Source organism: Hakea prostrata, chromosome 1 (assembly GCF_041222555.1).
Source record: "Hakea prostrata isolate BN-2017 chromosome 1, UWA_Hpros_2, whole genome shotgun sequence".
NCBI classification, from domain to species: Eukaryota; Viridiplantae; Streptophyta; class Magnoliopsida; order Proteales; family Proteaceae; genus Hakea; species Hakea prostrata.
In genome coordinates this window covers 66,561,366-66,633,454 of record NC_142600.1, presented here as the reverse complement: position 1 = coordinate 66,633,454, position 72,089 = coordinate 66,561,366, and the positions used below count along the sequence as shown (strand labels likewise).

Below are 72,089 nucleotides of genomic sequence, written 5' to 3'. Positions count from 1 at the left end.
CTAGCCACTTGCAAACTCCAGAGCATGATTCCTTCTTATCATTCTTCATTCTTGTCCTTGTAACACTTTTTAGTTCATCGTCTGGAAAGTTGACTAGTTACTCTAGAATACTTTAATTTTCTCAACTTCATTCATACTTTGAGCACGTTTTATTGCTCACCTATATTTTATTTTTTCTGAAAATTTGAGAAAAGTAACCGTCATGCTTAGTGAGCTAGAAAAAAGAAGAAAACAGAGAATATTAGGCATACAACTAGTTGATGAGATAGCTACTTTAAATCTCGTAGGCTGTTATATTGCTAGTCAAATACTCAAATCTAGACTTTTCATTTCTTAGAATCGCATCTGATGGCCTATCAGAGGGAGCTGCCCACAATTTTGGCTTTTATCATTTGTAAAAGCTGTAGGACAAAAATGAGACTTCAAATCTCCATTCCTAGAGTCAAAATTTGTGGAACCCTAAAAACACCCAAGGTCTGGGTAATGCCTAAATCCTACACCAATTATATCTAATTGAAATCTATGATGGTTCTTCAATTGAAAGGTGAAAAAGAAAAGAACCAAATGTAATCAAGAGAAACAAGAAAACAAGCTCCAAGCAGAGTAATGCATCCCAGTTAAAAGATGTCTGTGGATGAATTGAGTAATAATCAAATCAGAAATAAAAATTCAAAGTTTCAGAAATATTCATGTCATAAGAGAATAATAAAGTCATTGAACTAAAAGATAATCTGCATGAATAAAACAGCTGCACTACATTGCAAGCTGCTTAGTAAAACCATAGCATTCTGTGGTGCGCTGTGATATTCTGTGGCTTGGGCCTATCTCTAGGCAACCCAACTCAAAAAGGGTTAAGCTTCTGTATTGCGTAAGAAGGCCCAGTTTTCCATCACCTTCAAGGTGTGTTAGAAGCATAACCTTCTTGAGGCTACCTAACACTTGGGTAGCTCTCTTTAATTTTTTTTGGGGTATTGTCCAAAACCCACAAATAATGTGTCTTCTTTTCATGGACAAAACTTGATTATTTGCAAATTTAAACATTGAAAATTCAACAGAACCAGGAAAAAGAAGGTACATGAGGTTGTTTATATTGTGTGAATTGAAAAAATAATTATATATTTACCATGTCCCTGAATCCATATGAATTTATTAAGCCAAAGCATTAGATGGATGCTATACAATGATGTGTGGGTTCTTTCATACTTATTCTTGAGAGATATCATCCTGGATCAGTATAAAATGACAAGACCATCTACCTTCTGTTGCAAAGTGCAAACTAAGGTAACTTAATTATGAAGTTGGCACTCACTTGGTTGCAAGTAGAATGCTGTAAGAAGTGGAAAAAACCCAATGGCAGATTCTTGATCTTTTTGTTGACTTTTGACCACTGCCAAGATCTTTAGATTTGGCTTAACTGCATGCCCAAAATAATGGTTTAAGTGAATTTTGGTATGGCTTCTGAGTGGTTGTCCCTATTGAGTTTGAACTTATAGCCTCTAAACCCCTGGTTGGGACATAGAGGTTGTAATCAGGTTGCAGGGGGTGGTTTTGGTTGTATTTGAAGGGTCTGGGGGATGTTTCAAGAAGTTCCAAATTACAGCAAGAAGAAGGGGGGGGGGTAATTTGAGACAGGTTACGGGGCAACTTTGATTGAACTTAGTGCTGATTGCCTAAGAGATACTCATCAGGTTTCATCAAATTTGGGTTGTAAAATCTGAAGTTATGAAGAAACTTGAATTTGGAGGGAAAAGAGGGTGTCAAAATAAAGAAAGGCAGATCTATGGATGCATTGGTTTTTTGAATTTTTGGTGCTGGAATGTGGATAGGAGGTGGAGGAAATGGAGAGGCTTAAGTGGCTGTAGTTTTGGGGGAATTGTGATGGCTGGTTTATGAGATTTGATGATTCTTGATTGTGGATGAAAGAAGGGATTGAACCTGGGATGGGGGTGTTAAACAGAAAATAAAGGGGAATAGGAGAAGGGGAATTGTGTAGGCTGCCAGATGCCTGGATGGGGGCCTTGTAAAAACTTGGATCGAGATGGAGTTGTAGAAGGCTGTGCTTTCAGCCAAAGCAAGAATCCAGCTTTGACCTCACCTTGAACCTGAATGTTCTTCAATCTTGGACCTTCCAAATTGAACAAACACAGTTGCAGCAGTAAATACTCATAACTAGGGATATATATGGTTTTAATTATAGTTCTGTGGTCTACAACAAAGTGGTGGAGGGTCAATCAGGAGAAGAGGGAAGCCTAGAAGAAATTGGAGTCCTAGGAGAGACAGAAGAGTGCATATAAACCAAATTAAATTTATCCATCAATAAATGATGAATACAACAATCCAAAAAAAGGTAGGCATCAACATCAGAAAAATAGTATTGCTTTAATTTTAACCCAAATCGATTAGGGTGTGCATTCCCCTAATCGATAGCATATATTTCATGTTGCCCAGAGTAGTTTTGAGTTAGCCATCACGCAGGTTGGCTACTTCACTTAAAAGGCTCAGGTTCAAGAAGATGGATAAGTGTTAGAGGTACCATATATGAAAACCAATGTCAGGGTAGGTATATAGTAGTGACCATGTAGGGTTCCATACATTTGGAAGGGTTGAGTAATTAGGATCTACTCCTCTAGGAACAATTATCAAGATAATCTCAACCTCATTTGTAACAGAAATGCAATTGGGAAACTTGGGGGTGGAGATCATGGCAACTTGACACTTAATCAAGTGCAATGCTGTAGAAAGCTCTAAAAACAACAAATGTTGTTCTAGTTTTTAAAATATGCATCTACAATAGGGAACAACAAATAATGTTGAAGAAATCAATGAGCATCATCCATACAGTGCTTATAGATAGTAAAGAGCAGATGAAATAGGAAGATGTTAAAATGGGAAAGACAGCAATGTAGCAAAAATAGAAAAATCAATGACAGGTTCATTATTCATCTAGAATATTTCAAACAGTCTTAGGGCATGCATTGGTCACACACCATCTCAACACCCTCAACTTTTTGTCTTAATTCTCTTACTTGAGATCAATATTGCACATCAAGTGGAATACAAGAAGCATATTCTCAATATATTTTTGTCCATGTAAATCCAAACGTGAATACATCTAGGCTGTGAGAATTCATACCAAACACAACTTCAATATTTTTCCATGGTTCAAATAAGAACAAGAAGCTTTGTTCAATTTAAGAAAACAACAAGCTTTTAGTTCATACAAATGGATTAACAGCCTCAATACTTTTCTATGGTTCCAAAAGAGAACAACAAGCTTTAGTTTAGATAAACAAAGCAGCAAAAAAAAAAAAAAAAGATTTGGAATGCGACAACCAGGCTTTAATTGCTCTTATACACAAGAAGCACCCTGGAAACTTTATCCTATCAAATATCGGATATCAAGAGCTTGGCAGGAAAATTTGAGTGGACTTCTTTCAATCATATGCTCTGGCCAAAGAAGGAGCTTTAACTCAGGAAACTGTTTTGTATGTATATAGCCCCTGGAGTATCTTCTGCATTTTATGTTTTTTGATGTTTTATCTTTAGGGTGTAATCGTGGTTTTTCTTTTCTAATAAATGTCACCTTTTACCAAAAAAAAAAAAAAAACAAAGCAGCAAAGCTTTAGTTCAGTGTCAGACCAAATGACACCAAATGACGGATGAAAAAATCAATGACCCAAACAGCACAACCAAGAGGAAGAGAACTGATTCTGAACTGTTGTGAGAATTGGGAAACCGATCCAAAATTTTAGTAATGAAACAACTCTCTAAAAAGGGCTATCAAATGGCCATCTGTATATCAGTTTCAATCAATGAAGACAACTTCCAAGGCCCCATCTGGGTCTTGAATTCTTGAAATTCCTGATCTTTGAATTAAACCCTTAAGTGAGCCTTAAAATATCAACAATAATACATGGATCAAAATCCTTATACTAAGAACAATATTTTGTCTTCATATTCAATTGGGTGGCCATAATTAAAGTTAGTTCTACACCAGTAAAAAAGTCTGAAGTGCTATCAATTGTACTGAGCGGCCCAACCGAAAGGAATGGTGGTAGAGAGCTTTTGTCAAACATTATGAGCTCAACAGTAGAGAGTTTTTCAGAAGTGAAACTTCATTTTCCCAGACCCATAAACGAAGAGATCTTTGTATCTCAGATCCCAAAGAGCAATATTTGCATTGTAGCCTCTCCTTAATTTTCCTGAAAATCAATATCATTCCTTCCAATGCTTTGTCATTCAACTTTCTTCCAGATTCAATTCAATAACACAATCAATTATTATACTCGATTGATAGTAATAACAGACTATGAGCAACAAAGAAATCCCACGTTTCCGCCCAGAAGGCTCTAGATCAGAATCTCTTTGCATGTACTATTTTTCACCATTCAGTCCCTCAACATAGTAAACAATATAACAGGAAAAAGAAGGGAGGGAATGTTGAAATACCTGAAAAAATCGTGGAAAAGAATGGAAAGCATAACAATGGAGAGCTTATAACATATGTAGTTGAGAAACCAATAAAGTTGGAGAGGTAAACATCCGTGAAGCACAGGATTATTATGTTGCAATGATGGTGTTGCCCAGTAATCAAGATTTGAAGCTGACATGAATTCTGAAGATGAAAAAGATAAGAAAAGAGAAGAAGAACCAGATTGGAAAAGTACTAAAATTCTAAAATTGAGTAAAGCTAGATACTATGGAATCAAAATTGAGTACTTCCCAAATTTTAAAATTCATAGTCAATTAAAATCATAGTTTTTATTCAATAAATGTACTAACCTCTTAGTTTTCTCCAGTTGCTCAAAATTGTTTAGGATTCATTACCCATAGAACTTTAATTGAAGAATTGCAGCATTAGTCATCCATAGAGCTTTATGATATCTAAATTACAATATCCATGCTATTTGTAAATTAAACTTCATGTGGATAAAATGAATATTTATTTCACACATATTCAATGATGATTAATTAGCTCAACACTTACTTTCCCTCGTTTCCAAGAGTGAAATGGGTAGACGGTTCAAGAGACATTTGAAGCGTATGCCAACCTTTAACCAAATGAATTTTACATGATTTTAACATCAAAGTGTCAGGTAGATTTGCAAATTGAGATCAATATCCTTCAAGTTGAGCCTTAACTTGCGAACCTTAAATTCTTATTGTTCTTTCTTAGACTACTTCAGCTAGGGGTGTCCATGATCTGGTCTAGACCAATTTCGATTTGGACTTTTTGACTTTGAATTAAAAGCACCAAACCCAAACACTGAAACACAGACTATCCCATATCTTGTAAGTTGAGCCTTAATTGCCCAACCTTGATTTCTTCTTCATTGTCCTAGATGCCTTTGCATTTTTTTCCCTTCCCTCTTCCTGGTCGGATCAATTAGTGCCAATTCGATCCTTAAGTACTGATGATTAGGATTAGATTTTTTTAACACCAATTTAGGCTTGGGGCAGGCGGGGGCCTGGGCCCAAGTACGGGAATTTGAAGTTGGACTGGATTTTGAAAACATAGCCCAACCCATATTTGTTGCAGCCCTTTGGTCACTAGGGTGATGTCCACGGGTCAATGTCCAGAGTCTCTTATTAATGATTCCACCATTAACAAGTCTGCTTGGTGGGTTCAACTCTGTGATGTATTTCATGGTAGATATGTGGGCTATCATGCATAGTATCATTAGCAATTAAGTGTCAGACTCTTTGTTCCCAAGACTATATGTCGGAAAATGTAGGGCTACCACAAGGCCGGGCTGGCTCGGGCTTTTGCAATCCCAAACCCAGCCCTAAATGTTCTAATTTGAACCATTCCTGCCATGACCCTAGTTCACGGCCAAAGATTATTGTCCCTAGCCCTAAGCCTTTACAAGGCCAAGCCAAACCCATTCCCGCCCTAATTGGCCCTAATTGGGCCGGGTTGGGACTTGGGATGGGTTGGCCATGATTGTCCTTGATTAGCTTTGATTGGCCTTGATTGACCATATCCCTAACCTTGACCTTGATTGACCTTGTCGCTGGCCCTGACCTTGATTGGCCCTGTCCCTAGCCCTGACCTGACCCTGACCCTGATTGGCCTTGTCCCTAGCCTTAATTGATTCTATCCTTGGACCTAAAATATCAAATGTAAATATAAATATATAAACAAGTAAACTAAAAATAAAATTAATATAAATATAAATGATTCAAGCTCCCACAAAATGATAAAATAATCAATAAGTTGATAGTGTTGCTTTAAACATAAATAAATTCACACTTCATAATTTTATATTAAACTTTGAAAGTCTCTCATTGTTTTGGTGATGGAAATTGAAAATCTCTTCCATTACTTTGGTGATGGAAATTGAAAACCTCTCCCATTGATATCTTTATTCAACAAAAAAATTCATATTCAAAACCTTGTTAATAAGTAATCAATGATAATTTAGTATTGGTATTTTTTTTGTAGTTAAAGAAAATAATATTTTAATTACAAACACAATTATTTGTCCTTAATAAGTTTGTTTTGTTTTGTTTTGTTTTTTTGTTTTTTTTTTGTTTTTTCTCTCTCTTCTAAAATATCACATTGGAGGCAATAGAAAAATGTCAATACTCATGATGAGAAGTTGGGGTGTAGATTTATTAAATATTAATTCTCTATGTACTTGTTTTTATTATTTATAATATATTATCTTGCTTTAGTCCAAAAAAAAAATCAATGTTTTTTGGGAACTAAAAATGACTTAGTTTGAAAAATAAAAATTACCTTAAAAATAATATAAAAAGTAAACTCATAGTCTAATATGATCAAAATGACTAAAGGTCAAAGTCAAGACTTATAGTTATATCAATGTTAATATGAAGATTAGGGTGAAAATCTAGTATATGATCATGGTCAAATTAACATTAAGACTAGAGCCAAAATTAGGATAAGGATCATGGCCAAAATTAGATGGATGCTTACTACATTGGTAATGAAGATATAATTTATTTTTATTAATTTTTTACAAAACATGATCATGTTTTTAAAATTTGACACATGTCAAGTATTCACCAATGTGGATTAGAATTAATTTTTCTCCACATGGGTGGAGGGTCCAGACTCAAATCAAGACCAAAATCATGGGCTTAGATTAAGGCCAAGATTAGGGCCAATATCAATGCCATAATCAGGGCTAGAATTAGGGTCAGAATCATGGCCAAAATCAAGGCTAGGGCTAAGATCATGGCCAAAATTAGGAACAAGAAGGCCGGGATGGGTTGGGCAGACTAGAGAGTAATCCTAGGCTCGCCCTTGGCCCTAGTTGAGGGCTAGAATATTTTGGCTCTAACCCTTCCTTAGGGCCAAAATCTTTGGCCTTAACCCTCCCTTAGGGTCAAAATCTTTGCAGCCCTAGGAAAATGGACTATTTGTACCAAAAGTTTTGGCTTGGACGTATACACTTAGGTAAAAACTTAACACTTCGTTCTTGAGATAAGTGTTGTCTACTCAAAGAAAAAGGTGGATATATCTTCAAGAGGATGGAACACATCAATTTAGCCTTCCTGTTAAAACAAGGGTAACGGTTGCTAAATGAAACTGACTTAGTTGGGTGAAACGCATTAACGAATCTGGATCTGTGATGTGGAACAGCTTAAGAAAAAGTATTTCCTTTTCTTGCAGAGATGGTGGTCAAGAAGGTAGGAAATGGCAGGAATGTCTCTTTCTGGTTTGACAGTTGGGTAACTTCCAACAGAGATGACAGGGTTGGGGACTTCCAGTTTCAGTTCCAACCCCATGAGGCGGCTAGTGTTGCTGAGGTTAGATCTCTACTTGGGGAGGTGATCCAAGCAACATTGCCAACCAACACTGTAACAACCATCGAGGATATTGTTCTATCTCCCCGGAACAGGATGTTTGCTGCTCAACTATCTCACCAACAAGATGTTTCTCTACTAAGTTGGCTTATAAAAAAACTAGGGACATAATTTTAGGAATGCCGCACCCACGTACAAAGGAAACGAACAAGATGCAACTAGGGAGTGTTCCAGAAAGACCAACAGTGGGTATGTGAAAGGTTTCTTTGAGGAAGATAATTCACTAAAAGCAGTGCTGCAAGGCTTGTTAAAGGGGTTGAACTCTACAAGACAAAAGATGATCAACATATTAACAATATTGAGCACCCCTATATGAAAGCATGACCGATGGCTGTAATGCAGAATTGCTAGAATTAGCAACACAAAAGCCGAATATTAAAATTGAAGCTTTCAAGAGTGAAGAAGCCTACATTGGAATAACCATTAGATGAATTGGTTTTTCGGTGTTCTAATTATTTTATCTGGCAAGCTAGAGCTAGAGATCATATTCAATTTGCTGAGAAAATTATTACACCTGTTGAGGTTCTGAATACCATATGTTTTTGGATCTCTACATCTAATATCCACCCACCAAATACTGGTAGTTCAGTTCATTTAACAGCATCTCATTCGCAGGTTTCTAAAATAGAACAGCTCTCTATACCAAGCTCTCTAGATTGGTCCTTTATAACTAAATTGTGTGCTCATTCTTTGGATTCTATTGATCCAGGGATTCAAAAATTGTGGAGACTAGAACCTCTCTTTTATCCTTTACTAATTTCTATTTTGTTTATATCATCGCTTAAGATTAGATCTAGGTGGTTCTTAATTGTAAATATCACATAAAGTTGACTGATAGGATGTGATTGATAAGCTTGCTAGCTACTCACTGAGAAAAAGTCCAAGAAATTTGACTTCATTCATATTTTATAACAAAGTTCATTAGACTAAGAGTAGGTACAAGTTTGAAAGACACCTATAATGATGTGTACTATTATGTCTAATATGTTCACCAATTCAATGTTTTGTTTTTTCAAATTTTTTTGAATTTTGTGGGGATTATTGTAATTTTAGTAGTTTTATTTAAAAATTCAAATTTTCATTTTATTAAATGTTTGGGTCTTTTCTTAATAGACACCTAATATAACTAATAAGTGTATTTTGAAAGACAAGTTTTAAAAGCTAATAAACAATCTTTAAGGAAAGAGATATATTTCTTGGAGATAACCTTTAATGATGTCTTTTACTCTATCTATATAAAGATGGGAGGAGTTATTTGTTTTTTCAAAAGCTTGGTTTTGAGAAGCACTTTTTTTTTAAACTGTGTCATCAAAAAACAGATTGGTGAATGTAGCTTTTGGATCCCTTGATTTATTGCATTACAGAGTGCAATGTCGGTGAATAAGGGGTTGATTGATCTTTGGGGGTGAAAATGCACAATAACTTGTATGCACTATTTTTAGGGCGTTTAAATACCTTAAGAAAAGGGCCGGCCATGGGCACGTTTTAGCTCTGCAAATTTTGTGTATTCCTAGACGGATGCACATAATTGTGTCTTTTAACAAGGAGATCGTTCATGTCATTTGAAACAAGATAAATTCTTATATTTAGTATTTACTAGTAATGACGCATGTGCATATGCATGTCTCGTGTGTCCTTGAATATAATTTTTTATTTTTTGTATAATTTAAAATTTTTATGTTTTTTTTCTTTGGGTTGAATTCAAGTCTAAAACCTAAACATTTTCATCACAATGACGCAAATAACTTTTCTACCATAAATTACACAAATACTTTCTTCGATCTTACTAGTGAGACCTTTCAACCCTTGATTCATCAACGACCAAAATTACTTTTACTTCCAAATAAAAAAAATCTAGGCCAATGAGAGAGAGAGAGAGAGAGAGAGAGGACATGCAATGCATTGCAAATACATCATTACACGTCTCTAACAATTGAAAGGCTCTAAAATTCTCCTCAAAATACCCACTCCTATATCCTCCAACACGTTAACCAAAGAATTCTCACAAAATTTCATTACAAAAGAAAGAACATTTGGATGACTTTTAGTGATACCATCACTGAGATCTCCTTCTTCATCAATTTTAGGGATTCCTCATCATTACGTATGATGTGCTTCAAAGTGAACTGCTTGGAAGCATGAAGAACATCTCAAGCAAGGTAAACACAAGAAAATCCTCCTTCAACACTAGTATTCCAGACTTGAACCTTTACATTAGCAATATCAATTGTGCTTCTTGTGTGTGAATGGCTTGAATTGCCACATGATAGAAATATAGACAAGCGTACATTTTGGTTGAGTCAATTAAGTACCCCAACATTGAACACAACCAATATAAAAGCTCTATAATGCATGATGTAGAGATTAAATCTCTATTGATTAATGTGTCGAAGCTCTCCAATGTACAATATCCATAATGGACATAATATTGTGGTTCTTTCATAATTTACAACTAGCTTTTTATACGATAAACTTTGTAGTACCACCATGTATAGATCTGTGCATCCAATTATGTATTATGTACAGATTGAATCTCAAAGACAACCGGAATATGCTTCCATCCACTATCATGGATCTTGTGACAAGTTTCTTTCATTTATGCAAATTGATAGTTTATGCTATTTTGGCAAAAGTGGAAACTAAGCAACTAAAAACCAATCCTATATTTAAAGAATCAAGACGCAACTCCCAACATACATTAGGATCAGGTTTCTTCAAAGCTCCACATCTAGAGTGCATGAATTATTCACCCACTCAAATATATATGCACATTACAAACCTTTTAGTTTAGAAATGAGCACAACAAAAAGGCATCTAAATCATCTACCTCCGAAGAAAGCCATGTAAATCTTTGTTTAAGAGCAAAATATCAGGAAAATTAACAATATAAAATCTTAACAGATGTGAAAAAGAAATCTTTATTCCAATTTATCTACCCGATCAAGCTAGGGGAAAACCCACATAGATATTACAAATTTCCACAATCTATAAGATTAATGAACTGGTAAGCACACCTTTTAAATAGAAAAAAAATGGAAGAATTTTCAATGAACTACAAGGACTGAGACCTAGATAAAATTTTGGTGACAATTATTTACAACAAAAAGAGAAAATTAAAATCTAGACAGGTGAGAATTTCGATTTTGATTGATCCACATGTGTGAGAAAAGCCAATGCCAAGCTAAAGAACACCACTGGAGTGCAAATTTTGGGTGCAAAAACAAGATCTCAAAGGCTTTACATTCAAGGTACCACACATTTCAATCTATTTTGATTAAACCGATATTCTTCAATCGAAATTACAAAAAAAAAAAAAACTGAATGGAACATGAAATCCAAATTACCTATAAAGATAGAATTCAAAATTAAAACCGAACGGAACAATTTCTATACAGTGTTTCCCCTTGTTTGAGACGCCCACTAAATTTTTCTGCATTCACACGGATTTATTCAAGTACATAACATTGCCGAGCTTAACTGATCAAAAGTTTAAAACCATAAAAATAAGATTGACCGACACCCAAAGTTCATCAGGCAATCTCTGAAGATTAGCAACTGTTTTCACATGAAACTCCCTCCGCATTGAAGTCCATGATGGTAAAGTTATGTTCAACAAAGTCAACTTTTTAGACATTACAACGAAAGAGCTGTAATAAATTACGAAGAAGCACAACTTGATCTTTCTCCTCTTCCTATAATGTATGGTAGAAACTTTACTTCCGTTGTCATTCTCACTAGCATTCAGGTAACACTCGGGTAGAACCCCTCTAAAATTTGATTGTGCTGCAAGAGTACAATGAAGTTGAGAAAAATTATCACAATACAGTAAAGGATGAGGAGGAAATTTATGTTAGGAAAAAGGATTTCAAACATCTTTTCTCACAAATTCCAGGTATTCCGCAGCCAAAAGCATGGTAGTATTTTGTAGAAACCAAATAACTAGATTGCTTGGCAAATCCACTCACGAATCATGATGAGCTTTTATGATTTTTGTTCCAACCTTTTTCAATTCCCATTTAAAACCCCAAATATAGTCTTTATGTAACCCGAAATTTGCAACAAAAGATCAGGGCATAACATAAAGGAAAAGGACAAACAATTAGTTAAGAATTTACCATCCCAAGGCCATGACCGGAGTTTGAACATAACTGTCATGTTGAAGAAGTGGGTATCCCTTTGGGAGGTTCCATATGAACAAATCAGTGCTCATAATCGCAGCCCTATTCTTACCAAAAAAAAAAAAGAAAAAAAAAATTAAAAATCGCAGCCCTATGGTTTCCTTTTAGAATAGGATTATAAATACTCCCACCACCCCCGCCAAAAAAATTAAAAAGGAAAAACCCCCCAAACCCCATTTCCCCCCTTTTATAATTCCCACAAATTGGTTGGTTTGATTATTAAACAAGGGGGGGGGTAAAAAAAAAAAAAAAAAAAAAAAAAAAAAATTGTTTATGATATAGAATAAAGAGACCCTAAAGAAAACATGATGAAGATAAACCAGGCGCAGATGAAGAGATTTGAGTGTTGTGCTTGTTGTAGATAAACCAGCACAACAGATGAAGAGATTGCAACATACATTCCAAAATTAGGAGTGTAAATGGATCGGATTCGGATTGGATAGTGGTAATACCATATCCACATCCTAATTATATTTGGATGGATTCGAATAATATTCTATCGGTTTTTGGATGGATTCAGTCGGATTTGGATGATAATCGGGTTTATTTTCTTAAGTAGATTCTTTTAAATGGGTGTGAATACAACAAGAAGTTTTCAACTACTTGTTGACAGCTTTACCATTTTATTTGTGAGGCTAGATTTGAAATTTAAGAATTTAGCAATTTTGATAGTTAAGTTAGTAGAAAGTCTAGAAAAATAGTCACATATCTCAAATAAAAAGTTATAAAAGCAAGAAATATAAATCCAAATGAGTAACTTAATCGGATAATTTAATTGGACGGATAATAATCAGTAAGAAAAGAGTATATCATATCCGCATCCTATTAGTAATTGGATTGATTCAGATACCACTAAACAAATGTGGATGCGATTCAGGAGCGGATTTTGATTATCCATTTATACCCCTACCCAAAACCTCTATCCTAGTTGATGTTTCTTCTTTCCCTTTTTCTTCTCTCTAATTAAAGAATCATTGAATTCATGGATGATGCCTTCAATATTTAATTAAGTTAGTTTTATTGTTGATAATGAATTTTAAGAAAGTGTCCAATTAATTTCAGAAATTAATTTTATTAAGTATATTTAATTAACTTTGGAAATTAATTTTTTTTAATTTTGACATGGGCATCATTTTTTTTATAAGAAAGGAAAGAATTTGGAGAAGATAGATCACTCAGAAGGTGAATGGATCTATCATTGGTAATCTAATATTTCAATCTTGTGATTCTCAAGGGGTGCCAAGTGAAAGTTTGAGATTTGTTTTCATTTTTCTATAAATAACAATTTTAATTAAATGAATATTGATGGTTTTGATGGATTTTATTTATTATTATTATTTTTTTAATAGGCCAACTAAGGGGCTTCAAATCGTTTGGGTTTCTAAAGCAAAACCTTTGAACATCCATAAGTAAATATCAATTAATAAAAATTATTATATTAATTATATTTATGAGGGTTAAATTACAGTCTTAGACATAATTAATTATATCATTTTAGTAAAAATTTAAGGGGGTATTTTAGAAGAAAAAAAATGTAGCCATTTTCCATGAATTGGTGCTTTTATAATAGTAGTATAAAGTATGATAGTATGATATGATTGTTTTGTTTTACTTGTCTTATATGATTACCCATGAAATTATTATATTTCCCATCATGCCCTTCTACATTTTCGCATGCACAACAAAAAAATAATGTTTCCAGAAATGCATCATCAACATCAGTTCAACATGTACAGGATAACTTCAAACAGATGTCCTTTAGCATTAGAAATCCACAAGAACTATGATTTTGAATGGGTAGTACCTGATATCTTTAGGGGTGTATGTAGAATTTTTTTTATAAGGAAGCTAATGGCTATCAAATCAAAATTAAATACTTCTCAAATTCTAAAATTCATGTTAATTAATATTATGATTTTTATTCAATAAATGTACTAGCCTCTTGGTTTCCTCCAATCGCTCAAAATTGTTTAAGATTCACCATCCATAAATCTTTGATCGAATAATTGTAATGTTGGTCATCCATGGAGCTTGATGAATTCTTAATTATAATACGGTCGCTATTTATAAATTAAACTTCATGTTGATAAAATGAATACTTATTTCACATGCAGATTCAATGACAATTAATTAACTAAACCTCAAACCCAAATGGATAGATTTAGAGATGCAATTGAACATTATAATCTCTTTGAAGTCAAATGCACTAGACATAAATTCTCTTGGTCCAATAAAAGACAAAGGGCTGGTTTAGTAAAGGAATGTCTATATAGGGCTTTTATACATGTGGATTTCTTTGACTTATTTGAAAGTGTTCAGGCCCTCAGGGACACCACTTTGCAATGGTTGGTTCTGATCATACAATACCCCTTTAGAGGTATCCTTATACCCTGCCAAACATAGACCAATGAGATTTCATTATGAAACCAAATGAGAGAGCCATCAAGACCTTCCCAACCAAGTTTATCAAGGCTGCATGCTCCTAGAATAGGTTCACCCTCCTTTCAAATTCTCCAAAAAATAAAAAAACTGCACCAAGTTCCTTCATCTCTGGAGTAAAGCCACATTTACGAATGCCTCAAAGGAAATTAACTGAATTACCCAGCTTCTTGAGTCTTGCCAAACCAAACCACCTTAAAAATTCCTCAATTCAAGAGGAAATGAAGCTAAAGAAAGAATTAGAATTTGCCCTTTTGGTTGAAGAGAAATTATGGTGCCAACATTCTAGGATTCTTTGGCTAACTGAAGAGGAGAGGAATACCCAATTTTTTCATGCTTCTACAACTTAGAGAAGGCAGAAAAACACCTTCACAGGCTCAAGAATTCTTTAGGACATTGGATCCGGGATGATGACTTGATTAAGTCTGAAATCTACACCCATTTCTCTTCTCTATTTACATCTTCTTCTCCCACCACGTATCAAAACTTTCTTCTTAGTATTTCTCCATGCATTTTAGCTTCAGACAACACAACACTTTGTACACCTTTTTCCCCTAAGGAAATAAAGAACACCCTTTTTTAGATGAAAGGCAAGACTGTCATTTCACTCATCCCAAAGAAAAGTAACCCCCAGGATGTTGGACATTTTAGACCCATTAGTCTTTGTACTACTCTTTATAAAGTCATAGCAAAATATCTAGCTAATTGTCTTAAATCCATTTTGGAGTCTACTATTGGCCAAATTCAGAGTGCCTTTGTTCCAAGTTGAGCAATTTATGATAATATCTGTTTGGCACATGAGTATCTTCATTTCCTTAAAAAGTCTCAATCCAAATCAACATATAATATGACTCTAAAATTTGACCTATCTAAAGCCTATGACAAGTTAGAGTGGTAATTCATTGATGATATGTTACTATATCTAGGGTTTGTTGATTAGGTTCATAGGGTAATGCAATGAATTACCATTGTCTCTTTTCAAATAAAAGTAAATGGCTCTCTTTCATGTGTCCTCATCCCACAAAGGGGAATTAGGCAAGGTTGCCCTCTCAATTCTTATATCTTTATACCATGCCAAGAGACCCTCACCTAGAGACTCATTTCCAATAGGGGAAATCCAAGATTATCAAGCATTAAACTATCTTTTTGTGGCCTTGATATTAATCATTTGTTTTTTGCTGATGACTCTATATTATTTTCTCGTGTCTCACTTTAAAATGTAGATAAAGATAGAATCACTATTGTTTTTCAGGAATACTAACAAGTATCAGGACTCCACATTAATCTTGACAAATTAGCTATCATTTTTAGCAAAAAAATACCTCCCCAATCTTAGGATTGACACTAGGGTGGCTAATTATGGCTGAAAGAGGCACAATCCCATGGAACTTATCTTGGTTAACCTTCTTCCATTGGCAAGTCTGAAGTACAAACCTTCTCTTTAATTTTGGATAGTCTAACCTCTAAATTGTTGGGGTGGAAAGAAATTTTTTATCCCTTGGGGGAAGGAAATCCTAATTAAGGCAATTGCCTTTGCATTACCAGTCTATACCATGTATTGTTTCTTAATCCTTGATGAAATTTGTCATAGCATGATTAGAAAAATCAGAAACTTTTGGTGGAAGAATGATCAGGGTAGAGGGATATGTTGGGATACCCTTTGTAGAAGCAAAAGAGAAGGCGATTTAGGCTCTAGAGATGTTGATTGTTTCAATAAAGCCTCATTCACAAAACAATACTAGAGACTATTAACCAATCCTGATACTCTATGGGCCCAAGTAATGTTAAACAAGTTTGAACTTCTTCTTCCTTAGATTGGATGTTTGAACTTCCTAACTCCCTTAGCTAGATACCACTTTCTTTCATTATTTGTCCCTTATCTCTTCAACCTCTATGTCTCTTACCCATTTTATATAATGAAATTTATTTGTCGACCAAAAAAAAAAAAAAAAGGCTTCGTGCATACTTTCTCTCAATTCCAAGAGTGAAATGGATAGAGGGTTCAAGAGACACTCAGAATGTGTGTCAGCCTTTACCCAAATGAATTTTACGTAATTTGAAAGTTAAAGGCTTAGGTAAAAATGCAAGTTGGGGTCAATATCTTGCAAGTTGAGCCATAACTACCTAACCTTGACTTTTTATTGTTCTTTCTAGACTTGTTTAACTAGGGGTGTCAACAGTTTAATCTAGACCAATTTCGATTTGGACTTTTTGATTTCGAATTGAAAGCACCAAGCCCAAACACAGACTAATCCATATCCTGCAAGTTGAGCCTTAATTGCCCAACCTTGGATTTCTTCTTCATTGCCCTAGACGCCCTTCCAGTTTGTCCCTTCTCTCTTTATGGTGAGATCAATTAGTGCCAAGCCGATCCATAAGTACTGATGGATTAGAATTAGATTTTCTAACCCCAATTTAGGCTTGGTCTAGACTTGGGCCCAAGGACCGAATTCAGAGTTGGAGTGGATTTTAAAAACACAATCCAACCCATCTTTGTTCTAGCCCTTCGGCACTAAGGCGACGCCAACATGTTGAGGTCGGCTTTTTTTTTTTTTTAAGCATTTTACATGGAGTGTGGATCATCTCCCCTAATGGGGAGCATTGTGCTCCCCCGACGGCGTTGTAACCACAAATTATGTGGGGCCCACAAGTAAAAAATAATAAAAGATTAAAAAAAGTCCCATCACCCTAACCCTGTGGGCCCCCTATAATACGTGGTCAACAACCGTTAGGGGAGACGATCTAGACTCTTTTACATGTGGGTCCTCTTAGTAGAGTATAAACTAATATTAAGTCTCCTTAATGCAATAAATAACATATGGGTCCCAAAGCCTGCCAACAATTAATTTTTTTAAAATTTCAAATTTAGAGAGACCAAAATATCCCTCAGGTTGTCTGAATGACCAAAATAGCCCCCTTCAGATATCCTATTTTCATTCTTATGCCAATAATAGAATGTATATGAGTTATTTTGGTCAAAACAACAACCTAAGGGCTATTCTAGTTTCTCTAGATTTGAAATTTAATTTAATTTAATTTTTTTGATGATGAAAAACCATTCAAAGGAAATTAGGAATTTCAGTTACATAATTCATACATACTATAGTTTGTATCTGCCATAGTAGTTAGCCAACTAAAAAGTTTTTGGATTTGGACAGTTGGGGATTTAAACATGGAAACATTGTTTTTAAATATAATCCTTTAAGTCAATCAATAAGGGTATAAGATTTAAAGTTCAATTTGGATTATTCATTTGTGGGAATAGTTGAGGTAAGGCTTCATCATTGCACCATAATTGTGCTTGAGCAATGAAGTTGAATCCCTATTGTATTTCATAGACTATAGCCTGTGACTTTGTCCCTTTGTTGGGAGTGCCTTTATTAAGGTACTATAGTTTTCCACTCCAAATAACCCCAACACTCCAAGCTACTCTTTCTAGCCCTGAGTTATGTACCCTTGCACATAGTAGAATAGGTGAGTGTATGACTTTGATATTATCCCATATGCATACATTCACATTTCCAAGCTACATATCCTTTGTTTCTTGAAAGTTGTAGTGTATAGTAGATGAAAGTTTTAGTTCCACCACCCATTTAGAGATGGATTGTAGCATCGTCCTCGGATTTGGTGGTTCCTCAGAGAAAGTGGTTGAATTCCTTTCTTTCCACACAAAGTAGCAGGTAATGATGAATATTGACATTATCCATCTCCTTGATGGGTTGTCTATTCTCTAGTCTCTAATCATAGTCACACAAAGATTAAGGATAAAATCTGAATTTGCTGTGAAGTTTTCCATTTGAAGGCCCAGGTGTCTAGTAGCCCATATCCACTTGGTCCAATCACATGAAATAAAGAGGTGCCAATATGTTTCATTACCGATACCACATAGTTTGCAATGTGACGAAAGTGACATCCAATTGGATAATGTTGTAGCTAGAGGTAACCTTACATTGAGAAGCCTCAGAAGAAAGTTTTGAATTTAGGGTGGATTGGGAGTTTCCAGAGGAATTTCCACCCGTTCTTGTTACCCAGTGGGGTTGAGGTTGGTTTCATCATTGAAAGAGTCTTTCCTGCATATTTTGTTGATAAAATCCCATTAGGAGAAACTTAAGATATTCATGTATCCTTAGTAGTGGATAATGATGTTTGAAGTGAGAGAGAGGGGTGCTCCCTATTTCTGAATTGGACAGATTTGATTACTAATTTCATTGTTTAATTAGACAGATTTGATTACTTAGTTCACTGTTGAGTTGGTAGGCCAAAGGCCATCACGTGGGTCCCCCACTAGATGATTTATAGCATTTGGTACCCAAAGATCAAACTAAAAGAAAGTATCTTTACAATTTTCCACTTTTTTCAACACCATTTGTTGCAAAGTAGGAAGCAAGGTGCAGTTGCTATTCAAGTCTACGATCCTTTCTTTTTATTTATCTTCAGATCGAAAGGAGACGAGGTAGGGAAGTATCTTGCTTTCAAGACTTGTACCCAAAGTGAGTTGGCTTCGTTGAGCATTATCCACCCTTGCTGGAGTAATAATGCATCATCGATGTTGACCATTTTTTAAAAGCCTAACCTTCCTTCTTTTGGTCTACAAAATCGATTCCGAGAAACCATCGTCAGTTGTTTTTTTTAGTTGGATTTCCCAGCCAAAATCTTTGGCATACATAATTGATATGAATTTTAGGAAATTAGAAGCACTACTTGTTATAGATAGATTGCGGCTGGAGAACCAATTTAATTAGGGCTTCCCTTCCTGCAAAAGAAAGACTAGAAGCTTTCCACATAGCCAATTTAGTTGTCATTCTGTTTAGGATGATTGGAGATTCTTTGCTTTGTCTCTTCCATGGAACAAGTTTGTCCCGATATACATGGTATCTTTATTCAATTCACTTATTCTCATTAATGACAACAACACTTGCTTTTTGTTTATTGGGGATTTATACTAAACGTAGTTCTCATTTTTTGTTGGATTTTGTTTTAAAAGAAACTAATAATATAATATAATATACTATTTAGATAAGTTTCAAAATCATTAAAATTCTATCCCCCTAGTTTTGTTTTAGGACTCTTGTTTATTCTTACTCTATAGGACTCTTCTGGATGTATATTAGGTGATTTAGATTACCATATGTGTTTAGTTCCACATCGGATGGAGCTAATGATTATATGATTATATATACATATATAGCTCTTAAGTGGGGTGTATGCTGGTAGAGAGTTACGTGTGGATCACGCGTATGCAATGAGCTGGACCGAGTCGGGCGTGGTTGCGGTAGTGGTCCGTAGACCCTAGTCTAACCAAGCCATGGGGCAATATAATATTAAGTGTCTATGATGGGACTTGGGATTTCGGGATCTAGAAAAACCCGGTTTTGGGTTTTGCAGAAGGGAGGTGACTGATCATACAGTCACAACTCTCTGCATGACCTTATGTACATATGTAACTCTCTGAATGTGTCCATACAAGCCTATAAATAGAGGTTAAGCTCTGAACAAAGAATCATTCGATTTTTGGTGAAAAACAGAAATTCATGTTAGAAAAATTCCATTTTTTGTTTTCTTCATTCTATGCTGTGTATTACCTTCGGATCTCCTTTGCAAGTAGACTCTGTTGGAGTGCTACCTTCAAATTTAGGAGTTGTTGTATATTGGAGGTGAGAACGTCAAGGTCAAACCTAGCAGCATAAAAGGGGGCGTTCAAATACCTTAAGGAAAAGTACGGTTCGTACACCTCAACTCACCCTGTTCAAGTTCGTGCTGATTTTCCTTTCGCTTATTCTACTACATTCGGGTAAGTGAATCTGACATAAGATATACTTTATATATTCGTTTCTCCTTGATTCTGTTATTGGTCTGTCTATACTCTGATCTTCTGGTTCTAACATTTTTTGCAAGTTAATTTCTTGTCCTGTCAAATCAGAGAAAAGTTTCATCGCTCGATAGGAGAGAAAAGTATCATCCTGAAAAACTAAATGTGAAAATTTTGGAGCTCTTCGAGCCACCTTAATCCCATGAAAGAGATTGAGTCGCCAATATTCAAATAATAATCTGGAAAACACCTCCAAAATTATCAGAAAAAAGATAGGGACTTAATTGGCACCCTTGCCTAAGTCCTTGGGTTCTAGAAAACCAAAGGTAAAAAATTCCATTGAGTTTGATTGAAAACGAAGCAGAGTTTATGAGGGAGTGAACCATTTGAGTCTAGTGATAGTGAAACCCTTAAAATTGCATAAGTTTGGTTAGGACCTCCCATTCTACTCTATTATAAGCTTTTGACATATCCAGCTTATGAGGGACTTAACAGCTATGTTTATGTTTACCAAAAAAAAAAAAACAGCTATGTTTGTTGTTTTAGAACTCAGATATAATTTATTGTATTCATGGGACTTTGACATTAGTTTATGTTCTATTAGGAGGACTCATGTGTAATTTTTTTTTAAAAATTTTTTTCTTTTCCAGTTAATTGGGAATTCAAGGTTTTATGGTTTAGAAGCTTAAAACCGAGAACCCTAAAACGGGAACGAAATTCTACAGCGGCATTCGGATTGTATTCTTTGACTTTCTTCTCTTTCTGCCATGGCTTCTTCCTGTAGCAGATTTATCAGAAGAACGGCTCTTTCGCCACTCAAATCCGCGGCCAAATCGAAAATTTCGACACATTCTTTTGGTGGGTCTGCAACCGCACCATCTTCAAGTGTTCCTCTTTCAAGCCGATTCAACTGCACGGCTCCTTCTCGTCGATTCTCCTTGTTGAATAGGTCACTCAAAATTTTCTTGATAGTTCCTATCATTTCGTTTCTTGTGTGAATTTGATCATTTATCGTCAATAGGACGCCTTTGGTAATGTGGTATGTTCGATGGTTTGTGTTCAATAGATCACCAGCGGAACTTGGATGCGCGCAGTCTTTGTTGCCTCTGCACAGTGCTGTCGCAGTTGCCAGGCTTACTTCATGTCTGAGCTCAAACTCAAGGAGCTGCCGCTCTCTTTCACAGGGTACCCTCTGCTGTACCTATCCCGGACTCTAATATTATTTGTTTTTGCGTGTGAGTAGCTGCTTCTTAAACATGCTTTACTTCAATAGTTAATCCATTCTGCTTTCTTTTTTGTTTTTATTTCTACGGGTTGGTCCTTCCATGCTATGACGTATGCTGAATCAATAAATTGGATCTGAAATCCCTCACGCGTCTGTTGGCTTTCTGCGACTCTTATGTGCGTTTTTGAGTTCTTGCTGAAGTGAGATGGTTTGAATACGATGAACAGATCATTTTTTCAGAGACTTGTTATATCAAATTCACCTTTTCCCTAACCACCCCCCCCAAAAAAAAAAAAAAAAAATCACCTTTCTAAAATTTGGATGTTTAGCCTTATTATTTGTTGTATCAAATTCACTTTATCAATCAGTAATCGTATGTTTACACTGACGTCAGTTGTGCCATGTAGTTCAGAACTCACTATTTCACACTGCTGATGGTCAGAGATTTCTGTAATTAAATACAAAAGAAAGGAGGGGAAATTAGTATACACCAATTACCAATTTCAGTTATTTAATAGAGTGGTAAGTTAAGATTTCAAATCAAGGCCCAAAGTTATCCATGTAAGGTTTTTTAGAAACAACCAGGTTCCACCATTTATATGATTCAACCACTTAACAATTTGTTTCTCGTATTAAGCAAGGTAAAGGCTTGGTAATTTGACAAGTAATTCTGTACACTATCATCGAATTCATTTGAAGGAGTGGAAAGTGTTGTACCTTTAGAAGTCTGCTGAAATATCTGGGATATGTCTAGATAAGTTGTTAAAGAATTGTCCAGGTACCAATGTCATTTCTTTGATAACCAGCAATTCTTACTATTACTGGGGAATGAAATGCCTCATGGAGCTCTTGGACGGAGGGGAATAATAGGTTTATAGGCTTTATTCAATATCCATAATCTGTTAATGATTCCACCATTAACAAGTCTGTTTGGTGGGTTCAACTTATGATATATTTCATGGTAGATATGTCAGTTATCATGCATAATTTCATTGGCAGTAAAAGTGTCAGACGGTTTTTCACCCCTCCAACACCCTCCCCCAAAAAAAAGAAAAAAAGAAAAAGAAAAAGAAAAAAGACATCAATCTCATTTCAATTGCTATTCTATTTGCAATGCACATTCATTATTGTGTTTGGGCTTTCCCTCTAGAGAGAGTGATCAAAATCTGTTGATTCTGTGGATTCTATTGGTCCAGGGGATTCGAAAACTGTGGAGACAAGAACCTTCATTGTTATCCTTCTCTCTTTGACATTTTGTTAGTATCATCACGTAAGACTAGATCCAGTTGGTTCCTAGTTGTTACCAACGGAGTGTATGTTAGACCTTCAACCTTCTGTTTGGTGAATTCTCATCAATCTCAACATGTTTCGTCTTATCATGTTGACCAAGGCTATGAATAATACTGATTGCAGTCATAACCATAGAGTCTCTTAGGCTCTTCTGTTGTTGTTCTTGGATCATGGATTAGCCAAATGATTTCTGCCCTTGCCCTGTATGCTGCCTCAGCACAATTTCTGGAAACAGCAGATAGTTTCTTGCTCGTCCAAATTATAAATATCCTCTAAAGGATATATAGTAGCCTGAAGTGGATCCTCAATCATCAATAGAGCCAGGCCAGGCAGCATCTGTAAAGGACTCAAACTTTAGGGCTTCCATTGTTTGGGAATGGAGATCCTTTCATTAAAGCTGATTTTGAACACTGAAGAATTCTATGTACTGCTTCAATGTGAGAAATAAATTAGCTAACATTTCCCACAGCATAGGAAATGTCTGGTCTGCTGTATAGAGATAGATAGTCTTCCTACAGGCTGCTTTTATCTCTGTCCACAGAGTCACCACCTGAGCTACTTGATTAGTGGTTGACTTCAGCAGGTGAATGATATGTGCGTGTGTGTGTGTGTTGTGTATTACTATATCAGTTAAAAGCAGTGGGGTATTTCTATAGTTTAATCTATTTTATTACTTAACTGTAAGAGATTAGATTTGGTAATAAAATGTACTATCCCCTCACCAAAGAACTATGGGTTGCCAAGCATTAGTTATACTCCAGTTTGAAAAAGGAATAACTCCACAGCTTTACATATAAAAAAAATCATCCACAGTTTCCGATTTCCATCCAAAGATCGATCCCTTGAAGTCGTGATGTTGTTATTAGTCAAGGATTTCTATGTTGTATTATATGGCCTAAATATGTGAAACCAGCTGCTATGGGTTGTCCAAATTAAAGGGAGGGGGAAGAAATTGATGTGATGGTATCTTTTCTTTATATGAGACACTACGACTTTCATTCATTACTTGAGACCAATTTGAGATTTTGGTTCCTGCAGGCACATGAATCTTCCAATGGTTGAAAGAAATAAACTGGGCTTTGACCTGCAAACTATGATTCCCAGCATCATCAAGTACGATTATCGTTAACAGTCGAACTAATTACATACTGATCCAAAAAGTGCATAAAGAGATGTCTATCACTACACTGCATTTTCCAATTCATTCATTATCCATGTTTTGGTTTCCAAATTTTGTGTGGATGTACCTAGAAGTTGTTTTTAATTTGAAATCTGGAAGTTGTTACTCTTTGTGTTTTCTTTCCAGAAAAAATTACATTCATCCTTGTGCTATTTTATTCTTATATATTAATTTTTATAAATTTTCTCTTAGCCAATACCAAAGATTTTTGTTCAGCGAAAAAGTAATATTATTACTGCATAATTATTCCTAATGAGAAGTTCCATGACTGTGTTCTGGCATCGACCTTCAAAGTAGTTTGCATATATTTTTGTGATCAAAAGTTAGTGATATATTTTTGTTGTTAGTTAGCTGACACTGGAGATTGTTGCCTTGGCCATGTATTCCAAACTGCCCTGGCTGTTCATAAAGAAGAAACAAAGTAGTGGATAAAATGTGGTTTTGCTGCCATTCCACATTTCAATTGGATATTTAGATTATCTTATTGGTCTCAATGAAAACAAATCAAGAAAAGCTGCCTTTCATCTATCCTCCTGGAAAACTTAGAAAATCATTAGAGTATCTCTCCCCTCCATGTATTTCTTCAATTTTCACACGTTCAAGTTGAAGAAATATACATTGTCTCATTTCTAAATCATCTATAGCTCCTTCCGAACATACAGTAAGGATTTTTTCATAGAGGTTGATGACAAGCGGGGACCATCTTATGAAACAAAAGGGGCAGTGGGAACCATTTCTAAGTATGTGCTTATCTACTTTTGGCCTTTGCTTGATTTCTTGTTGTCTCTACTTGTGTGGAAATACATGCAAAATCATGATATGGCGACACATGCCCTAAGCTTAATGCTTCAACAACCCCCTAGTAGGAAAAACTATAGGATAAAATAGAAAGAGACTTTGTCTAAAGATAACTTCTAGGTTAGTAAGCTTAGTTACATCAATTGATTTGTGTCACCCTGTAGAGTTCCCAGATGAAGACTTGCTCAGATTTCCAGTCCCAACAGTTGGACCATTTTCACTATTTTCTACAGTTTAGGCATCCTGATGTTTGGTTCTTAAGATAGTGCACTAATTTAGGAGTAGTGATGTTTCCTAGGTCTGCCCTACCAACTGGACAATCACAAGTACTATGCCTGTAAATATCTCAATCTTAGAGGAACTGGGATGAATTTGGGATATCAGATGACTGAATATGCCGATTTTAGTCTTTAGTTTTTGCACATTCTATTGATGCTAGTGTACTCTTTGTGGCCTATAATATGGTAACAAAAATTGCTCCTTTTCTCAGATGGAATTGATGGTACGTGAATCATTTTGCTCCATGCTTTGTTAGAAGGTGGGTTGCTGTTATGTAAAACATGCTTATTCACGTATGGTTTTATTTCCTCCGTTTGCCATTCCCATTCAATATTATTGGAGATGAACTGCATGAATGCTAACCAGTGAGTTTTCATAGGCTAATTGTTGTTCTTGCATTGGTTATTTGATCAAATCACCATGTTGCCATAATGGGTTATAGCAATAACGTGATGTAGGTTGCATATGAACTTCTAAATTTCTTCCTGGTTATAGCATCTGATTTTGATTTTTCTTTGATTGTGGTGTTAGAGCTGGGTCAATCCGTTCCAAGGTGACAGTGTAAGCAGATCACATTTTGACGACATCGTCTATCTTCTTGCATTGAGAGACACTGGTTGTTGTAATTCTTACTCAATGATATTGATTTGAAATTATACAAAGCAGAAAAATTGCTTTTGATTTTTTTCCCAACTCAGTTTTTTTGGGAATAAAATAAGAAGAGGTGGTGTTGTCTGGTTATGTCCAAATGTTCATATCGTCTTGCAATGCATGTTCAATATCTTCTCTCTAACTCCCAGATGTGCTATGAAGCATATATTGTACAAATTAAAGGCTGTTTTTTATTTGCATTGTTTGAACGTTCTTAATGTATTTTAGACAGGAAAAAACAGAGAAAAGATTTCAGATTGTGTTCAGGACCCAGAATGTATTCTGAGATTGCATTCTAAGCACAGATCATGGGTTAACAGTCTAGTTACAGGGTGAATGGTGATTTGAGTTTCCATTTCATTTCTCATATGCACACTGTATGTCAATGACTAGGAGTTTCTTGGCTAAATTGTTAGATAATGTTAGAGATTCCTAGGAGAACCTTTCTAGTGATCGGTTAATTTTATCATTTAAATCAAAAGGGAAAAAAGTAGTTGATGATCCTCTCCTGGGAGAACCTTTCATTTTCTATTGGATTTGTTTCGGAGCACTTACTGGCATCGTTGTCCCTGTTTCAAGATGCTGTTTTTTATTCAATTTTTTTCAATTGAAAACTTTCAGAAAACAAAAGGAGGGAAATTTTTAGTGCAGCCCCTGAGTTACCTTCTTATATCATTACTCTTCCTAAATCATTACACGAAGTGGGAGATGATTGGATACTTCACTGACTACTAACAGTAGTGCATGAATGTCTCTGGCTAATATTATGGGTGACTTAGGAGTGACTAAATTTTCCAAAATCAACTCTAGGCCAACAAGGTCGGTTTGGTGTATGGTAAAATTTTTCACTATTCTCTCTTGGGTCTTATTTTCTTATTCAAGGTTTAAAGTATCGGTATCAAGTATCGTAGTGGTCAGGTGATTTTAAGAGATGTAGCGTTTTGTATTGTACTGATTGATGTATTTCAGTGCAATTCAATAGAAAGACATATTAGTATGTATTGTATCACTTATATTCAATGTATACATGTATCGGTTAGTGTCATGGTGTATTGTGAGCACGGTCCGACATGTTGGACCAAGTCGCCGTGTCGGTGGTTGGCAACACCATCGACACGGTGACATATTGCCGACATGTCAGCGATTTTTTTGGGGAAATAATCCAGCCTTGCCTTTTGATTGCCAAGAATGTCGTTGACTATCTCTGGGACAACTTCCTTGGTGGTAGTTCATTGTCAAGGCCATTTGGTGCTGCTGTTTTAGATGGCATAGATTTTGACATTAAAGGTAGTGATGGGTCGAATGAGCATTATGACGATTTGGCAAGGTACCTATCTGAGTATAGCAAACAGGGGAAGAAGGTGTACTTGACAGCGGCTCCACAATGAAGAGCAAGTTTCTTCACCCCACAAGCATCAAGAAACCCTAGAAATTTTGATTTAATCAAGTTCTTTTTCCTCCTCAACATGGTGGCTCAGATATTGTGATTTAGGTTCAGAACTTGATTCGATCCTCAACATGGTGGCTCAGATCTTGTGATTGGAGTCATCGACACCCCGAAAGGAAGAGCTTCAATGATCGAGACTTGGGTCTCGTTCTCCCCTGCAATGACTACTGAAGACCGTTCTCCTAGGGATTCCGATGGTCACGGCACCCACACAGCCTCCATAACCGCCGACAAGTACGTCTCCCCTGCTTCCTAACTCCACTCTGGATACGCAAGTGGCATCGCCGCAGGAATGGCCCCTGTTTCCGCCGGAGTCGATGAAACTTCAACGGCTGGGTTACCAACGTTGCCTATTGGCGATATATCGCCGACTTAAGGTAACAACCATATCGTTGGGGGTTCGTGTAACCCCCCAGCGACACGTCGAAGTTATTGCCGACACACAGTACCGTGATTGTGAGATAAGTTAAACCTTCCTCTATGTTCCACTGCAATTTGGAAATGTTCTTAGAGAAAACATGAATTCCTTCTTCTCAAGAACATTACAAAATTCATTTTATTGAAAATTTGGCGAGCAACGCTTCTTGTGCTTGGTCCGGACACTTAAGAGCGTGAAGGCTTAGCACTAATGCCCAACTTGGATACGTAGATGGTTTCTTCCACAAAGCACAAGGTACAAAGAAGAAAACAAACGTATGGGGAGAAGTTTAAACTGAGTCCAATAGAAGTTCAGGGTGGACCACCATATGGTTGGTCTTAAAGAAGCATGCATTTCATCAATTACCATGTGATATTCAAATTGGTCATATAGTTCCATGTGACTCAAACCTAGTGCCCATTGTATAAATTCAACATTTGTTCGATAAACTTCTATTATTGTGACTTGAGTAAGATTTTTTTTGTTTAAGAGTGTGGTCCTACGTCACGTATGAATCGAGGAATGCATGCATGTATCTGGAATGGAGTTGGAGTTTCCACTATTTTGGTAGTATTTTAAATGCAAGAAAAAGTGCATATTATTCAATGGATCATATTAATTTTTTTTACATGTAAATTAGTGCTTATTAATAAGGGTTTTTTAGGTATCAATTTTCATTCTCAAAATTTTCTATTTTGAAGAAATTAAAAAAAAAAAAAAATATATTTTTGGACAAAAATAGAAAACAGTTTAGTAAATCTTGTCGAAAACTAGTTATAGAATGAAAAATAAGTTTTGTTTGACAAAATAAAAAATCTTAACCTTAATCTTAGAAATCAACACCAAGTTGACTTCTTCTCCTTCCTTCTCAAAGTTTGAAAAAAAACTAGGGTTTGGTTAGGCGTCCTTGATACCTTGGAAGAAGCTACTTTTGCTTATGACAATACTACTAGATCTATCTCAAGGGTGTTAAGGCGAAGACTAAGTTTCCTCCTCCACCCAGTGCCTTTTGATTAACCTCCCTTCCTTTGATCTCTGGCCAACTACTGCTATTTCTTCTTCTTTTTTTTCCTCCTTGATATGGATAATTTAGATGAATTGTGAATTTTGAATTTTGAATTCTTATCCTTATCACTCTTCTTCATCCTCTTCTCATGTTGTTTGTTTCATTCTTAGAGAGCTATTGTGGACATGGCTTTCGAGAGATATGAACTTCCATACCAACTGCCACCCCCTAAATTAGTGGCTCATCTTCCTCCTGCTTTCTGTATGAAGGATCAATTTGAACGTACCACCTCCTCCTAGCTCTTGTAAATGACGATTCTTCATGCTTGTGGTGGTTTTTTCGCATCTAGGGAAGCTTGAGAGTTGAGAGAACTCCGTCCTCTTGTTTGTTCTCTATTTATCATCTTTCTCGCTCTGGGAAAAATATCGAATTGTTAATATACTTTACCATAAATATCATTTAAACACTTATAATGATTTAGTTAGCCAGAAAATAAAATCTTGTAATCATTTTTCATCCTGCAATTTTTTTTTTGGGGTGGGGGGGGGGGGGGGGGGGGGGGGGAATCCAGCAATTTAATCATGGGTAACAACAGTTACAATTAAAAACTGAATTGTCGGATTGAGAAAATAAATTGAATCAGAATGTCAGATACAGATTAGATGCATTGTCACCAACACTTAAAAAACAGTTTTTAATGCTTTACCCTCTTAAATATGGGGTTTTTACAAAAAGAAAATACTTTTACTATTATACCTTCCATTTGAATTGATTTTTTTTTTTTTTTTAATTTTGTTAAAAATGACTAAGCTTTTGATAAAGTTGTTTTTTTTTTAAATTATTGTTAAGGAGATGAGCATTGCATGTTACATGGCCATTGGCACAGCCATCATAAATGATTAACCTCTCTCTCGGAAAAATTTGAAGTTCATCCACTTGCTTTTTTTGCCCCACTACTGATGCAAGGGCCATATGCAACCACGTAGTGTTCTTCTTTGTTAACATACACTTGGCAGACCAACAAACCAGCCCTATCTCTCTTGAAGTATAAAAGGTCTCAAATCATTATTGGACGTATGAGCCCTCTGTTTTTTCTTGTCTCACTGTTTTAACCAACTTTAGCCACTGCCATGACAGAGAATATACTATTTTTTTTTAATTAAAAAATAAATAAAATGTTAGGGTTTTGGAGAAATTGTTTCAGTCTTACGCATTAACTCATGCAAAATTTCAAATTGTCGGATTCGAAATTTCGATTGAATATTAATGGTCGAGGTCAAAATTGAGATTTTGATCCAGTGCCAAATATGTTTGGCTTTACAGTCCTGTGCATTTAATCCACAGGACTGTAGCAAGGTCCAGTTTTCGGAGCCTATTCTTGTGAAATTAAATAGGAAAAATAGACAAAGAAGAGAGTGGATTGTTTACCGGGTTCGGCAAATGCCTGCGTCCCTGGGGCTCAAGTGATGCCCAAATCTAGTATTAGAGAGATGGATGAACAATTATAGAGGAGACTTACAACCACTGAAGAAGGATACCCATATAGTAAGGATAAAAAACCTTGATAAAGTTGCCCCAAAAACACCTCTAATGTACTGGAAAATCACCTCCACTGGAAGTGAAGAAGATGAGCTTGAAACCCTCGCATAGCCTCTGCGATCTATCTCAAACGATGAACTCAAATGACTTGTGATTTTATTTGCAGACGATGAGGATTCACATATATCTAAAGCAATCTAACGGTGAGGGATTAGAAAGGTAGGGTTTAATTGTAAATATAGTTTTTTTATTTTTACATTCAAGGGTTTTAGTTAACAAATTTACAAAATAAAACCCTCAGTATACCCGAATCCCTTCTCTCGTTTTGCTCTGGCTAGAGACTAGATGTCTCAGGTTGGATTATTCAAAAATCGACATTCTCCGGCAGCAAACAATAACTCTAGATGAAGCTTTACTCGAATACCGACAACGATTTAAATCATCCGGCAGCAACCTTACCTTCTCTTTTGCTCTTTCATCATTTCCCAATCTTTAGTCATGAAAGAAGAGGCAAAAATCTAGAGAGAGGAAAGAAGAGGGCAAGAAGCTTTAGGTGTGAAAATTACAGCAACTGAAGAGTGTTTTTGAGGAGCTATCCTCTTCATTGGGTAGAAGATCAAGTCAATGACGATGGCGATGATTCCCTTTCAAAAAGGTATGGTCAATGTACTTCGATGGAGTGAAGGGAAGGTTATGATCTGGAAGAAATTCAAGAACACGGTTGCTTACAAAATTGTGACTCACTTTTGTTACAAAATTTCTGCTTTTCCCTTGATATTTAGTTTCCCTTTTTCTTTTTCTTGGGTCGCCGGTTTTAACTCTGAAGATGTTGTAAGGAATATATGAACTAAAATTTCTTCCTCCGCCCTCGGTAAATAACTCTTCCATAGCTCCATGTACTTAAGTTTTGCATACATTGATGGATTATTTTCCTTGAAATCATTTCTAATTTGCTTGAACTCTGTTACAACAAACATGGCTGATGGGTTCAATTACGTTATGTGTTGATTTTTTTTTTCTGCTTTTTTTTTCTCGGAAGAATGGTTGGTCATTTGTGGAATATTTTGTGTCAGAGTTGTAGGGTTTCTAGTTTCCTAAGATGAATAGACGATGCTTATGCATTTTCTTGCAAAAGGGAAGATAAAGTTGCCGGATGATTTCAATCGTTGCCGGTATTTGAGACATCTAATCTCCGACTAGGGCGAAAGGAGGGAAGGATTCGGGTATGCTGAGGGGCTTATTTTGTAAATTTGTTAACTTTAAAAACTCTTGAATATAAAAATAAAAAATTATATTTACAATTAAACCCCACCTTTCTAATCCAACACCATTAGATTGCTTTAGGGCCTGTTTGGTTACATGAGTTTGGAGATTTCAAATATCTAGAGATTTCAAATCTATAGATTTCAAAGGGACATATTTAAGGGCCTGTTTGGTTACTTGAGTCTGGAGATTTCAAAAATCTCTAAATTTCAAATCTATAGATTTCAAATCTATGGAGTCATGGTTCATAAAATTAACTGGTTGGTTAGCCTGAATCTTTGGAATGAAATCTATAGATTCATCTTAAAAAAACATTTATGAGTCATGGTTCAAATGTTTAATGTTTTTATTGTAGAAGTGAAATCTCTGGATTTCACCTCGCATAAATCCGATTCACGCGGTGTAAAAATGTGAATCTCTGGATTTCATGAATCCAGAGATTCACACAACCAAACGGTTATAAATCTCCCATTTGTGAATCTAGAGATTTGAAATCTCTGGATTCATGTAACCAAACAGGCCCTAAGGGAATGAGAATTTGGTCAATAATGCAGCCAATTTTGGGTAAAATCAAAAACAGAATGCAAGATTGGACAGGGAAGCTTCTCTCGCAATCGCAAGCTGGCGGGGTGGAGTTGGTGAGGTCAGTAATTTCTAGTATCCCTATTCATAATTTTACAGTATATTGGTGGCCGTGTTCTGTTATAAAATAAGCTGAATTATAGATGCAAAATTTTATATGGACTGGTAATATTGAGTCAATCAAGAAGGTGATAGTAAAGTAGGACATGGTTTGCAAACCAAAGAAGGAAGGGGCCTAGGAATTTGATGACTTTGCGAGGTGACTTTGCTTTCTTGTGTAGACTTGCTTGGACAATTAAGTATAAAGAATCAAAATTTACTAAGTTCCTAAGGGGAAGATTGGTAGGTACAACAAGTATGCTACAACCTTCAATACAACACTCTTATATATTATGTATTAAAAGGTTAGAAGAAGGTTTGGGATTTTGTTCAATAAAAGGAGCAGTGGACTATAGGGACTGGAAAGGAGGTTAATTTTTGGACTGATCAATGTTATAGGAAGACTCTCAATTGCTGTTCTTTTGGGCCTAGATCAGAACACTCACAAATCTCGATCTGAAGTTGAAAGTAGCGGAATGTATCATGTATGATTCATGGGTGCTGCCAAGCGTGAGTCCAGAAACTTGCAAAACTATAATGGAGCTCATTCAATTGATTCCACTTCCAGTTTCAGATCATAGGGATGTTTGCCATTGGCTTGAGAATGTTGGCAGAAGTTTTTCGATAAAGTCAGCTTGGGTTCTTGTAGACAGCAGGCTCCTTCTTTGGGATGGGCTTCGAAGATATGGAGGACAAGATTATTGCCACGACAACAACTCTTTCGCTGGAGATTGATGCACAAAAAATTCCAGTAGAAGAGGTAATTTGGCATAAAGGTGTCAGCATTTGTGTCCCATTGTGTCCTATGTCTTCAAGCTTCAGAAAGTATTCAGCATTGTATGTTACAGTGCCCTTTCTCACGCTACTGTGAAGAAAGGCATGATGGATAGATTTAATCTCCATGTTGGGTGGTTCACCAAGCAATTTTTGACTTGGGTGTGCATGAGTTTCAAGTGAAGGTGTAAAATTAAACAACAATACTCTCATTCAAGAAAAAGCCAATGGCTTGAATCTAAATATTTAGGCTCCTTTTCCCCTCTAAAATATTGGTCTCCACCTAGTAAGGGATGGGTGCAACTTAACACAGATGGAAGCTCTCTTGAACCCAGGGAATGCAGGTTTGTTAAAAAATGAGCAAGCTACAATATTTAAATTATATATATTATTCTTGGGAGTTTGGACAAACTTTGAAGCATAAATAGAAGCAATTCTCCTTGTTTTGGAATGGTTCAAGAGCTTGGGAATAAACAAGCTTTGCATAGAAACTAATTCGGTGGCTACTGTTTGTGTCTTTCAAAGAAAAATCTTCCCATGGTGGAAAATTTCACATTGCTACAGAAAAACAGATGTGGCTGCTAATTTCCTAGCAGTTGATACATAGTGGTCTGGTTTGATGAGAAGAGAACTCTAATGGGAGGCCTTTGGTTGTCCTAGATATGGCTTTTATATATTCCTTTGTTTGTTGTAGTTGCTGCTAGTGGCTGGTTTTCTTATATCATATCGCTTTTAGATCTTCCTTTGTTTGCTGTAGCTGCTCCTAGTGGCTGGTTTTCTCATATCCTTAATGAGTTTGGAACCAGTGTGCTGGGTGCAATTAATGTTGTGGGTTGAGTGGTTTGGTTTCTTCATTCAGCTGATAATGTATAACTGTTGTAACTCTTTTTCGCAATACTAATGACCTTTTACCCCGAAAAAAAAAAGTCTCAAGGGAAAGATGTATTTTTTAGAGAAAACTCTTGGTGGTGTTTCTTACTCTCTTATCTGAAGCTGCATGAGAGGGGTTGTTTGCTCTTGCATGAGTCGGATCATTATTATCTTTAACCCGTGTCATTAAAAGCATATTGATTAATACAACTTTCGGATCCCTTAGTCCATCACATTTCGGAGTGCATCGTCTGCGATGGAAGAATTGGTCGTTCTTAAATGTGAAACCGCATTAATAATTAACCCAAATTGCTAGCACTAATGCCCAAATTGGATAGGTATACGTGTTATGCCACAAAGCACAAAGCACAAGGTACAAGAAGAAAACAAACATATGGGGAGAAGTTCAATTTTTGGTGATGAAAAAAAATGCTTAACTGAGTCCAATAGAAGTTCAGGGTGGACCACCATATGGTTGGTTTTAAGAAGCATTCATCATTTCATCCATTAAAATTCAAATTGGTCATATTTTACCATTGTGACTGAGAGCTAGTGGCCATTGTATAAATTCAGCATTTGTTCGATAAACTTCTATTATTGTGACTTGAGAAAGAATTTTCTGTTCAAGAGTGTGGTCCTATATTGCGTATGAATCGATGAATGCATGCATGAAACATGAATGGACTTAGAGTTACAACTATTTTGGTAGTTTTCTGATCGCCAGAAAAAAGTGCATATTATTCTTTTCTGTGTAAATCTGTGCCCATTAAGGCTTGTTAGGTATCAATTACTATTCTTTTATTTTGTCTATTTAAGAGAAATCAAAACAAGAACTGATTTTTCGACAAAAATGAAAAATAGTTTGGTAAATCTTGTCTAGAATTAGTTATAGAATGAAACAAATTAGTTTTGTTTGTCAAGATAAAAATTTATAACCCTAACCTTAGAAATCAATACTAAGTAATTGCCTCTTCTTCCTTTTCCAAGTTTGGAAGAAAACTAGGGTTTGGTTGGGCACTTTTGATATTCTAGACAAGGCTGCTTTGCTTATGAAAGCGCTACTAGATCTCTCAAGGGTGCTAAGGCAAAGACTAATGATTCCTTATCCACTCAATGCCTTCTCTTACGAGTTTTGACCTTAATTAAACTCCCTTCCTTCTGATCTCTGGGTAACTTTTTCTTCTTCTTCTTCTTCCTACTCCTCCTTGATATGGATAATTCAGATGAATTGAGAATTCAGAATTCAAAATTATCCTTATTACTCCTCTTCCTCTACTCGTGTTGCCAGTTTCATTCTTGAAGAGCTACTATAGACATAATTTTCATGATATATAAACTTTTGCATAGACAACCTTCGTATTAGAGCTATTGAGATCTCCGCCATTGTCTAATTACCACCCCTTGAACCAGTGGCTCATCTTCCTCTTCTTTTTTGTATGATGGCAAAGCGTGGTTTGTCCATCAATTTGAACGAATCGCCTCCTCTATGGTTCTCATAAATGATGATTCTTCATGCTTGCAATGGTTTTTGCATCTATGGAAGATTGATAATTGAGAGAACTTTGTCCTCTCATTTGTCCTATTTATTATTTTTCTCGTCTTAGTAAACATATCGAATTGTTAATGCACTCCCAAGCCAAGCCAGACACTCATTATGACCCATCCCCAAACCAATAAACCAATAACTCTGGCCTGTCTCAAAGTTAAATATTAAGCCCAAGCCCTCTTTGGGCTTAGGACAAGCGAAGGCATGTTCAAGCCTCTATAGTCAAACTCATACCCTAAGTATATTATATGAGTACATATAAAACCCATGACAATAAAACTCATGACAATACAATTTATTTTGGTTGAAGATAGATATGGAGAACCCAAACCAAATAAATTGAGTATTGACAAAGGAGGCTAACTTTTCATTGAATGCTTCATGGAGATAATGACTTCACCTTGTGGAAAATGAAAAAAAAAACAAGTATGTTGCTACACATGATAGATAATCAACCTTCTTAGATGAAATTATAAAAGACCCAAAAAATGAATAATTACAATTAAAGTTAGTCAAGTGGACTAGTAGATAGTTCAATAAAGTTAGGCTGGCGAAGTTAGAGGAAGTTCGAACAAAGCTAAAGAGCAATGCAACTAAAAACTGATTAGAAAAATCAATACCACTTGCTATGTATCATGTATATGATAGTAGTACTATAAAAGACAACAAATAATGCAAATTGAATAGCCGTCAAGATCGAGACTATAAGGATTCACCTGTTCTATGGGATTATTTTAACTTCTATCAAGTAAAATGTACCACCACTCAATTCTATCATTCTCTAAATTTAGAATAGAAAAATTGACATTAGTATTAAGTTTTGTTCCTTATATCAAATCCAATTCTATCCAAGGTAGTGTTAGTCGATTTTAGACCCTCACTTGTTTTTCAATTGACACACGTATTCAAAAAAATTTAGAGGGATGACAAATATATTCAAATCCTTTGCGTCCAAAGGTCTGGTGCATCCAGTACGTCCAACCGTTAGATTGATGCCACATGGTTTTCTTTATTTTCAAGCCGTCAAAGAGTGCACCTGTTAAATCAATAACTTAACTTATCAGTCAACATGTGAATAAATCAATGGTTGCGATTAAAGAAAAACACTCTGCATCATCTAATAGCTGGACGTACTAGACCCACCAGACCCCTGAACGAGAGGGTTTGGATCATTGTGCCGTTGCCACACTGGTACACCACCAATCTCTTGCATTTGAGTTGGGATCCATGCAAGTAGAAGGTAAATGATAAAACTATCTTTACGTTCCGCTATCACATTTAGAGAATAAAAATCCATCTCTGTTCTATTTTGTTAATTCTTTCAAATAAATCTCCTGTACTGAATATGTGATAAAAAAAATGCAATAGTAGTGAAATTGTATACCTCATACACCTCACCCTAGGCCTAGGGTCACGGTTTAGACCTAAGTCCCACTAGTGACCAACCCATGTGAACCTTCTCTTTTCCTTCAGAAGGACCACAAGCACCCTCCTTACTGTTTAAATGGTTTTCATGGATTTTAAATTTGGTTGGACCCACCGGGCAGATTTATGTGGGTCCAGAATCCATACTGCCTGCTAACCGTCAGAGTGATATCAAAAAAGCAGAAGAACGAACACGTGGCCACCATCTACCATGTGACCAGCGCCGACACTTGGTGGTGGAGAGTTATTGCTGTCAACAGCTCCATGGAAATAAAACTAAAAGTTAGATTCCAATCTGACGACTGAGAACAGGTGGAACCACGTAAACTTCACCAAACGGAACGCCCCTGATTCCTTCAAGTTTCAGAGATTTAATTAAAGTGATTAATTAAATGAAAGAGGGGTTAATAATAATGAGAATATATTTTAATGAGCACATGACACATGCACGTGCATCCTGTTTGCTGTCTTTCGGGATCATAAATAAATCTTCCCTCGCTTCACGATTCCCAAACTCTCATGGCCATGGCCATAGCCCATGGGGGGTATGGACATGGTCACGTGATTAGAGGGAGCTTTCTTCGCCAAATCTCTCGCTAATTCGTAATTTCCCACTATTTTTAAATAGTTTCCACTTTCCAGGGCCTAATTATAATTACGGCCACCTAATTACCCTTCGGGATGTTACACTTCTCAGTTCTCTCACATGAGAATGTGACGAGAGGTGACGAGGAATGTGATCCAGCTGTCCAACGCCAACATACACGTGGATCTCCCAACGCCAGTAGTTCCCCATAACGGACCCGCCCCACGGCCCATACGGTGCACTGGTCCAATGGATTGGACTTTTCCTTGGACAAATATACCCCTGATTAGCTTTAGCCATAATGACTAAATTACCTTCCCTCGGTTCTCTTCCGTAAGACTGGGTTTTCTTTTTTTTTTTTGTTGGAGCAAATTATGTTTATAATTGCATTACACACCCTCCTAAAATTTATTCTATTGTATTTAAACTCTTTAAATTTTGAATTATATAATCATATTCACACTGTCAGAATAATAACGTTAAGTGAGGGTTAGCATGTGATTTATTTTCAAAATTTTCAATATAACTCTTCTTTATTTAATGGTAAAGTATATTTAAACCATAGAACTTAGTTGAACTACCATTCTAATTTTAAAGTTTTTCATATTCAAAATACTTGAATTTTGACAAAGGAAATCTTTTTAAATAGTTTTCTTAAAAGTCTTCTAAAAAAGTTAATTCATCCTAAAAGTTGACTGATTTTAATTATTACCTTTTAGGGATAAATATGTCTTCTTGGGCGATTGTAATACAATAAATTTAAGAAAATATAAACGTAATTGTTTGCAATTAAGGGGAGTTTAAATGTAATTTAATCAAATTTTTTCTTTCTTTTTTTTGGTGAAAGTAAAGATTGGTATTACGTGGTGAAAGAGAACTGGATGGGCCACCACACCCCACGTGGTATTACTCGTATTTTAAATATTAGAAAAAGTAAATTTAAGGAGAAACGCTCCCTCTCTCTCACACACACACTCTCTCTCACTCCCTCACTGCATGGGCGAGCCACCTCTAAAATCAATGCACTGTGTATGAATGAAGGAATGGCCTCAAACCCTCCCATCCCCATCTGTGTAGCTTCTTCGAACCCCCAAAGAAAGCAGAGAATTCTGGCAGAATTGGGAAACTCTACTGACGGTAACCACTTGCAGAGGTATTTTTTCCGTTAACACTGCCGGAGGAAGAGGAGGAAGAGTTGAACATGGATATGTACGGAGAAACTGCCCATGATTTCTTCCACATCGACGACCTCCTCAACTTCTCCAACGATGACATCTTCTATTCCTCTTCTTCCTCAGCTCCCATCACCGACTCGGACCTGCATCACCAAAACCATCTCCTTCTTCCGCCTGAAAATCATGTTGGTCAGCACCAATCATCCCCTACCTACAAATTCAACGATTCCAAGCCCATCTCCAACCAATCCAACAATTTCACGGACAATCTTTGTGTTCCTGTAAGTATAAACATCATCACCTGATTTAATTAACTCTCTCCACCGTAATGAAAACTCATTTTGTTCATTTATTGGCCATTTTGCAGAGCGATGACGTTGCAGAACTAGAATGGTTGTCGATGTACGTGGACGATTCCTTCACAGACGTTTCGCTGAACGAAATGGCAGAAACTACGAATTTTAGACAAGAAGCATCATTTCCCGGCAGGGCAAGGAGCAAGCGTTCCAGGGCGGCTTCCACGCAGAATCGCTGGAATTCCTTGTACGAGTACGATAATCTGGTCACCGGTAAGTATAAGCAGAGCATTACTAGCAGCAGCACAGCAAGAAAGAGAGAGAGCTCCTCGGCGATAGGAGAGCATTCGTCTCCATCGTCGCCGGGAGAAGTGCGCAAGTGTATGCACTGCGCATCGGAGAAGACACCACAATGGCGCACGGGACCACTTGGGCCTAAGACGCTCTGCAACGCTTGCGGTGTACGTTACAAGTCAGGTCGTCTGGTCCCGGAGTACCGACCAGCTGCAAGCCCAACATTTGTACTGACTCAACACTCAAATTCACACCGGAAAGTGATGGAGTTGCGGAGGCAGAAAGAAAATCTCCGGCATCAAGAGATTAGCAACCACCAGCACCAGCACCAGCAGCACCAGCACCAGCACCACAACCAGCAGCAGTTACTCTACAAGGTTTGCTGACGTTCCTTTCAGATTCATAACCCACAAGTATCGGTGGACCCAATAACTTACATCACCATCAAAATTTTCTGTGTTCAGGATTCTACTTGTTTTATCTGTCCTTAATTCATGAAATGTTCTGTGTTTCTGTACTTCCTTTAACTGTTCAGACTTCTAATTAGTTTAACTAAAGCACTGAAGCAGCAATTTGAAAGAACCCGAAGTTGGAGTTTTTGTTTCTTTACGGAGGAGAAAGACTGAAATTCAATTCATTTCTGTTGGGAGAGGACTGGGATGTGATGTTTATGTGACGACGGTGGTGCTCCACGTGATATGTTGCAGGATAACAGTCATTGCCGAATATTCTCAAACAGATAGAGTGCAGGAGAAAAAAGCGGGTTCATAAATCATGAGTCATGGGTTTTGAAGTGGATAACCAATGGGAAGGAAAGGGTGTCTGAAACTCAAAGTAATTGAAAGAAAAAGTTGAAACTAAACATGGGGAAGGTGAGAAAGGTAATTTAGCCATGGCCAATGCCAAGTAACTTTTGAGCATTGAGTGAATGCTGGAAACATCTTCTCTTATCTTTCTGTCCCCTCCCGTACGTCCATCATTAGACCCAGTGTCTAGTGATAAGAGGATCCCACAGGCTTTATACACATAAACTGTGTTGCATAATTCATTATGTGTGGTGGCTCCTGGGGCTGGTAAGGAACAGGGTTTACAGTGGACCATTTTTGTTCTGCTGAGGCAGAAAGAGAAGAGGTTCAGATCAGAGACAGAGAGTGGTCACCACTCAGCACTTCATCTGTTCATTGCCAGCTCCATGTGAGCCTGTGAGGTTCCCTGACTCTGACCAGAACCCAATTCGAACTTAGTACACTGCATCAGGATTCAGGAATGCTTTCTGCTTTCTCTGTGCGAATATCTTTTGGATGATCAGTTTTACAGTTCCCTCATCCCAATGTGTGTGGGATCCTGTGTCCTGACATAGTCTTATCTCTGCATGATCTATCAAATTGCATTCCCCTAGGGTGTAAAAGAACCATCACTATGACATTCCTTAAGAAATCAAGAGGTAGAAGATTTATATTGGGGTAAATTAGGTGGTTTTTCAATCTCAATCCAACGACAACCAGCTTCTTTCCTTTACCCTCTCTTCCCCATCATCTCCCCCAGCTACATGAGATGCATACAGGTTTGGTTTGACAAAAGCATGTAAAAGAACTCATCATCCCCCTCCAATTACATTACCTTTGCAGCTGCCAGCTTAGCAATCTTTAGATTCCCCCACAAGCTCTGCATGCTGCACCAAGCAAAGCTGTCCTCACCAACCCACATGATGCGAACCCTCTCTCATGTATCATTCTTTCTGCCTTCTCAACCTCCCCTGTTTGTTCCAGCACACGAATTGTGCAAGAATGGCTCAATCCTAATCCCATCGTCTTTGTTCATATTCAATACCCAGGTGTGATAGACCCTCATCCTTGCCACATGCACATAACACACTTAGATATGTGACGCATCAGGTTTTTGCACCATATTCATCTGCTCAAACAGCCCAATTACTGCACTTGTTTTCCCATTTTGCACATAACCGGTTATCATTCAATACCACCATACCAAATTCTCTCTCGGCCTTGAACAGAACACTAGTTCTGCAATGTTTACCAGCCTACATTTGGAATACATGTCTAATAAAGCACAGAAAAGTGACTATCAATGCATCCCAGGCACACTTAACCGCGCAGCAATGAATAACTATTCCCAAGTCAGAGCTGAGATGCCACCAATCCCTGGTAGAATGCAAGCAAATGTGAACTCATCATTCTGATGTCCTCGGACGCATTTTGCTGATGAATTCCAGTGCTTCTGGCACCCGATGCTTGCTTACATACCTACTGACTCAAAAAATTCCAAGAAGCCGGACTGGGTTTTGGTGTTTTTGACAAAATATCTATTGCATCCTCCATGTGTCCAAATTGAGTAATGCCATTGATCACTTCATTATCCTAAAAATTGTATCTGGGACTGTTATCTGAAGAAGAACGCTGGATGCTTCTTTGAGTCTTCCATTTCTAGCAGTTGCCCTAGTTACTGAATTCCAATATACAGTGTCCTTGTTGATCTCACAAAATACTTGGATTGCTTCATCTCGGGGTTAAGAAAAATCTAATTCTGATCTTTCAGTACTTTTGGATCGTGTACTAATTAATCTGATCATGAAGAGGGGAAGGAAATGCAAGGGTGTCCAAGAAAATGAAGAAGAAATCAAGGTTAAGGCTCAACTTGCAGAATATGGGTTAGTCTGTGTTTGGGTTTGGTGGTTTCAGAAATCAAAAGTTCAAATCAAAATTTGGCCCGGCCCAAGCTGTTGACACCCCTAAGTGAACTAGTCTAGGAAAGAACAATAAAAAATCAAAGTTGGGCGGTTGAGGCTCAACTTGCAAGATATTGATTTCCACTTGCATCTCAACCTGGGATTTTGATGTTAAAATTAGGTAAACTACATTTGTGTAAAGATTGACATATGCTCTGAGTGTCTCCCTTGAACCGTTTACCCGTTTCACTATTGGAAACTAGGAGAAAGTATGTGTGAAGCTAATTAATTGTCATCGGATCTGTGTGAAATATATATTCATCTTATCCACATGAAGTTTAGTTTACAAATAGCGTTGATATTGTAATTCTTCGATCAGAGTTCTATGGGTAGTGACTCCTTAGCAATTTTGAGCGATTGGAGGAAACCAAGAGGTTAGTACATCTATTGAATAAAAATTAGAATCTTTTGCATAGTGCCTACTTAAGTGGACCTCTAATTCATTAAGTGGGCTAAATTGTACGGTGCCCACCTTTCATCAACTTGGTAAATTGCATATTACCCATTATCGAATAGTGTCAGAAAATATGAGAAATAGTACAGAACATAGAAATTTTATTGGGAGAGTTCCCTTCTTAAAACATTTAGGTTGGCTTGATTACAAGTATGAAAGGGTTCCCAAAATATTCTGAAAGTGAAATATTTAATGTTTCAAATATTTTTGTTGTCTCATATTTTTTGAAAGGAAAAACATTACCCTTATTAGTGAAAAATAATAGATTATACAAGAATCTTAAAAAGGTAAAATCATGAACCATTTAACATCTTAAGGGGTGTCAACAAGAAGATCCCGTATAGACAGACATGCAAAAGGTAACCTTCTCTCTCTAGTTGTTTATGTAACTTGTTTGAAATAAAGATATAATAAACATAAATCTAACATTGGGTAAATACTTCTAAATATTGTTTTACAGGATATGCACCTACTTCTATTACAAGCTTAATTCAACTTTATCTCCTGTTACTACAACATAGTATAGGTCATTAGCCAAAGACAACTATGATAGAAAAAATTGAAAATATAACATCTAGGCCAGGAACTTGTTCTTACTTCAGACTGTTAGGATTCGGACAACATAAATTTGCCGTGAACCATTGATAAATTTCATTGCTTTTATATACAAAAAATAGATAAAATTGTGGGTGAAGACAACATCGGTATGACAGAAACAAATGAATAATACTGATCTTCAATTGAGTACTTACCAAAAAACAATAACAATCTTTAATTTCCCTGTCAGAAGTAAGATTATATGTGAACCAACAATACGAAAATGCATCAGATGGCAACAATAACCAGCATCACAAAAATCTCATAATCAATGGCAGCTGTAAAAAAGGAAACCCTAAAAAGGCCAACACTATAACTAATCTGGGCAAATAATATATAATAATAGAAAAACCAACATCTTCATTTGCCAATATACATGTCCAACGAACCCAGTCTTGCTTTTTGGAATTTGTGGGTATGTAAACAGGCATCAGGTGCCAGAAGCATTGGAATTCGTCTGCAAAATGCGTTCTGAGGACATCAGAATGATGAGTTCGCATTTGCTTTTATTCTATCAGGGATTGATGACATCTCAACTCTAACATGGGAATAGTAATTCATTGCTGCGTGGTTAAGAGCGTATGGGATGCATTGAGAGTTACTGGCTGTGCTTTATTAGACATTTTAGATGAACCATCAAACTTCTGTGTCAAAATGGGCAAATAGCACAGAACAAGTGTGCCAGGAACGTTGCCCTACAACCTCTTCTTGTGCAAGGGCACACTTTTGTGTGAAATGGTGGGGCACAACGGAGTAGTTGACGGTGAATGGGGTATCGATTTGATTCTCCTTCTATTATCAAAAACCCTAAAATTTGCTTCCCAAATCACTCTCATCCTGCTCGCCTCTATCGTCTCTCTTGTCTCTCTCAAGCCCTAAAGCAAGCTTGTCCCTCTTTCCTCTGCAACTGAAGGTTAAGCGCTAAAGCAAAGACTCCGTCGCCTCTCTCCTTCAATCTCGCCGTCTATCTGCAACTGAAGCCAGAAGCTCCCTCTCCCGTTGAGTACAAGTTTGACTGAGAACTAGAGTTTTCAATTTTAAATTCGTTATCCACTCATTGAGTTCCATTTTAATTTTCTTTGTGTGCTTGTTGGAGAAATTTGATCATGGACTTGAATCGTGTAATTGTTTTCATTTTAACTCTGGTTTCCACTTATTCATCTTCATTAGTTACTCTCTGGCTTTTCGCCCATAATTTACATAATTTCCGTTGGACATGTATATTGGCAAATGATGATGTTGGTTTTGCTATTATTAAATATTATTTACCCACATTCATCGTGTTGGCATTTTTTTTTTTTTTTTTTCTTCTTCAGCTGCCATTGATTATGGGATTTATGTGATGCTGGTTATTGCTGTCATATGATGCATTTCCATATTGTTGGTTCACATATAATCCTATTCCTGACGGGGAGATTAAAGATTGTTAATGTCGTTATTATTGTTTTTTCTTAAGTCATCAGTTGAAGATCATTATTATTCATTTGTTTTTGTGATACTGCTGTTGTCCTCACCAACAATTTTATCTATTTTTGGTATAAAAAAGCAATGAAATTTATCAATGGTCCATGACAATTTTATGTTGTCCGAATGCTAGCAGTCTGAAGTAAGAACAAGTTCCTGGCCTAGATGTTATATTTTCAATTTTCTCTATGATAGTTGTCTTCGGCTAATGATCTATACTTTGTTGTTGTTCTAGGAGGCAAAGATGAATTAAACTTGTAATAAGTAGGTGCAAAACCAAACTATCAGTGCATATCCTGTAAAACAATATTTAGAAGTATTTACCCAAGGTTAGGTTTATGTTTGTAATTTCTTTATTTCAAACAAGTTACATAAACTACTGGAGAGAAAAGTTACCTTGTGCATGTCTGTCTATATGGGATCTTCTTGTTGACACCCCTTAAGATGTCAAATGGTTCATGATTTTACCTTCTTAAGCCTTTTGCATAACATACTATTTTCACTAATAGGGGTAATGTCATTTTCAGATTATTTTGGGAACCCTTTCATACTTGTAATCAAGCCAACCAATGTTTTAAGAGGGGAACTCTCCCTATAAAATTTCTGTGATCTGTACTATTTCTCATGTTTTCTTGCTCACTGGCTGATTAGGTGCACCTTGCCTTTTGATTGATGATAACAGGTAGTTGCTCTTGGTTGCATAACTTCTATTGTATTGTTGAAACCACATTGTCTGCACTATTCATGCTGGAGGGTATCTCTATGAAAACTAACATGGCTTGGAACAGAGTTGAACCGTAACACACCTATTTAGTTGGAAAAAGGCTCAATTGAATTGGGTTCTGTATGGTAAGGGTGTGTGTGTAATCTAAATCTAAACATTTTGTTGCAAATTGGGTATACACATGCCAATGAGTCCCACCTTGGTGATTTAGTTGAAAGTCAGCTAGATGAAGTTGCTTCAACCATCTTGACAGTTTTTCTAAATTTTTTTCATGCATGACACTCGTTTGAATGAATTAGATTAATTGCTAGATCTCTTAGGATGGAAACAAGTATCATCACTTGTTATATGCAGATTTTGACATTAATTATCCTCAGCCTTTGGAATATCAAACAATAAATACTTCTTTTGTCACAGACTTATAGGGATGGGAGATGATTAAAAGTGTTGATGAAGTCTCTTCTGAAATGATCTTACTACATGATATGCTAATCATATAACCATGCAAGGTAGCAGATTCATCTGTTGGAACACTTCAAAGATGCTGTTTGTGAGATTCAAGTAAATGGAAGGAGTTCATCTATTGTTTAAGTGGCCTAGTATGTCTTGTTTATTGGTTAATTGAACTGGCTTGCATGAATTCATGAAAAAGCTTTAGCAGAAATTGGAGAATTTAAGATCTCTAGAAATACATGTAACCATTATTTAAAACTGTAAAAAGCTGAGACAAAGATTGTTGGAATATGTTGGGTTTGGATTATTTTGTTGAGAATTTTGAAAAATTAGTGCAGTCTATAAGTCTCCTAAATGTAATTACGATCCCTTACTGCTTCTTACTTCATAATGATATTTGTTGGTAATTGCAAGTGTGCATGCAATGTAGACATTGAATCCGATCATGCAAGAAATTTACAGGTCTTTCTCTATCTGTTTGTTTGAAACCAAATTCTACCTTTTCATCTGAAGAGTCTGTATTGATATTGTCAAATATTGTGAATTTTAGTGCATCAGTGGTTGATACCTCACTGGCTGTAATTGAGAGTCTTGCAGGTGATTTGAATTGTAAAAACTAGGTTAGGTCAAGGGTCAGTGGTAGGGGTTCAAGTTTGACCTTGATGGTCTGAACCTACCTTGCCCCACCCTGAGTTTAGTAGGGTTTTCGCTCAAAATTTTGGTTCAAAGGGTAGGTCAAGGCAAAATAATCTGAACCAAACTCAAGGTGAAGGTCTAGTGTTTGGTGTGGCCCAGCTCAACCCCTACCTGATCTTGATTATGATCTTAATCTTGGCCCTAATCTTGCCTCTAATATTAATTTCCATCCCAAAACCTTGATTACCCACTAATATTAGGTGTGCAATTTAAAAGTCTATTGATTATAATCATGTGGTTTACTGATCTATGCAACCTATTATTATTGTTATTGGAGTTTCATATGTATATTTCACTTAAGTTGGGCCAAGATTTGTGTTGACTCCTTAGTGACCTAAGTTATATGTAACCCACAACTAAATTATGTCTAACCACAACTTGAGAGTTCATGTCGGATCCGTATGTCTGAAAATTACATGCAAAATGCTTGAAAAGTATGGTGACCCACATTGGATGCCTGAATAAGTCATATCAGATCTTTATAATCCTCCTAAAAACACCTAAAATGAAACAAGACAAATGGATGAGAAAAAGAAGGTGATTGTAAATTAGTTGGCAACAACAACGAGATTATCACTAATCACTTGAAGCATTATACCCTTGATTTGCTCCAATTTGGAGCTTCTTGGGCACAAGCAAAATGTGTGCCAATTGCCCAATGCAACACATTTTAGATGAACCAACACATTTTTTTTGGACCGTTTGTCATACAAGATTTTGGGAACTTCTATGTCAAAATGGGCAAATGGTACATAATGAATGTGCCAGGAGTATTATGACACAACCCCTTAAGAAGTCAATAAAATGCCATCGTATACTCAAGATCCCGTATGGTGTGTGTGACTGAATCATCATTATAAATGTCAAAATGAATCAGGATGATACTTGGGTTCTTTTTTCCTGTTAATTTTAATTAAGATTTTCACTGGTGATTTTCCATTTATAGTAGGAATGTTACATACTGAATTAGAATCCTGGAAAATTGAAGTCAGGATGATACATGTTTTGCTTTCAAACGGACTTCTGTTCCCAAGCTGTCACCTAGCTACTACATGTAGAAAAATGGATATAACTGATGGCAATCCGAACAATTTTGAGCAGATCTCACTGAGGAAAAGTCTGCACCATGTCAAATAGTACGATGGTGGGTAAAATCAAATTAGATGTCATAACTGTGACTTTCCTAGAGTGGAAATCTTTTTAGTATTTCTTCTCTGTTGTTAAGAAAACATGGAAATGAGGTGATCAAGAGTTAGTTTTAGAAATGAGATATGGAAGTATTTTAAGGAAGTGACAAGATGATAGCCTGAGGCGTGCTTAAGACCATAGGGTATCCCTAGTAGTGCTTTCGGGTTGAATGAAACCTCTTAATGAGAAGGTGCACCTCTTGGTGGTTGGTGGAGGGGTCATCTCTTGGTAGAAACAGAAATATCTCTTCTTTAAGGGACACCTCTTGGTTTGAAAAGACACCTCAAAGAGAGAGCTAAGGACATTAAAGATGCCTGTTGGTCTCAAAAAGAAACCTTTCTTGGGTTGAAATCCAATAGATATTGATTCTAAATAGATCAACCATTTGATCATATCCAATAATCAGCTAAATGCATCAATCCATATCTTTAATAAATGTATATGCTTATCATAAGGCCCAATCAAGCCATGCACATCATCATCAACCAACTAATATGTTACTCTATCAATAGGGAACTACTACAAAGAAATTTTATTTTTGGTTTAGGATTTCGGGCAAAATGGGCAGCAAATTCTTCAATAAGTTGTTGGTTACATGATCTTTTCTGTATTAGTTCTGGAAAGAGATTGGTTCAAGTCAATTCATCTCTTTTACTTCTTCACATATAAACTTTGATGTCTAGCAACTTTTTGTTTCATCTCATCTCCTACTAATTCTTTAAAATGTTGGTTCATCTAAGTTGGCAATTACAATACTAAATGTTGTTTCTGTTGATAGACTAACCATCTTGAATTTGATTACTACTAAAAAAGCAATACGTTATTTTGCTCAATTTTGGAGTTCAAACACAATTTTATTTGCTCACCACCCTTTAGTCCTGGACTTTCATGGAACCATCACATTATTTGTCAATTTCTATTTTTATTTTTGGGTAGAACATTTTTTCTTGTCAAAATTGCTGTTCAACTTTGAATTCCTTTAGCTGGACCCAAGTCTAGGTCAATAATGAATCTTTGCTCAGATTTGAAAAATCCAATTTTAATTTTGAAATCAGGCTAGCTTGATTGAACTAATCACGCCCCTTCCCTGGAAGAAAATTTTATCTCATATAGTTATCCTATCAAATATCAAATGACAAAAAGTTATCATGTTATATTAATGGCCCATTTCTATCAATTGTTTATATTATTATCGCATAGCTAATCATGTATATCAATATTGTACCATATTTGCTTGGTAAAGTTTGATACAGTCTCGTCTTGGTTGGTTTCCTTTATTTCTAAATGGACCAACTCTGTGGCTGACAATCTAGCTAGGAAGGCCTAGTCCGTAACAAGTAAGATTGTCTAGTCTAATTCCATTCTTGAGCTCCTTGAAGCTTGTAATCAGGATGTGTTGGGCCCTTCTTGCCCTAATTTTTATTAAATCTTCGTTTACAAAAAAAAAAAAAAGTTTGATAGAGTCTCAATTTCTATAAACATATGCATGAATTTACACTCTTACCATAATTCTTCTTTCTTTTTTTTTACCAAAAAAAAAATCTTCTTTATTTTTTACCAAAAAAAAAAAAAATATCTTTATTTTCTCCTTGCCATCTCTTCTTTTATTTTCTTGAATTTGATCATCAGTGTTTTTTCCCTAAGAAATAGAAATGACCGATTCTTCTTCCAGAACCAAATCCATTGGACAAATCATATTATTATCACGGTCTTGGGATTCTGTCTCACCTTCTCAGACTTCCATGATCAGCCTCTTCGACTAACCATTTGGAATTAAAATTGCCACCAGAGATTAATTTTGGTGAAACTAAATAACTAAAGAATATGAAACCATAATTGCTAAATAGTGCTTAAAATTGGGGATTTTAAAAAATTACTTCTCTGTGGAATAAATAATTGGAATTAGAACAGGTATAGGTTGGTATTTTGACTTTTTTTTTTTTTTTGAAAAGAAGATTTTTGAGCTTCAGAATCTGATAATTACTTGAGAAAAATAGCAGAAACTAGATTTACTTTGTTAAAATAAAATTCAAAATTATTTGGTCTGGAGATTGACTGGACAAAGTCATGTGAACTTCCATTAATCAATTGACATCTGTAGAATGTCCAATTTGAAGACCCGAATCCCATCTACACAAGACAGAAATGAAAATACAGAAAGCACAAATGGATGCAATAGGGCAATTGTCAACTACAAGACCTAAACCACGCCTGATACTACTGATATTCTCATGCACGCTGCACAACACTTAAGAATGCTGCAATTTTTTTTTTTTTTGGTGGGGGGGGGGGGTTTAGTCCACAAATCTATTCAGATGGCAAAACCAAGAGAAGGATGACATTACAGAGATCCACCAACCAAGGAGTGAAAGTACACTAGACAATCGTGTTCATCGATGACAAGGCTTTCTAAGCTATGATATCAGATACATGATTGATTCTCCCAGAAATGTGAGCAATCTCTCATAGGTTACAACTTGGTCTCTAAGATGCTTTTCTTTGCTAAAAGGTCATTTAAATTAAAAACAAAAAGGAAGTACCACAGTTATAAAGTCAAATTTGTACTAGGGAACTAAAACACTCAACCCGCAACAACAGTTGCACCCTGTACATCCAACCTCATTGGTCCCCACTCAATTTATAATAGAAATAAAGCTCTGGGGGATAGCAACACATCACCAGGAAATCAAATTGCAACCCAAATTCCTAGTTAAATTGAAATATAGGTCCTCCAGAAGCATCCCAATCCAATTCACAAGCCATCGATGGGGGCTAATGATGATCCACCTTAGAGGTTTCCGTATTTGCTGCCAACTGTTCCAGATAATCAACAAGCAAGTCAGAAGATATGCACTCAACTCCCTCCATCTTTGTAATATCCACCATAGGATTTTCTTACCTTAAAGCAAGACACCACCGCTACCGAATCAGTCTCAATCCATACCTCTATGTCTTCAACTATTTGGCCCATTGTAACCCAAGCATTTGCAACTTCTAACTCCACCTCAAAATTGGATCTCACACTCAAGAACAATTAGTATGATTTGATCACTTTGGCATGATAATCTCTAAAAATTTTAGCAGCACTTGCCTTTCTAGGGTTATCAAGAGTACTACCATTAGTATTAATTTAACCCACCTAGGGCAGGGTGAAGCTAGAGGAACTCGGTAGGTGGTGGGGAGCATTGAATTCTCAAGTTCAAACCAAGAGATTTAACTAAAACCAAGCTAGAACTAGATAGATGCCTTCCCTCTATTTTATAGACATGAGTGGTAAGATCAAATCTCACCTTGCGAAGGACCCATGCAGTAGATAGCTGCACACCATCAGATATTCCAAACCAACTAAAAATAGTATAGGATTAACAAAACACCATTTAACCACATCACATCCAAGGGGTGAGCCTTTGCTATAGTCTTCCGTTCCAACAATGAGACTATCAAGGAATCGTTCACCTTCCACTGTAGGCCAAAAGTCATAGCCCACCTCTCCCCACATAGCTGAAAAAAAGGGCATAGCAACAAGAAATGGGAGACACTCTCTGAAGCATGTAAACACAACTCATAGCAAGAGACCAAGGCAATCCCCCTATTTTGAACAATCTCATCAAATGGAGTTTTCCCATGCAAAGCACACCAACAAAGAGTTGTTGGAAAGGTAGAAGAGGAGTTTTCCAAAGAAAAGAAGCCCATCCAAGAGCAAGGAAAGGTTGTCTATAAAGCTCCCACGCCTTTCGAATTGAAAATTTCCCCAAGACATTGCTTGTTCAGTTGCAAACATCCAACTGTTTTGAGGTTATGAGTCAATTATGTAACATAGGATATAAAGTAACAGTTGATGTTTCATGTTGTAATGTGAAAGATGCAAATGAAAAATTGATCTTAAAAGACATTAGGAGAGAAACATTTATACTCGTATTTTTGTTTTTTTGTTTTTTTTTTTTTGAATATTCTCCTAGCATGACTTGTCTTATGTCATTTGAAGAATTCCTTGTTTGGTATAGAAAACTTGATCACATCGGCATAAAATTAATTGAGATCATTGTATCAAAGAACCTAGCTAGAAATGTTCCTAAAATGAAGATTGATAAAAACTATTTGTTGTGATGCATGTCAAAAGAGAAAACAATCTAAAGTTTCTCATAAATCCAAGAATATAATAACAATTAGCAAACCACTAGAACTTTTTCATATTGACTTATTTGGTCCTATTCTCATAGTTAACCTTGGTGGTAAGCATTATACTTTTTCATTGTAGATGACTATTCAAGGTATATATGGACTTTGTTCTTAAAACATAAAGATTATGATTTTGAGGAATTCACTATATTTATTATTAAAATTCAAAACAAAAAATGATACATCATAACCACCATTCAAAGTGACCATAAGAGGAAAATTAATATTAATAATTACTTTGGGGAGTATTGTGATAAAAAAAGAATAACTCATAACTTCTTCACCTTTAAGACTCCCCCAATCTAATGGAGTGGTAGAAAGAAATAATAGATCACTTCAAGAAATAACAAGGACTATGTTAAATGAGTTTTCATTGCCAAAATATTTTTGGGTGGATGCTACAAATACCACTTTTTATGTTTTGAATCATTTGCTAATTAGAAAACATTTAAAAAAAATACCGTATGAATTTTATCACAATAAAGTACCTAGAGTTGATCACTTTCAAATATTTGGATGTAAATGCAACATTTCAAATATTTAGATGTAAATGCACAAAATTGAACACTAAAGACTTTAAGGGAATTTGATGAAAAAGTTGATGAAGACATATTCTTGAGATATTCATAAAATAATATGACATATAGGGTGTTCAATAAGAAAATCTTGGTTGTTGAAAAGTCTATAAATATTAAATATAATATATCTACACCTAAGGATAAGTATAAATATTTAATTGATGATGCGGATGATGATAGGGGAATTGAACAAGTAATTAGAGATAAAGTGAATAATATGACTTTAGAAGAATCTTATAAATGATCCTGAAACTAGTGAGACCACTTCTTAAGAATTATCTAAAGAGGATGTTCCATGGAAAGACCATCCCTTTGAGCAAGTCATAGGTGTCATTGGTCAAGGAGTTCAAACAAGGTCAAGAGCTCAATACTTTTGTAACTTTGTTGCATTCTTGTCAACTATAGAACTCAAAAATGCAAAAGTGGTCATAGTCGATAATTATTAGATTATGGCCATGCAAGAGGACTTAAATTAATTTTAAAGAATCAATGTTTAAGAACTTGTTGCTAGACCTCAAAACCATATCATTATAAGAATCAAATGGGTCTTTAGAACAAACTTGACGAGGGTGGGCAAAATGTTAGAACAAGGCTAGATTGGTTGTCTAAGGGTATAATCAACAAGAAGGAATTGATTTTGATGATACTTATGCATCCATAGCTCAGTTAGAATCTATAAGAATACTCTTAGTATTTGCATGTCATAAGAATTTTAAACTATATCAAATGGATGTGAAAAGTGCATTCTTGAGTTGGTTCATCATGGAGGAAGTGAATGTTGTACAACCTCCACGATTTGAAGGCCCTACCTACTCTAACCATGTTTTCCAACATAAAAAAGTTTTATATGGACTTAAAACAAACTCCAAGAACTTGGTATGAAAGGTTAAATAAATTCCTAATCCAAAAGGGTTCATAATAAGTAACATTGTTCGTAAAGTACAAAGAATAATGACATATTTATTGTGCAAATATATGTGAATGATATTATCTTTGGTGCTACAAATGAATCTTTATGTTATGATTTTAGCGCTTGCATGAGAAATGAGTTTGAAATGAATTTCTTTCTTGATTTACAAATTAAAAAATGTAAAAATGACATCGTTATTAGTCCAACCAAGTATATTAAAAAACTTATATAGAAATTTGATGTGTCCTCTCAAAAGGTTAATGGAACACCAATAAGCACATCCTTGAAATTATCAAAGGATGATGATGGGAAGCCTTTTTGATGCCATTAAGTATAGAGGTATGATTGAAAACCTTTTATACTTAACAGCTAGTATATCGAATATAATGTTTAGTGTTTGTGCAAGATATCAAGCCGATCCTAAACAATCTTATGTTTGTGTCGTAAAGAGAATATTCAAATATTTGAAACGCATATCAAACTTAGGTTTATGGTACCTTAAAATGTCAAGAATTGACCTACTAAGTTTTTTCAATGCCGATTTTGCCATTGTCATGTTGACCGAAAGAGCACAAGTGGAGCATGTCATTTGTTGGGACCATGCCATGTGTCATGGTTTAGCAAAAAACAAATTGTATTGCCTTTTCTACAACCAAGGCGAAATACATAGCGGCTAGAAAGTGTTGTGTTTAAGTGTTATGGATGAAACAAACCTAATTAGATTGTAAGATTCATCTTGAGAAATGTTCTGTCAAATATGACAACACTAGTGCTATAAACCTCAGTAAGAATTATGTGCTTCACACAAGAGCCAAGCACATTGATATAAGGCATCATTTCCTTTAAGATTGTATTCAAAAGGGTGAAGTTGTCCTTGAGTTCATTGATACAAAACACCAATTAGTGGATATTCTCACTAAACCCCTAAATGAGGATCCATTTGTTGAACTTAGGAGGGAACTTGGACTCATTGATGTTCTTGAATTGGATAGCCCTATCAAATTCCCCATTTTGGAGCCAAATAGATGTTGAGCAAGCCAAACGAAACTCCATCTAAGTCCACACCATCATCCGTCTACTTAAGTGATAGACATCCGTCTGGTTGTTTAAAATTTCTTCTTTAAAACATCATCATTAACACCTATTTTCTTTCTTTTGAACAAACACACTCTTCATTCAAATCACTCTTCTTTCTCTCTGAGTTCACCAAATCTCCTCAAACACCGGTTTTTCTCTCAAATCATGGGTTTGTGCTTAGCATCTACAAGTAAAAGAAGATCAAAGTCAATCCTTGGGTTGCTTCCCTCGTCTCTACAAATTTTCGCCTAACTATTGACATCTTTACCATTTTATTTTTGAGGGTTAGTTTTGAAGTTCAAGTATTTGGTAACTTTGGTAGTTATTTTATTTGTGTGGATTAGGTTTGAAATTTAAAAATTAAGTAGTTTTCCTTTTTTCTACTAATTTTAGTATTTGATTTTCTTAAATTTCTTCACTATTGTTTTTCCTTTGTATTTCTTCTTCTTCTTCATCATCTTTTCTTTTTTTTTTTTCTTTCTTTTTTTAAATTTTTTATTATCTTCTTTATTTTTACTTTGAGGATTATTTGGGCCAACATACGCCCACTTCAACTAAATCCTCAAGGGAGCTTTTATATAATTAATATAAATAGGTTGTCACCCTAGCCCCAAGAGGATTAAAACTCTGACCTCCTACGTGGAAGCATTGGTCTTTTGTTAACTGAGCCACCCCTCAAGGTTCCTTTGTATTTATTTTAGTGGAAAATCTAGAAGGGTATTCACATATCTTGAGTAAAAAATTTATAAAACTAAGAAAAATAAATCCAAATAAACAACTTAATCGAATAATTTTATCAAACGGTTAATAACTGTTGGAAAGAAGTATTACCATATCCGCATCCTATTAGCAATCGGACGGATTCGGATACCCCTAAACAGATTTCCACATGAATTTGGGAGCAAATCTTGGTCATTCTTTCACACCCCTTGCTGCATTTCATGTGATAGGAAACTCCTAGGATAGACCTTATATGAGGCTTTCAAATTTTTGCAAAATGTATTAGTTTATGTAATGGAGATCCTCCACACCCAACTTATTCGTCTAATCATCCTCCCTCACTCACATGAGATAGTGATACCCATAATCATAGGGTATATTCATATCAAGCAAGGCAGTGTGGGTGGGAGGATCATGGTTTTATGGTTCAGTTTCTATCAAGGGTATACAATGTATTCAATCTAGTTTAGTGACAGAATTCACTTAATTTGGCACAACCCCTGCCAGCACCCTCTGTTGGTTCTGCATGTCACAGGCTAAAGTCTAAGGGCAGTTCTATATACAAGGCTCACAGATATTTGTCATTTAATAGTTTATTGGGTTTCAGTTTCTATCAAGGGTGTTTGGAACCTGAGGTCCTTTCCTCGACTATCAATTTTAGGTTAAATGACGTAGATCATTAGATCTTTCAGAATTCACCCATTTCATAATGTAATCAATCCAGTTTAATGACAGAATTCATTCAGTTTGGTGCAACCCTAACAACCATCCAACCTAACCATAAGTGATTATTGCAGTAGAAGTATATGAAGCTATTCATTGTGAGCCCTCCATTATGAGTGATTTGCAAGCATACCTCTATTGTTATACAGAGATGCCATATGGCACATGTTATGTTGCAGGTTATGGTGGAATCAACTGCTTTCAGTTCTACTCCCAATGACCACTGCTTTGGGCTCTTAGTGCGCCTGCAGTCTCTACACCACATGGGTCTTATTTGTCCATATGAAGAAGTGGGTCTCCTTTAAGGCTTTAATATGGTTCTTTTATATATGCTGTACACTTCAAGCTATCCCTGTACGAAATGTATATCTTTTATTCACTTCCTTCTTCTCAGCCACAAAAGAAGAATAGGGAAGAAAACGTGTTTCTATATTCTTTCCTGGAAGGAGCTCTTTAGTGCCTTGATGGACAGAATTAGTTTTGTTTGATGTTGTGTCCTTTACCTCCTAGTACTAGTGTTCCCTTAGTGTTCCCTCTTCAGCAGAAGAGATGGGCAGGGAGGCCCTCATGCCCATTTCTCCCTTTGTAGGCTTGGCCTCTTGACCAACCACTTGTGACTCTGAGAAAGGAGGAAGACACATTAGGGAATGTGGGTCATTTCTGTCTTGTGCTTTCTTTTCATTTTCCAGTAATTAATGGTGGAATCTTGGGATCTGGAGCTGGGTCAAAATTTCATCTCTGCAATCTCTTTTTTAAAACCCAAAGCCAAAAGAGAAGCTAGGAGTACCTCATGGGTTGAAGGATTCCAATGGCTTGATGGGTTTGCCTCACTCTCCTTGATAATCAACAGTCAACAGCCACCATTTCTTTCTTGTTAAAGCACAGGGAAAGTTTCAACTTTGCTTTAAACCGGTCTCGTAAAAAGCAGTATTCTGGGAAAGCTACAGGGAGGGTCATCTGCCATAAAATCTGGTACGATGAGATCTTCCTAAGACCAGAACTGAAAATATGGAGTTGGGAGAAAGTTGATTTGCCCATATTCTGTGATCCATTAACTTTTGATTTGGGTGGATAACTCTTAAATATGATTATTTGGTTTAAAGGAGATATGTTAGATGATTGTGTATCTTATTTTTAATAGATTTATCCAGTTTGGCTAGTCTCAGACCTTTCAATATGGAGTCTAGGTATGTCCAACTGAATCAAATTGAATAAATTCAGTCCAAATTCGTTTTTGGACTAAGTAATAACAAATTATGGTACTCTATTTTGGGTTTTCATTGAAACCAATACTCTCTTGGGTCCGAAGAATATTTAAAGTTCGTAGCGGAAAATCATTTAAGGATGCTCTAAAGAAAAAAACTCCATAAGAGCAGTTTTGGCATGAACATGAAGCGTCATGAGCTTCCACTTCTTCTCCGACAATGCCCTCCTGATATCCATTCATCAAGATTGAATTACTTGAATGAGTCGGATTGCTAAACGTTTAAAAGTGGGTTTTCTTCTAAATGTATGATACAGAGATAAAAAGAATTCAATGACAAATAAATCCGGCAACAAAAGAAAAAATTATCTTACTAGGTGGAACTATTACATATATTGCAAAAGCATCGAAGTCATAATTTTTTTTTTCTAAAATTTTAATTTTAGAAGAACTTGGCTTTGAAAAATGAGTCCGGATCATCGCCCCGACGCTTCCTGACCACAAAAACCAGTGGGGTCCACGGTGAAAAATACTTTTTGGAAAAAATTAAAATTTTTTTTTTCATCAGTGGGACCCACTGGTTTTTGTGGTTAGGAAGCCATGGGAAGCACTCCCGACGGGGAGATGATCCGAATTCTCGAAAAATATGCCTGCAAAAATTTCTAATAAAAAAAAAGTGAAAAAAAGAGAGGAGTTTTTGAGAATCTGAAAGTAATCTATGACTCTCCCAGTCCCCCACTCCTCACTTCGTGGCTCCTACCCTAAAAAGTTGTAAGACGATAATGTCCCTATGTAGCTTCGGAAAGACAAAAATGTCCCCGCGTAGCGCGGCAGGAAGGCTCTTATAGTTAGTTGACTATACCCTACTCTTTTATGGACCTTTGACTTTTTTAACTATTTGTGTAGTGTCACGTCACCCAAGAATACATATTGGAAAAGGTAAATAAAAACACAAAAGTCACAAGACGACAAACAACAAGTGAAGAATGATTTTGGAAGAAAAGTAGATAAGGTAGAAATGAAACCAGCAAAGCATCTATGAATCATGAAAACTACGTCAGGGATATAATTGTCTTTTGAGTGTCTTAAATTTTAAGGTTGCTTGCCCATGGTCTCTTAAGAGAGAGGGTTTCCCTCTCTCTCTCTCTCTCGCTATTTCTCCCCCAAGCGACAACGACTGCAAGCAACCTGTTGGGTATAAATATTTATGTATCTTCCCACCGACCGAGCCATTTCCTTCCTCTTTCCTTGCTTCTTCTTCTCATCTTCTGGTTTTTCTGGACTCGCTTACTTGCTCTCTCTCTCTGTTTCTTTCTGTAGTTTTCTCCAATGGTGGATCATCAAACGGTTTGTTGTATGTGTGGCGATGTTGGGTTCGCTGACAAGATCTTTCAGTGCAACAGATGCCGTTACCGCTTTCAACATTCGTATGGGCATTTTGTCATACATATCATAAACATCACGAAATCGGGTTTCATATTATGTTTCTGATTCTTGTTTTCTTGCTGGGTTTCCTTGCAGGTATTGTAGTAGCTACTACAGTGAATCGTCTGAGAACATCCAAATGTGTGATTGGTGCCAAAGCGAAGAGCGGAGTACAAAACATGGAAGTGGGTTGTCTTCATCTTCATCAAGAAGGTCAGCTACAAGCAGCCATGCTGGTGGTGTTGGTGTGTCCATGAACATGAACAGGTCAGAGTACAGAGGAGGAGAAAGAGTAAAGCAGCAGAACGAAAGAGAACACACCACCACCACCACCACCACCACCGACAAAGCTGGGAAGAGTACGAGTAGTTCTCCTACTGCACCTTCACCCAGAACTAGTGGACGCAGATACAAGCTTCTCAAGGATGTAATGTGCTGATCAGATTACAGATATGTGTTAACGTGTGTGCAAGACAGCAACAGTAAAAGCTTTAAATTATAGATTTCTGGTTTTGTAGTTGCTTGTTTGAGTTTCTTCTCTCTCTCTCTCTTTCACATAAAACGTATAAGTTCCTACCTGTACACAGTTCTTGAATGCCTTGGATTAAAAGAAATCATCAAATTCTGATGGGACACTTTCTGCCTGTCTAGTTTGTTCTCTCTGGGAATCTTGAGAGGAAACATTTCCAGCCCTAATTATAGCTTCACCAACTTCTGCTGGACCCTCTCTTGCAGCCCTGATCATATCTCACCATTTCATATATTTCTCTTCTAGCCCATCTGGTTCCCCTTTAGGAGATCCATCATGTGTTGTTGGGTGGCTATGGCTTCCTTTGAACAGCATTGAAACTTGATGGGTTTCTGTTTCGAGCGTGGCTGCTGCTCATCTGCACGTATATATGCTGAGCTTCAAACACATGTCTTCGTTTTCTAATGTTAAAATCTTTTTTATACCTTTTAACGGGTGTGGATGAGATGTGTCCATTGCTGAGCTTCTCAGGAGTCATATGGAACCGAATTCGAAGTTTCAGATTCATGTGTTGTGAAGATGCATTTCTTTGAATTTGCTTCCATGAATAGTTCTTTAGAAACTTTCATTAACCACTTGGGGCCGGCATCTATGAAACTAAAAGACAAGAATCATCCCAAAACCATATGAAAACCTTAGACCGTACGGATGGGTGGTACGCACCCATGCCATATGCTACCTATCGAAAGAGGTAAAGGTAATTTGTATAGAATATCGTTCGATAGTAGAATATTGCAAATTAAGCCAGTGGAAGGTCCGAGATTCTTAATATTCCAAATGTGGGAAATGTGTAAAAAAGAACAAATTACATATATACCGCTTGGATTTATAATAATTATGTTTGCATCTGATGAAATTTGTCATATTACAAATGTTCTTCCATGCTTAATGCCATCAGTTTTAAAATTGAAAAGACATACTTATTTTTACTGGAACTTCTTATAAATGGGGGAGAAAATACTCAAAAATCAGTCGTGGTTGTTCATTTTCTTTCTTTTTATTTTTCCTTGAAAGTTGAAAGGGAGTTGAGGGTAAAGGAGAGTATTTTGAGAAATTGGAAAATAAAATAAATGGTAAGTCATTAGAGAGCTTCATCATTCTAACAATAAAGATGCGTTTTATACATTATTTTGAAGCTTAGGGTACCAATATAATATAATAAATTCTAAGGGATTTACATGTAATAGTTTATAAACCTAGGAGGTATATATATATAATTTTTTCTATTTAAAATAGACACTGCGAAGAACCAGAATCCTCTGTGGAGGACATAGCTATTCGGGTGCTCCTTACCAAGGTTTAAAGTATTCCTCGATATTAACCGATATGTATCCATATTTGACCAAACCGTTACGATACATCTCGATACGTCTCTCCATTGAATTACACTAAAATACATTAGCCATAATGATACAAGACGATATGTCTTTTAAAATCACCTGACCTATACGATACTCGATACCGATACTTTAAACCTTACCCCTTACATCATTCACTTAGAAAGGAGACCATCTTTAAACACTGAACAAGATGGACTTCTCTTGAATATACATGTTTTTTTTTTTTAGGGGGTCTAAGTAATGGTATAATTAGACTCTTTTGAGGTGGTATAAGTCCTACACCCAAACAGATGGCCAAAGGGTGAAATGATCTCCTTGATTAACAACCCTAGGAATTCACTTTCAATTGGATGTCTACCCACATGCCATCACTGCTCCACCATATTGTCATGTCACAATTTTCATTATAAAGCATACACAAGTACAACTAATTATGTTTTTAACCTTTTAACAAAATTAATCATATCTAGAATGAGCTATTTATCAATCTAATAGCAAGTCTTTAAGGATCCCCCATTATATCTTCATGTGGCCCCTAATTTGAAGATAAAGAAAACTCAGAAACGAAAGATCTCATAACCCAACTAACAATTTATCTCTGACTCAAAACTATTTATCATTCATCAAGGAATTCACATGGTTGCTTTGGGTTTACACCCTTTCCATCTTGCATATCCAACTTGCAAGCAACGTTAATCTTATAAGAGAATCCCACACTTCCTTTTTTTCTTTTCATTTTTTTTTTCGTATGAAAGAGAATCCCACATTAGATGTGTTATAAAATACAAATATACAATAGTAACTGTGCCTTCTCCAACTATTTTCAACGCATATATTATTCTTATTACCTAGAAATATGCTAAATATATGAATCCAGCACCTCACCATTCATCAAATAATGATTTATGTATCTTTTTAAAAAGACCCAACAAACTAACCATATTAAAAATTAAACAAGAAAGAACGAAAAGTCATCCAGAAAAAAGAAAGCAGAGTTTACAAGAAACACCTAGGTAATGACCCCATCAATCTAATCCAATGAAGAAAAAGAGAGATTAAAGAAAACAATTAGGGATTGTGAACTACAAGCAATAAGTATCACGATAATAATTATGGATTGTGACACATGGTATTTGGAGATCCAACTATCGTGATCACAAGAGCAAGGGGATCACAATGGTTGGATCTCAAGAACATCGCAATTGTGATTCAAGGTTGAGCTAGAAATACCTGCATGATAGTATGCAAAAATTTACCCAGAGAATTATTAGATTTAAGCATGGCCTTCATGCCCTAATAATTATGTTGTGATCTCAATTCTTCTAACAGGCTTTGAAGATGGACTCTACATTGACATACTTTGATGGGCAACTCGAATGACCTGATTTGTAAATTCAACAATCCGTCAAGCCTGACTTGTTTACCCAATTAAAATCTATAAATATGTATATTATATTTTATTAAGTTATTGTGTGTGATTTGGGATTTTCGCTTAGCAGTATTGGGTGAGAGTTTTTATAATGCTTCTCTAACGGTTGGTTGAGAGATTTTCATCGTAATTCTCTTCCTACGTAATGAGAGTTCTTCTTCACTTGTGGATGTGGTAAATATACACTATGTTGGCGTATGAACCACACTAAATCTCTATATTCTTTTGATTTATTTCTTTTACTGTCCGTGATATTTTAATGTTTAATCTAGTACTAGTTAGATGAAGCAATTTGTTCTCAAATAAAACCCAAACGTATGTTGTAGAGCTTTTATGATAAATGCATGAACAGTAGCAATTAGAGAATGAACAGAAATTGTTGGGTAGTGCATGTAGAGAGCATAGATTAAGCTGGGCTGAATGGCTGATGAGAGCAGTGAGGTCACACCATATAATGTCGTGAAACATGGGATAGAAAAAGAAAAAGAAAAAAGAAGAAGAAGAAACATAGGGATGGGAAAATGACTCTGCAATCTTGTGATAATGACACTCTTATCAATAAGGAACTATTTACTAGGTTTGGTGTTCACATATCGAATACTTGGTATTCAAGTTTCAGAATTATCTCTTTAAGAATAGAGGAAAGGTGTTCACCAAAAAAAAAAATGGAGGTATGACTGTATATATTTGATCGTCTTCAACAAAAGTCTAAAAAGTGACACTCAGATAAGCATTACAATATTTAAATAAAAAAAAATAGTGATATTTCAAAATCTCTCATAAAAATACATATCAACGTTATTTTTTTATTTATTTTTTATAGAAGATAATTTTTTATATATAGGGAATTGGAATATTACGTATGCCAGCATCAAAGGTCAAATCCACAACCTCTTCAGCAAAAAGTATTGGTCTTACCAATCGAACAACCCTACGTTGACCACATCAATATCATTTACGTGTAAGAAAATTCAACAAGAAAATCGAGCCCTATAGAAGATTATTGGAAAGTACATCTTTACCCCAAAAAGTACCTAGCAAAAAATGCTAAAGGAAATGCATAAGCTAAACCATTGAAAGCTTTGCTCAGTTGGCAATGTCCGACACCTTAATGAATGAGTAATGGATTCAGTTCTCCTTGGTGGTATATATAATAATCCCTCTCCACGTCTGTTACATGTAAAAACTCCCTTATACCTAATATTTAAGCTTAACTAAGAAAATTTAGTTGAAGTTGATCAAAATACATTATTAGGTGATCAAGGACACTCAAGGAAAAGTTGGAATAAACAAGAAAGTCAAATGATCTATATGCAATTATCTTTTAAGCGAACAGTTTCTCTATTTTGTTAGTGAAGAAATTGTTGGAGAAAAATCCTGTCTTTTTCTAATATTGTTTCAGTATTGACTATTAGATATTATAAAGCCTAAGTGTCGCAATCTTAATTAATTGACAATTGCAACAAATTACAAGAAACCTAATTGTAAAGGATGAAAACCCGTTATTGTGAACATGGTTTAAAGTATTAAGTATCCATGATACAATATAATTATACTAGCCTGTATATATCTATATTTGGACATAGCCGTTTGGTACGACACACATATGATGTTTTGAAAATTTTGCCAAGAGATTTATTAGAATTTTTTTTTTCCTTTTTTATATATATATATATATTTTTTTTAATGCAAACAAGCAATACCTTATTCAAAATAAGATGGAGATAACCTCCAATAAAAGATTACATCAGGATGAAAAATAAAAGAAGGTGGTGTTATCCACCAAGTTCTTGACATCTTGAGCTTTTTGGAGCCCGACGCAAGAAAATCAGCAAGGAGATTATCACTCCTCTTAACATAATGGTAGAAAACCGATGCTAAGACGCAGCCAAGGACCGAATCTCTGCCACAATAGCTATAGAACACCAACCCAAAGATTGTGGGGAAGAATTCAAGGCTTTTATAAGTTCCAAATAGTCCGAGTAAACCACTACTTTTTCTGTAAACCACAAACTCCTAGCCAATTGCAAACCATCTCGAAGAGCTTCCGCTTCTAACACCTCAGCTGATATGGCAATGGAGGAGATGCATTTTGCCGTCACAAAAGGCTGGGGTTAGTCCCTAATGGTACACCCATGGTCCGCTTAAGTGAAGAAGACAACAAGGAACCATTAGCATTGATACTCTATGTATCAGATTGAAGGTCTAACACCATGAACAGCGGAGTGGGATACCAAATTCGGGAATTTCAACATCTCTACACTCAAAAAATTCCTCAGAAGCCTGAGAAGTGCGACTCAGAACATCCAGCAACACCGGCGCGGCACTCTATGCTCAAAGACTGTTGTGTTTCTCTCTTTCCATATTTGCCATAGAAGTTGAGACCAAAGAATAGGAAAATACCCATCTTCAAGAACTTGTTTGAGCATATGATTCAAAAGTAACACCCAGTCCTGCACACTAGGCCCTACAAACTTCTGCACATCCAGTCTTAACGGTGAGGCTTTCCAAACTTTTGTTGCATGCTCACACTTCACAAGCGTATGAATGATCGATTCCTCTTGGTCTAGACATATCGGGCATGGACTAGAAGGACAGATTGCGATGGTGGAGGTCACTGTTACCAGAAGAATATTGTGGCCACACCTCCATATGAAGGACTTCAGTTTTGGCTGAATATTAAGACTCCAGATGTACTTCCCATAAGGGTTTGGTGATGAGCTGCTAGGAGAACCTGAAAAATCAGCATCCAAAGAAAACATTAGATAATATGCAGATCTTACAGCAAAATTACCTTTTCTTGAGAGAGACCAAACCCATCTATCTTGGGTATTAGCTGATAATAACAGTGTAGCTTGGATGGCTTTGGATTCCATTTTCGAGAAGTGAGACCACAAGCACATCAGTCCTCCACCTATTAACCTCCAATCAATGAGGGGAACATGTTGGGGAGCATTTGACAAAGAAGGGGTTCTAACTCGATATTGAGGCAATGAAGGGATCTAAGGATCTAGAAAAAGTTTGTGGTGACCCCATTACCAATACACTTGCGGGTCCCCTTTGCAATAAGGTCTCTTCCTGCAATGAGACTTTGCCACCCCCAAGAACTCTTGTTACCTCAAATACTTGTGGACGTGATCCATAACCTCACCGTACACAACTAGTATAATCAGAAGAGCAAGGATTAAAAATAACAAATATAAGTTTATAATAGTTATCCAAGATAAAAGTTAAGAGTTAAAGTCAAAACATCAGAAGTCTCAAAGTTTTATCATAAAAAAGACTTTAAAGTGTGTTTAACAGTAATGCCTAACAAGTAGATAAAAGATATAAATGATCTCAATCAAGGCAATCACATTCCCAACTAAATTTCCCTGGCTCTCAAAATGGTTGGACTTCATAGGAGTAGTCCATCTAGGGGCACAAATATTTGTGTGCTTCGGCGTCCTCTCCTACTGGTCCCTTATAGGACTCCATTGGTGATGAACTCTCCAGGAATATGGTCTCTTCATAACCTCTCAATGAATCTAAAGAAATATTTTCCATAAAGGATGAGTTCCAATGAACTTAATAAAGTCAACAATAGTATATACCACGCATTTAACACATGTATGTAGTTATGAAATGCAAATGAAATGTAAATATGTAATGTAAATACAAATATGCTCCCATGAATGTAAACATGCCAGTCTCTATCTATGTAGACACATATTAAGATATAGCACCAGCCTCCTCTAGGAAGTTTCACACAAATCCCAACGACACCAACTAAACTAAGTGTCACGATGGAGGTATGGGGATAAAAATCCAATCATTAACCATAACTGGGGATTAGCGCCACACTCTCTCACCACAACCATTGTTATGAGATCTGCTACATGTTAAAGAACTTCCTAGTCCAATGCAAGAGGTCATCTATGTCATCATGCCATGCTAAGTTTGGACATCCTTCCTATGGCGCCAACCAGCTCGGTCTGATATCCCCCACCAATCTAGAAAAGGTCACATCCTATGGCACCAACCAACTTGGACTACAGCTCCCTTAACCCTATAATCACGTACATATAATAGGCAAGCTACCTCATGTCCCCTCACCTACTACAATAGGTTATTGAGTGCCCATGAGTCCTTTATTATATGCAACCCTAAAATGAATGACTTGATCTGTTTGTATCCCCTCACATACTCCAATAGGCTATTGGATAACCACAAAGCAACCGCTATCATGGGTCACTCGGCTTCAATACCCCTACCAAAAGGATGATGGCATGATATAGGTTTCTAACCATGTATCTAGACACCTAGAGCTTGTGCACATTTAGAATCTATATGAAATGCCAGATACTAGGAGAAATGAGAGAACCCATAACTCTGAGTAAAATATATATATACAAACACATTATCCTCCCATTTCCCATCGTATCATAATCATCATTATAATTGAGAGTAAATAATAAAGTAACATTCACAAAATAAATTAATGTTAAATGCTACCCAGGCACACATGCCTACAACAATAATTGCACATCCAAACAACAAGCATGATAATCATGAGATATAACATAAATTAAATACATAATTATATAAAATTGTCTCCCTCACCAATCACGGTGTTAGTACTCTCCAAGAAACCAAAATGTGAACAACTGGAAAGCCAAATAATCACCCGAAACATAACAAAATCATGTAGAATAGTAGATTACAATTTGGAACTAAATCGGATAAATACCAGACATCGAACTAAGTCACCCGATTAGACCTGGTCAAGGTCTACCAAGGCCGTCAACCGCCCCTAGTCAACTACCCCCTGGGTTGCGAACAAATTGGTCTTTTCTCTTGCTCATTTCAAACTCCCAAGTTTTGGGGGTTTTAGAGCTTCAATGGAACAATGTTTATGCCCCCAAAAACACCCAAACAAGGCCTCTTAACGTAAATCCCCAAATTGGTTAACAAAGAGCTTCCTGCGGCATCTCTGAGATAGCAATTTGACACAAATGGGAGAAACAACACAAATCACCACTCAATGGGGTTGGGAGACATGATGAAATCACAAAATCAACAATCATTTTCATCAACCACCACAATTATCACCATCAACTCCATCTACCACAATGAACACACTAATAAATTTGATGGCAAATGAAGAGAATGGGTTTTCTGACCTCCATGCACTTTAATCTTGGTGATCCGCTTCAGCACGCCCAAATCCTCAAAGATTTCACCCAAAACCAAGCTCTCCACTCCACTTGGCTAAGATGGGGTTTCAAACATCAAAATTATGAATATGTCCTTTTTTAAGTAGGGGGCGGTCAATCAATTGGACCAACCACCACCAAGAGACCATTCCTATAACTTCTTCATCCAAATGTGATTTCCATCAGACTTTGGTTGGGAGACTCCTCTAAACATGCTTGACTTAATGGAAATATTTACTTTGGCATTGGGGTTTTCTAGCCTAGATTTTTATGCGTACCAAATTTGTCTTTTTAACCCATATGAGTTGGTTTTCTCTCTCCTTCCAAATCATTTATGGTGGCTAAGTCATCCCCTTTATTGTTCATGTCCATGGGTTCAACTTCCGAACTCACAGCCTCGACTCAGTGGCCTTTAGTTGTCTTCTTTCAGCATTCCAGGTTCTTGGACCTAAAATGAAGGGTTATCGGGTTAGAATTCTAGAGGATTTCACAACTTCTTTTCTCTAAAGATGCTTCCAAATAAGTGGTTGATGGAAAATATTTCACTTTCAAAACACTAGCCCATAAACTCCCTGATTCATTTAACAATCACCACCCTTGTCTTGCCAATAATGCATGATTGAAATTCCCAAATTCCCTAAAGCCTAATCCACCATCTCTCTTGCTTTGACAGACCTAACTCCATTTTAACCAAGGGATGCCCCTTGAGTCATTATTCCTCCACCAAAATTCAAGGAGTTGACAATTCAAGCATAGTCTTCATGCCCTAATAGTAGGTAAAGCAATAAATAAGCCCCAAAGTTACCTTAGTTATTAAGATGAAAGGCATACATAGCATAAGCCAAAGAATGAACAAGATGGTGGGTAGTGCATGCATAGAGCATAGATCAGGCCGGTTTGATGGTTACACCCTATAAATGTCTTGAAACATGAGGATGGAAAAATGACTTATGTAATCTTGTGATGATGACACCCTTACCACTAAGAGAACAAGTTGGGTTCCTCTCTTTGGAAGGGTTCTCTCAAAGAGTGCATAATGAGTTATAAGATTCAACCATGTGTAATGTTCCAATCTAAGAGAAATCGCTAGCTTTACATTAGCCTTTGGATTAAAATATTATACATGACTGAATCTTGCAATTCATTGGGCTCTTATTGGGAGATTTCCTCCAAGGAGAGAAGCTAAATACCGAAGGGAACTATTTGCTAGGTTTGGGTGTTTAGCGTTCACTTCTCAAATACTTGGTACTCATGTCACACCCCACTTGACAGTATCAAAACCCGCCCCGATAACCCGTGGGTGTGATCCACAGCCATAAGATCTCAGTTACATTGTCAATAATAAATAAGACACAATCTTATGATAAAAATAAATAAAAGAAAGAATAGTTCAATATTTATTTAAGGAAACATAGATTTCAAAATCCAAGAATGAATGTTGAATCAATCAAATAAGAAAGTATTAGCAGAAGCAAAAATAACAAATATGTCTCATTATGGTTTGCTAACATCTTTCAACAGTTTGAGGTATTCTACTTCAAGTCTCTCTATGAAAGGAGTCATAAGACCCTCCTTCATCCCTTTATCCATGTGGCGAACAACCAAAGCTCTTTTCCCATCAATTGGTGTCGTAAGAGCACTCCATGCACTCGTATGAAGCTTGGTGTTTAGCATAATTAGGTCCCACTAGCGCCTCCAGTATCTCTTTAGGGGTGTTCTCACATGCATAGGAAATTTCTCCTATTTTCACGAAGGCATTTGAAAGAAAATAAAGAAATCCACAAGGACGAGTTCTAATGAACTTCGTAAGGCCACAATTACATACATATACCACGATCACATAGTAAATAAAGAGAGGAATAGGAGGAATGCTATGTTATGAATGCATCTAAAAGTTTAACCATGTGAATCTCTATCCAAGCAAACATGTTTTAAGATAAAGACCAGCCCTCCTCTGGGTAAGTCTCGTCACTCTGATCCATCACAGATTGGCTACCTTTATTAGAATCTTAGGTAAGGAGTATGGTCCTCATCATCAACCATGATTGGGGTGCAGGTCTACACTCTCTCACCACAACCATTGGTCTGAGTATTGGAGCATGTTGGGGATTCTATCCCAATGCAAAGTCATATGGTAACACTCTATGTGTGGTCCAGTACCTTTCCTTATGCCTAGTGTCATTTTGGTCCAGTATCCTTCTCCAACTAGGAATGTAAATCCTCACGGACTGGTTACCCCTTTTGGACCATAATCCTTAACCTTATGGTCATCTACATATTGTTGGGGCAGATGCCTCTCATGTCTCCTCATAACATCCAAGCCATCTTTTGGACGTCCATGAGCCCAACCCTATCATATGCAACCATATCCTTTGCATGAAAATAGTGGGCCACTATGTCTCCTCACTGATTGGTTACCTCTATTAGACACCCACAGGACCATGTCACTGTTATCATGGGTCATTCAGCTTCAATACCTCTACCAAAAGGGTAGTAGCATGTATGATTAACTTAGCTATGCATCTAGACATCCTAGTCATGAAGTACAACAACCATAAAAGTGTTGGGGGCATCAGAGGACAGTGTCTCATACCACGGCCCCTAATATCCCAATCAAGGAGTACCAAGCTAGGTATTTCCAATTCATAATTATACCAAACAACAACACATTCCACAAAAGAAGTAAAATGCAATACATTATTCACAAATCATAATTAATGAGTAAACAAGCATGACAATAATTACAACAAGTTATAAAGTCATTAACATGCCTAAAACAGTTAAAGAAACATCATATTAAGCAATTAAGTTACATATGCAATTGTATCATTACCTGTCTTAGTGGAAAAAATATAGAAAAACGTGTTAAGTCCCACAAGCAATTACTCTGGCAAATCCCAAAAAACCCCTAGATTATGATCATGAAGTCACATTAGAGTCTGGGATTCAACTGAGCAAAGACAACTCCAAAACAGTCTTTAGGTGATCACCTCAAGAAACTACCCAAGTCTCGGGAAAAATTCCAAGTCCGAAATTCAAACTTTGGATCACCCATCTTGTCACACCCCACCCAACCGGATTCGGTCATACCCGAATACCCATGAGGGTGATACACCACAAGATCCAGATTAAATGACAATTCCATACAATATATGATATAGTAAAATCAAACAAACAAGAATAAAATCAAGTTTCAAATATAAAGTTATCAAAACTAAAATAATGGTTACAATCATCCATTACTTCAAAACAAAAGGTATAAACATCAGAGTTTTGAAAATAAAAGAGGATGGTTTTCTTTGCAACGGAAAATAAACTAGAGTAATTCTCTAATGGAATCCAACTCCATAATAAAAGTCTTTTCTTTGGCATAAAGCTCCATGCGAGTTTGCACCTTCATCAGTTGCTCCTTCAAGAAGATATATCAGCAACAAATCCTTCACTTGAAAAAAAATCCTCATAACCTGCAGTATAATCTACTAGAAAAAGACATATAGAAAGGAATGAGTTCCATAGAACTCAGTGAGGTTAACGCAACATCATGTCACGCATTCATTCACAAAATTCCACACCACACATATAACATGAATATCAATGATTTAATTAATGACAATAATATGATATATGAATCATAATGATAGTATGCTCCTAACTCTATCATGAAGTCTCTATAATAGACACGCATTAAGTCATACAACAATCTTCTTTGGGCGGTCTGAATCACTCTTCCCTCACGGCACTCAAGCATGTCTGTTGGGTTCTCTGTGGTTGTTGGGTAAAGTCCTGCCAAGCCATGGTTGGGGATTAGGTCACCACTCTCTCACATCACCATTGGTATAAGATCTGGCACGTGTCAAGGACAATCCTAAGGCCAATGCAAAATCATACAGTCTCGTACTACATATGGTCCGAATACTTCCCCTATGGCACCAACCAACTCGGTTCAGTATTTTTTTTCACCTATGAATGGAATCCTCAATAGGAGGCATCTGTTGGATCACATTCCTTAACCCAACGGTCATCCACATATAATGGACCAAATGCTCTCCATGTCCTCTCACGGGTTGGTTACCGGTCTTAAGCACCTAGGAGCCCTTATCTGTTATATGCAACCCTACCTCTCTATGATGATAGTGGGCCTGCTTAGCATATAGGATCTAGCCACTCACATCACGGGTTAACCGACTTCAATACCCCTGCCGAAAGGTTAGTAATACTCTTGAGGTCACCTAACCAAACATGTCTAGACATGCCCTAGGTATGTCAACCAATAATTAGAGAAAGCGCCAAGGGCACCATAACCCATACCTCATCCACTGGTGTCCAATGACAAAAACGCCAAAAGGGCATTCCCCATTCCCCAATCAAAATCTAGGCAATCACATAAGGTCAATAGGGCAATGGGTGAACCCCCAACCCTAGTTAGCAACATAAAATAAAAGGAGAAATTTAATTCAACATCATCCATATATTTTCATATCAATAATTTAAGAAAAAAATTCAATCCATCCAATCTCATTCATCTCATACATTCTCATATCACTATTCAAATAATATTAAAAAATAAAAGACATAATCACAAGATAATATTAAAGCAAGTCAAGATATCAACAATAAAATTTAACTAACATCATTATACATGTAATATAAGGTTACGTATATTCCTCACCTTCCAACTAGATTCTTTTCTCCAAAGATCAGTAATTCCTTCCCATGACTTGGTGACTAAAGATACAAGATACATAAATCTATTTATGCAAGAGAAATAATTATCACAAATTAGAGTCTATTTGAGTTTCAAAGATATCCCAAATTTTTCCCACGAAAACCCAAATCTTAAAACTAGGTAAAAGAAAAGTATTCTCAACCTCACTAGTGAATGGTCTCTAATTCGCCACCGATTCAAGTCTAATCGAAACAAAACTCTGGGAAAGTCTAATTGGCAATAAAAGAATCCTATGGGTACCTTCAATTTGAAGCAATTAGACCAAGATCAAAAAGCCCCAAATTGGCTCTCTTAAATCACCCAGAGAGTCAAAATGCATCAACATTAGCAAGGGATTGCACCATTAACTCTTATACTAGAAAGAAAAATTAAAAACAATAGAACAGGAGCCCGACCAGAAGGCGACAGCAGAGGGGACAGGGGGCCCACAAGGGAAGACGAACCGAAGCGAGGCGAAACGGACCAGAGGAGAAAAAGAAAGGGGCGAAGAAACGGGCCCACAAGCCCAAAAAAGCCCAAAAAAAAAAAAAAAAAATAAAAAATAAAAAAAAAAAAAAAAAAAAATAAAAAAAAAAAAAAAAAAACCCAACCGACCAGAGGACGACGAAGAGAGAGACCGGAAGGAGAAGAGAAGGCAAGAGAAGGGGGAAAAACGAGGAGCAGGAGAGAGAAGAGGGGGGAGAAGAGGGCGGGGGAGAAGACAGAAGAAGAAGAAGAAGAGAGAGAGAAG

At 36.4% G+C, this 72,089-nt stretch overlaps 3 protein-coding genes across 3 annotated transcripts; all 3 read left to right on the top strand.

Moving 5' to 3' along the window:
• Positions 1–20,914: 20,914 nt before the first annotated feature.
• On the top strand, positions 20,915–26,351 carry LOC149029476 (protein NONRESPONDING TO OXYLIPINS 2, mitochondrial-like). Its single transcript, XM_089141887.1, has 3 exons — positions 20,915–21,208; positions 21,326–21,444; positions 25,563–26,351. The coding sequence occupies exons 1-3, from the start codon at positions 21,027–21,029 to the stop codon at positions 25,586–25,588; spliced, it is 327 nt and encodes a 108-aa protein (XP_088998013.1). The 5' UTR covers positions 20,915–21,026; the 3' UTR covers positions 25,589–26,351.
• Positions 26,352–38,222: 11,871 nt separating this feature from the next.
• LOC149029475 (GATA transcription factor 4-like) lies at positions 38,223–41,151 on the top strand. Its single transcript, XM_089141886.1, has 2 exons — positions 38,223–38,693; positions 38,780–41,151. The coding sequence occupies exons 1-2, from the start codon at positions 38,439–38,441 to the stop codon at positions 39,386–39,388; spliced, it is 864 nt and encodes a 287-aa protein (XP_088998012.1). The 5' UTR covers positions 38,223–38,438; the 3' UTR covers positions 39,389–41,151.
• Positions 41,152–58,081: 16,930 nt separating this feature from the next.
• On the top strand, positions 58,082–58,579 carry LOC149029474 (uncharacterized). Its single transcript, XM_089143461.1, has 2 exons — positions 58,082–58,155; positions 58,237–58,579. The coding sequence occupies exons 1-2, from the start codon at positions 58,082–58,084 to the stop codon at positions 58,577–58,579; spliced, it is 417 nt and encodes a 138-aa protein (XP_088999587.1).
• Positions 58,580–72,089: the final 13,510 nt, after the last annotated feature.

Excerpts from the sequence above, each read along its gene's own strand:
- LOC149029476 (XM_089141887.1), top strand. The coding sequence starts at position 21,027 with ATGGCTTCTTCCTGTAGCAGATTTATCAGAAGAACGGCTCTTTCGCCA. Across the intron at positions 21,209-21,325 it reads CGATTCTCCTTGTTGAATAG|ATCACCAGCGGAACTTGGAT; the intron begins GTCACTCAAAAT and ends TGTGTTCAATAG. Across the intron at positions 21,445-25,562 it reads CTGCCGCTCTCTTTCACAGG|AGCTGGGTCAATCCGTTCCA; the intron begins GTACCCTCTGCT and ends TTGTGGTGTTAG.
- LOC149029474 (XM_089143461.1), top strand. The coding sequence starts at position 58,082 with ATGTTGGGTTCGCTGACAAGATCTTTCAGTGCAACAGATGCCGTTACC. Across the intron at positions 58,156-58,236 it reads AACATTCGTATGGGCATTTT|GTATTGTAGTAGCTACTACA; the intron begins GTCATACATATC and ends GTTTCCTTGCAG.
- LOC149029475 (XM_089141886.1), top strand. The coding sequence starts at position 38,439 with ATGGATATGTACGGAGAAACTGCCCATGATTTCTTCCACATCGACGAC. Across the intron at positions 38,694-38,779 it reads CGGACAATCTTTGTGTTCCT|AGCGATGACGTTGCAGAACT; the intron begins GTAAGTATAAAC and ends GCCATTTTGCAG.